We start from the raw sequence: 60,948 nt of genomic DNA on the forward strand, positions 1-60,948 counted from the left end.
CTTGCAGGGAGCAGAAGTGGAGGCAAGAAGAAGCACTTTTGTCATTCATTTCATTATCCCACACCAGCAAAAGGACTTCACACGTCCCCCAGGCCATGCATTAGCAATGGGGAGAGTAAAGAGGTGCTGGATAGATGTGTTACACGGAGAGGCAGGAATGGGGTCGATGTTTTCCTTTGGCAGGGCTAAACTTGTGCTTGCTCTGAGGCCAGGGTTGGCAGGGAGTCAGGTGTGGACCAGCAGTAGGTGTCTACAGGTAGAAGGTAGAACCTGCCTGAACAAGAGGCTTTCTAAAAAGAGGGGGGAGACGTTGACCCCTTTCCATCTGGAGAGAGACAAGACGTTCTTTCACTTTCTCCTCTAGAGGAACTGACCCACAGTTCTGCATGGGGAATGGCAAGGCTGCATCCCAGAAGATGAGCTCTTTGCTCAAACGCAGGTTCATGAGAAACAGAGCAGAGCAGAGCTATCTGCCTGTGACAGTGAGAACGCTTCACGTGTGGCTGAGACAGGCTTGCCAAGGAATTAATGGAACTTGTCGAATTCATTAGCTCATAGAAAACCGATGCTGAGGCCTTTGCTGATGGGAGCACCCAGCCCATTCCTCGGGTGGTTGGTACTCTTCTACTGCCCTTCTACGGAAGGAGAGATTTGGCACTAGCCTGTTCAAGCGCTGGTTGTAAATCACCAGCCACATTGATTCCAGGTAGCTGGTATTTCAGTGTGTAACTAGAATTATTTTTTAACTGTATGTCTCGATATTCCCTGCCAGTACTTGGCATGGAGGGAAAGTGGAGGAGGCAGCACATGGAGCACTTGGGAACAGCTTCTGGGACAGAGCAGAGAGATGCAACACTCTCCTTGTTAGCAGCCATGCCTGTGCATTGCCTGTGTGCAGAAACATGAGGCAAGAGAATCCAAAACAGAGCATTGCTAGAGACAGCTATTGATATAAACGGGTACATCCACACTGTAAAATTAGACCAGCAGATGGGTATCTTGCTTGTGGGGATAGCAATTGCTTTCCACGAAGCCAAAATGAAGTTGCAGGACCAGGGAGGGACAATAACTCTTCGTCATAGACAAAGATCCCAAAGGAACTCGCTTGCTGCCTTTGTGGGAGAAGTGCTTTAGTCCAGGAGCATGAGTTTGTGCTTGGACCACGGGACCATAAGCTCCCCCCAACCTGGAGATTGAGGAACAGTGACACCAGGCACCCAGGAGAAGGCTTGCATCCCAGCTGCGGCCCTCCTTCAGACACCAACACCTAAGTACAACCCACCACGTGTTCTATGTTCCACTTTCCTTCTTCAGGGTAAATATTCTGCATCCATCCCAAGAACCTGTCCAAGGACCTGGAACCGCAGGTGAGACCAGCTGGAACACCCACCCCGACAAACTCCTCTCGGCTAATAGAAGTTTTGTAACAGCAGCTTTTAAATGAAAGGAACATTGGTGTCAAGAGATTATTAGTCACCCCTTAAAACTAGTGTGGGACGAGTGCCAGAAAACATTTCTCTCAAAATTTGTATGAATAATATGACTAAATAAACCTGATTTTGGTTAGTCTTCCATGGTGATCCTATTAGATGGATTTAAAGTTTGGGGCAATGTTGACTCTTGGCTGATGGCTGTGGAAAGTTCACTATTTGCATGCAGAGATGACTGATTGCAGGATCAGGCATCTTCTTGCATGAAATAGATAAGTAGTCTGCAGGACCTCAGTGAACACAGAGCCCGCTGGCTGTTGGGAACCAGGTACCCAACATCTGCTAATGAATGGGCCAAATTATGCTTGTATTTGGGTAAATCAGTGGTGCCCTGAATGGGATTTTCCTAATCTCCTTTATGCATTTGTAAAAAGTTTTATCATGAAGACAACTGAGTGGACAAAGAGCTCACTAGAGTTTTACAGGGTGGCTGGCTGGCTCAGTGCCCTGGGCCTGAGCGGGTAACTCCACCACAGCCCGCTCATCCTTGGGGGACCCTTTCATCTGGAGGATCCCCTTGTCACTCTCAACACCACCGTGTCACACCCGCAGCCCCTGCCCGTGCAACAGGGCAGCTCAGAGAGGATTCCACATCCCCAAATCTAAGGATATGGGGATGAGGGGAAAATCACTGATGGGGACCAAAGCAAAGCAGCTCGCTGCTGTCGCTGCCATGCCATGGTGCTGAGAGTGCCCCAGGCAGATCAGGGCAGAGGTAGATATTTTTAAGTGTTTTTCCCCCTCCTTTAAATATGTTTCTCCTAGCAGCAGCAGCAGGTGGGTGGGTATTTGGGGTCTAGTGGGACATATGGATGTCCAAGGGTGACGAAGCATCCTGGTTCCTCTCCACTCCCCGCGGGAGGGAGGTGTGAGGGGGGGTGGCAGTGCTCGGACCCCCTACCAGCCCCCCCCTACCAGCCTCCAGCTTGCAGCCGTGCCTCTGTGTTTGACTTGGCGAGGGATGGAGAAGGGGAGGGGGTCCCAGCGGGGAGGGGGCTCTGCAGCCCAACCCGGGATGTCGCCCCTCCCCGGACCCCAGCTTGGCGAGCCCAGCCGGGGCTGCAAAACACACCCCAGCGCGGGGAGCGGGGCCGAGCCGAGGGGCCGCCCATCCCCCCCCCCCCCCAAACCCACCCCCCCACCTCGGGGCCGGGGGAAGGCAGCGGCAGCGCCGGCGGGAGCTGCGCGGTCGGCGGCGGGGCGGGGCGGGGCGGGCGGGGCCGTGTGCGGGGGTGCGGGTGTGAGGGAGTGTGTGTGCGGGGTGCGGGGGTGCGGGGGTGCGGGTGCGTGTGCGGGGGTGCGAGTGTGCGGGGGTGCGGGTGCGGAGGTGCGGGTGCGGGTGTGCGGGTGCGGGTGCGTGTGCGGGGGTGCGTGTGTGCGGGTGCGGGGGTGCGGGTGCGTGTGCGGGGGTGCGGGTGTGCGGGCGTGTGCAAGGAGGCTCCTGCCCTGCCAGGGCACATCTGGGCGCCGGGGAGCTGCAGGGAGGAGGGAGCCGGAGCTGCGGGCTGCTCACAGCCGAGGCTGCTCCGCTGGGGGGGGGTGTGTGTGTGTGTGTGTGCGGGTGTGTGTGTCTCACACACGCACACGCACGGCAGCCCGGGAGCGGCAGGCGCCTCCTCCCCGCCGCATTAAAACGAGCCAAGTTTCCCCGCCGGGGGCAGCGGCACGTCGGGGCGCGGCGGCGGGTCCGAGCGCGGTGCTGAGCCCCCGGCGGGGCCGGCCCCGGCCCCGGGGATGCACCTGAACGCCACGACCCCGGCCGTGCCGGGCGGCCCCCATCCCCTGCACCCCAGCGGCTATGCCAACGCCTCCAACCGCTCCGACCTGCTCCCCAAAGGGCCCGACGAGGAGGACCTGGATGTCAACACCGACATCTACTCCAAAGTGATGGTGACCGTCATCTACTTGGCTCTGTTCTTGGTGGGCACCGTGGGCAACTCCATCACGGCGTACACGCTGGTGCGCAAGAAGTCGCTGCAGAACCTGCAGAGCACCGTGCACTACCACCTGGCCAGCCTCGCCTTCTCCGACCTCCTCATCTTCCTCCTCTGCATGCCCATCGAGCTCTACAACTTCATCTGGGTCCACCACCCGTGGGCTTTCGGGGGGGCCGTTTGCAAGGGCTACTACTTCCTCCGGGACGCCTGCACCTACGCCACGGCACTCAACATCGCCAGCCTCAGCGTGGAGCGCTACATGGCCATCTGCCATCCCTTCAAAGCCAAGAGCATCATGTCCCGCAGCCGCACCAAGAAGTTCATCAGCTGCATCTGGATCGCCTCCTTCCTCCTCGCCATCCCCATGATCTTCACCATGGGGGAGATCTACGGCAAGGACCAGGATCCTGACTCCCTCATCTGCACTACCATCGTGGATGCCTCCACGCTGAAGACGGTCATCCAGGTGAGGATCCCGGTGCCTGGGGCTCCCTAAGCAGCCACCTCCTTCCGCGGGCTCGAATGGCCAAACTTTGTGAGACGGGCAGGGCAGGAGGGAGAGGCTGGGAGGGGGGGACTGGCTCTGGAAACGGGGTGTCCCGGGCAGCCCTGATGGGGCGGACTGGCTCGGGGTGCGGGCAGGCAGGGTTGTTTGGGGGGTTGTGTTTCAGCTCCGCTTGCTGTGCATTATCCTGCACCCCCTCCTGCCCCACAGCGCCAGGCTGAGACCCTGCACGGGGGTAAATCCTGCACCGTGGTTAATCCAGCCCCCCCCGCCCCGAGCTCTTCTCCCGGTGCGACTGGTGTCCGGAGCCCAGGCTGTCCCAGACTGGGACCCCCATGTGCCACAGACGCCGGGGCAGCCGGGCCCCACTCTGCCGGCTGGCTGCCGTCTCGGACTGGGGATGCTTGGGTCCTCCCCAAATGTGGCAGTTCATCGCCAGAAAACCCACAAATCTCCACCCTTTCTCTGCATCTTCTGCATCTCCTTTCCTTCTGCTGGAAAGCAGCCAGCAAGATCAAGGGAAATAAAATCATCTCCCCCCCTCTGCCAGTTTCTTGGGTCGATCCAGAGCCACTTTCCTCTGTGTAGTGACAGATCCTAATTTCAGAAAGTTTTGGGAACAAGGTGTAGCATAGGCATCTGAAAACAAACTGCATCTTCAAAGCCAGAGGCTGGTATTTTTGCTGTTTTGGGGAAATCCATAGCTGATTTAACTAGCAGCCCCTTCCTGACTTCAGAAAGGCTTTGCTGCTCTCCAGACACTGCTTAATCTAACACACCCGTGCGTGGAAAGGATTTCAGCATCAACACTTGCTGTGTTCTAGTGCTCTGAGGGGTTGAGGCATTTGTTTACTGGAGCATTAGGCTTGAAAAATGTAAGAGACATGGAAGCAGAGACAGAAAGAGCAAGGCACCGATCTCCATCGTCCCTTTGCTGCCAGGCTTGCGTGTGGTAGCTTCTCAATCTTTCATTTTGAACATGAATTTCAGGTGGGTTTAATAAGCGACCCGTTAGAATTTAAAACAGCATGGGTACTAAAGCCTTTGAGATGTCCCCACAGTGAAAGGGAGGGAACTTAAAGGGAAACAGATCAGAACCACTTCTCCCACTAAAAGGGGGTGAGGGTACATGCAGTTCGATTTAAGCTCAGAGCCTGTAGAAGTTTAAACATGTCTCTCCAAGTTTCCCCTTGGACTGCTCCCATAAACCAAAATCCAGCCCCCACAGAAGCCCTGGATTCCCTCTGCATTTTGCCTCGATACCTAACTTTCATCTTGAGATGGTGGTGGCCGTAGGTGCTTTGTAGATTTTGTCAGTGGCAGCCCAGTGTATCAACCCAAATTCTCTACTCTCTAAGGAGATGTGGGCCATCTGATTTGAGAACAACGTGGCTGAAATGCATTATTTCCAATCATCATCCTCTTAGGATTAAAGTGATGCTCATTGTTACTATGATAGGGCTAAAACCAGGTGATTATTTCCTAGACATGTCTTTGGAGATTACGGTTTAAACAATTCTCGATGTATTTTACAGTCTTGCTGTTATTCAGGCTATACTTTATCCTGTTAGCCAAGTAAGAAGTAGACAGACGCAAATGCACAGTATGTGAAGTTCACCTGTGGGCTTTTCCTCATGTTGTTTTTTGTTTCTTTTTTTGTTTCACTTGTGAATTAGTTTAAAAGTAAAAACGAGGCAGCTGTTGGGGGAAAAAAAAGCCCCAAACCCTACCATACTGTTCCTCCTCAGGGGATCTGGCTACAAAAGTAGATTTGCTAAGATAGGAAGGTTGTTTAATGGCTTCGCTCCATTCCTCCGAGCACAGGGAAGCAGCACACAACGTGATGCAGGGCCCTGGACTGGGGAAGGCTCCAGAGTGAATAAGCAAAGCAGCTGCGAGTCAGGTTTGAAGTGCATTAATGGAAACCATTGCACAGCGTGTGAGCGGACATTCTCACGCCGTAAGCTGTGCAGGGGTTTAAAAAAAGACAAATAGTGGAAAACCTGTGAACGAAAGGGCAGTGGTAATGTGGAGAGTGACGCGCAAAGGTCTTGCTGGTCAGAAATCTGGAGCCCTGGTCTTTCGCAGTGGATTGAAGCTGCTTTAGAGCAGGTCTTTGCATCTCTGCATTCATTTTCTGTCTTTAAATTAAGCAGAGCAATGATGCACTTGCTCGAGCTGGCAAATCACTTGTAATAAATCAGTCAACATATTTCACTCCTCTTCCTGTTTGGCAAACTGTCTAAAGCAAACTGGGATTTTTTTTTTGGAAGCCATTAGCTCTCCGAGAGGTTTTATTTGTTGATTGATTGAAAGCCAGTCCCAGAACAGAGCAATTGTAACCATTTATAGACTCAGCCCAGTGTGAGTTATGGTTCTGCTGGAATCATTGTGGGAGAACGCTCCTTCCTGGGCTGGAACAAGCTTCCCAGGATGAATATTTGAGTGTATTAATTTAACATCTCTGATTTTGCGAAAGTTCCTCTGTATTTGTTTTGAATATTTAAGTTTTAATGGGCATTCTTGAGTGACACTAGACTCTGTGTGAACAACCAGGTTCACTTATAATAAGAAAAAAAGAGTAACTATTCAAACCACGCTCAGCATATTTGATTCTTGCTCATATTACTTAAGCTCCACAATAGTGTAAGAAGTAATTACTGATATTCCTCTAGTAATTACAGGTTGCTCAGTGCAGCACATACTGATAAGCAGGAAGAGCAATAAGTGAGATGTTCTGCAGGGTGTCCCCACGACCAGTACGACCAGGCACTGCACATCTCACATCGTGCCGTTGAGACATGAGCTCTGTGTGGCCTCTGATACTTAATTCTTTAGAATAGTACTATTTCCCAGCTTTATTTGTCACTATCCTTGCAGCTGCTTAAATCAGCCTGTGAATCTGGTTTATTATGTGTTCTTCATTGCCAAGTTTGCCTACTACTTCTGTCAGTCAGGGACGTCTGGTTTGAATATTGGTATCAGCATGGGATTTGATAGCGGGGGTAAGTCCATTATAGCCACATTATTTAGGTCTAGTTAACACTTGAACTGTCAGACATCCCCTAAAACACACTGGACCAAATTTTAGGTGTTTTTTCCACATAAATTAAACACCTCTTAAAGCCATCCCCTTACACGTAAATTCACATTTTCATGCCACTTCAGCTGGAGGAGGTTTTAAAAGCTACTCTTTGTGGCAGCAACAGATAGGAGAGCTCCGTGGCAGAATGAGATGTTTTCCCTGTTCACTTGCAAGTTGATAACCTGTGGGTTTGGCTACTTCACAGCCTTGCTGTTGGCTCTGGGGCCAGCTCCCCCGAAACAGGAGCCCACCGAGTGTCCCAACCCACCACGTGCAGCCCTGTGTGCTGTTAGCATCGTACACTCTCAGCCCTGCTTTTCAAAGAGGTCTGAATTTTAATGGCCAAACGTCTGTGCAAATCGATTTTCCTTTATTGCTTTTCACATTCTTACCTTCGTACCTCTTTTCTGGAGAGGTCCTTAATGGACCTGGGGAAAGAGAGGGAGCTGAAAGAAATACTTACGATCCTGGTGCACCATCAGCCCCAGCACACAGAGTCAGGCAACTCCTCAACCTAAAACCTCAGGATTGGGCACATGTGCAAGGGGAGCCTGGGTGGGGGCAGCTCTCTGCCACCCCATAATCCACAGGAGAGAGAGGAACATGTTTTCCTGCTGGCATGGATGGCTTTGCTGCAAAATGTCCCCTAAGTTATGGCAAATGCCTGGGTAGATATGTCTGACAAGTGCTAATGTTTTGTGTGCACGGACAGCTGGTGTGAACCCGCTTATTAAAATGCATGGCAGCAGGCCCTGCGCCTCCGTAAACTGTCACAGCTCCCTCAGCTCCAAGTTGCTCATTTGACAGGGCAACATCTTGGGGAGCACACTGGGAACCTTTCTGGAGCTCCTCACGGGTTTGGGTGGACAGCTGCTCCGGTTCTGCTCTTCATCAGCCCACCCTTGCGTGGCTGCAGCTCGCCTATCCCTCCAGATCGCTTGTTTATTATGTTTTATGAAGTCTGCTCATAGTTCAGATGATTTGTAGCGTAAATAACTCTGCACATGAAACAACCGCTTGCCCAAGGAGGTCCTCTGCTTTATTTCTTCTCCATTTCTTCTTGAGATGCCTTCAAAGGAATGTGCCAAAGAGCCTCAGGTCTGAAGGGGACAGGAAGGAAGGACCAAGGTGCAGCCTGGCCTCATCAGCATTGCCATGCTCTCTACACACTCTTCCAAGGACATCTATTCAATTCCCATTTGTCTGAGATGCCCACAAAGTTATTAACTCCATGCACAACGTTGCAAACACTCCCTTACACTTTCCTGCGGTGAGGAGCACCTCAGAGGGGGCTTACGATGAGTTTTCTGTCACGACAGCACACGGTCGGTGCTATGGACGGCTGGGCTCTGCCCACCGGCAGATCTGTGGTGCTGTGTCAATAAACATGTCAAGCATCTCTCTATAGTACACGAAAATAGCAACCCGTAAAACCAAATGTCTGAATTCTCTCCAGGATTGCTGGTAAATCATGTCCAAGATTAGTCAATGGCTTCAGTTCAGGAATCCCGCATTTATACTGATGTTGACTAGAGGAACTGAAGTTGGTTTCTTTTCCTTAGGTCACAGCCAAATTTCTGCTATGGCTTTTAATAACAGTACTGTTTTAAACCACTCACTGCAGCTCCATGCAGTGACAATCCCACCCATTGGGCCTGGGTGATAAAACTATCTTGGCTACCCACCCAGCATCTCTGCCCACCAGAGAAGCCCACGCCTGGGCACTGCTAACCTCTCCGGCAGCACAACAAATCAGCACCATTGTGGCAGGACTGTGTCCCATGAAAGGGGTCCTGCCAGATCATGGTGCTGCCAGCCCCTCAGGTAGAAAAGGAAATGAAGATGTTGGTATTTAATTGTGTCTGGATCCCTCCCACAGCGATGGAGAGAGACACCCGCCCCAGCAGGGATGCCCATCTGTGGTGGCATGAGCATCCCTAAAAAGCTGCCTTTTATTCCGCAGACCACGCAGGGAATCCAGGGCTTTAGTTCATCGTGTGCTCGACGGCACAGCCTGCCTAATCCCAGCCTGTTTACACCATGGTCCGTCTTGCAGCTAGATCTAAATTAAATAAGCTCTTGTGTTCATTGCTTTACATAACTACTCGGCCTGCTGTGTTTTGCCAGTTCTTACATAATTTCTTCTTTTTTTTTTTTTCCCCAATTGATTTTAATTCACTTGATTTCTTTTTCCCTCCCCCTTCCCGAGATGTCAGCTGGAGGGATAATAAAAGAACAAGGAAATGTGGCCCATCAATTTAGCTCTTAGGTTTTCCCCTTCACAGTATTTTGTAAAGGCAGAAGAGATGAAGGAAATCTAGTGGTTCCTCTTCCCAGAGGAAAAAAACAAAACAAGACAAAACAAAACAAACCCAAAACCTGTAGCTGCCTTTAATCTTCTTCCAGATCATTTAAAACAGCTATTTAATTGTCTTCTCCCTCCTTCCCCCCCTCTTCTCCCTTAAAGGCTTTTACCATCGTCTCTGTGCAGCATCTGCTTGAGACTCACAGATGGCACTTTCTCTTCCTGACATTTAGAAACGCTTCTGTGTCCTGCCCAAGGCACGCGTGACGGGCAGCATCCCACCGCGAGTGCTTTGGGCTTCGATGGTGTCACCATCACGTTTTCCTTACTGTGAAATTACCCCTTGCTGAGGGGTACAGGACAGCGGGTGAGCAAGGTTGTGTGGAGAGACTGGGGCGTGTGGTGGGGTCCAGGGCTGACAATGGGGGAAAGTTTGACCGATGCGGCCATCTAGCCCTAAAGCAGATAACATCAGACGCCAAAACCAACAGTCCCAGCGCTGACATCCCTCCTTTCGCTCACATTGAGCAGATGAAGCTGGGTTATTACATTACCAATCTGTCTGGTTGCTCTCTGGCATCAGCCACACGCGCCATGTCAAGCTGGAGATGTTTCCAATGCCCATCCTCCCCGTATCTCCGTACCCCACGTCCTTCTCATAGGTGTCCTCACCTTCAGTTTGGCATGGCAGAGAAAAGCAGGTCATAAATTCTGAGCTTTCCCAGCCTTTTCCCTACTTCTGTACACATACAAGCACCCTGCAGTCGCTTGTCTGGTGTGACCATCTGAGACGAGTCCAGTCGCAGCTGCTGGCATCACCCTCTGTAAGGACACGTCTGAGCAGGGGACCTGGCCAAGCCGTTCTCCTGATTTCATGAAGAGCTGCCTTTCTCTGAGTGATGCTCGTCCAGTATCACAACAGCCGGGGGTCCAGCAGCTCCCCTCCCCATGGTGGATGGAGCATGGAGCTCCTCGAGCATGGCTCGGTATTGCTTCCACCTCTCTTCCCGGGGTGCAGATGGCACCAAGTGCAGGGGATGCTCTTCGGCAGTGGATTACGAGTGAATCCTGCAAGGCTGCAGCCTGGAGGGTGGCAGGACCAGCCTCGGAGGACGAGGGACAGAACAACTGCACCTGCATGAGCCCTGCCATGGGAAGGGACCCGAGTGAGACACGGGCACGGGGCCTCATGCTGCTCGCCTGCCTGGCTGCCTGGCACCAAGCACCCGTGCCTTCCCCTGCCCAGGCTGGGCTGAATAGCTCAGCTCTGTCATTTTGTGTGAGGGTGTGATGTCTTGGAAAGGTTTGGAGTTTTTTCCCCTTAAACGAAACTCTTAGGGGAGAGGGCCAGCTAACTCATCATGCTCCAATAACAGCAGCCCCCACGTTTTGCCATTTCTTCTGTCCAATTTCAAAGCACCTTAGGTGTGGGATAAAAAAAGCCCCAAACTGATGACAAATCAGTTGAGCTGATGAGTTATTCAGGAAACAAGTGCTTGTGGCTGGTTTAGAAAAGGTGATGATGATGAAGTACTAAGTGTGTCTAGGTAGCAGAAAACTCTGAGCTGCTGGTTCGTTCCCAGTGTTTTCCTGCATTCAAAGTATCTGTCATTCAGTTTTCCATGGATGGGAGGCAAATAGCAGTGAGACAATTTTATTTCCCTGTATCCAAGTGCTTTCCTGGTGCTTCTCTGTGTGGAGGTCCATCCTCCTCCTCCCTCCCTGGGGTACCAGAAACCTGTCCCCAGCCCTGCTCCTGCCAGAACAGAGGATGCTGCTGCAGGACAGGGCTGTCCCTCGCCAGGGAGCGCTGCTCTCATCCTCGGCCTCTGGAGAAGGTAGTTCTGACCAGCTGGAGAAGCTGGTCACCCACAAGTGGTTTGAGCATGTGAGATTTGCTTCTCGTCTCCTGTGGCTTTTTCCCTTCAATAATTCTCAGCACAGAAGGTGCACTACTGGGCACAGCTTCATGGGGGCTTTTTTCTCCCAAGGAAAAAAAATGGATAGAATGAATAAGATCTTTTTAAGTGAACTTGGTTTTTGAGAGAAAGTTCAGTGAGGTTTCTTTGAAGCTTTTAAGTTCTTAGGGACTAGAGACAAATGTCAGTTGAAGACAGAAATCAGAGATGAGATTTTCCTAGTGGAAATAGGAAAAAAAAAAAAGAAAGGAAAAAATGTAAACTTTCATAAAATCTTCATTATCTGAAAGAGGTGGGGGGGGAAGTGTCTCTTTTATGCAAAGTGCTCATGAAACAGCTGGGAGTACCTCTAAACTATAAAGCCATTCACAGAGCGAAAAGCATGTTCAGTATCAGTAAAGCAGAGAGGCGTCAGAGTGACAGCTAAGCTGGAGGACGTGCTCTGGGTTGGTGGCATCGCTTGTGGCCGTGTTGCCATCTCTGGCGGAGCAGCCTCTCACCGTCCTCGCGGGCAGCCTCCCCGCCCGCCAGCTCCCTCCACGGTTTACACCCAGCCTGCAGATGTACATCTGCCCAGATGCTGAACTCTCTGCAGTAAATCTCCCTTTATAAAACCTTCCAGGTGTCTCTTTGCCAAGTGAATTCCTAAATATATAAAAGAGGAACAGGCAACCTAGACAGGGCTGCGTATATAGCCTCATTTCAGCAACATTTGTTGTTCTTTTTGCAAATACTCCTTGCTACTTTCCTGCCAATTATTACTCGCTGTAGATAATGAAGAATACATTTTGGGCCGCTGCTGTTAGAGCCAGCTTGCACTTTTGAAGTGAATGGTTTACCTTTCTCAAAGCAAATGGTTTATCTTGCTTCAAGAGATCTGTTCCTGCTCCGGAGGAAACAAAGGACATAAGCAAACGCTCCTTTAGCACATGCTATGCCCATCAAGAGACTCCCAGGATCCTGGAAACTGCCTGAGGACCTTCATTTGAGGGACTCAGGGTGGCTCTGGTTTAATCTTTCCATGTATTCCCACTTGCTGAATGACCCCAGGAGAGATCACACTTCAGCGCAACACTCAGGATGTGCCAGCAAGGCCTGCCTCCTGCCAACACCGGGTGTGTTTGGAACTGTCATGTGTCAAGATATCGTAAGACATCCAGGTACTGTTTCTTTGGGGCCAGTGAAAACCTGCTGTCCCTTTGCCTGGAGCACTTGCCTGACTTTTGGAGCCTTCAGGATGGTTTCCATTGCAAGAGAAAGGGCTAACACAAGGTTGCCTTCTCTGATAGACACTGGCTTTCAGAGCCAATGTGTGGACCTCAGTTTTCTGAGGAGGCAGTGGGACTCCAGGAGAAAGTTACACTCGGTTTGCTCAGGTTTCTGCCATGCAGTGTTGAGCTGGTTGCCTTCTCTTCCCAGGCAACGCAGCCCTGCTGATGGGTCCTCTCCAGCCCTTGCAGGCTCAGCCTGACAGACGCTCACCCACTGCCTCAGCTCTGCTGCTCAAGGCTTTGCATGTTGTCTAGCAGCAGGAGGAGCAATCTCATCCCTTAACCATCTCATTTTCCTCCTCCTTTAACCTTGAAGAAAGGGGTCCCCCAACTTATCAGCTTCACCCAGACTTGCAGAGCAAAGACCTGCCGCCTATCAGCTGTGAACGCTTTGATGCAGGATGGCATTCAGCTCAGCAGACCCCTACTTTTGATGAGGACTCCAAGGGGCTAATTAACACAGTCATTGCAGTGCCACATCCTATTAACTGTAACATAATCGAGAACAACGCAGGTCCGCAGTGCTGGATGGAATAAATGTGGTCTCAGTACCTGGTAGGACTGTCGCATCACCTTGTTCCCTCAGAGAACTTGTTTATAAAGTCCATAACCATTTGAATATGTTCAATACCAAATTAAACTGCTTTTTCCCTCCTATTCTATGATTTTTTCAAAACCATCTTATAAAAATGCAGCTCATACAGCCACTGGGAAAGTTTAGCTCATTGCTCACATCACTATTAATTCCTCCTGCAAAGACCTTGCATTTTATCCTCATGGGGACAATTTATACATTTTAATATACTCGTTTCATTCAAAAGAGAAACTCACAGGATTGAGTTTCCCTCTCCAAAGCCCAGGTTTCATTTTTTTTTATTACTGTCAGTCATGGGCTTATGACACCATCATACTTACTTATTCCTTAACATCAAGTGAGTGAAGTGTGATAAAGCACCGTAGGAGGAAGGGAAAATACAGGTTCAAGCTAATAAATAGATATTTGACGTCAAGATACAGTGATGGGGCAGAGTGTGTGCCCCAAACACTTAACAGACTGCAGTCACTAACCCAAGGGACAAACTCTGCCCCAGGCTGGATCTCCTTCACACAGCTTTGGCAGCTCGCAGGTGCTTCCTGACCAGCACAGGAGAGCTGCAGGATGGAAAATCCCTTGAAAGGGCAAAAAAATACGCAGGAATTTGGTTAGAAAGTATATCACAGTGCAGGAGCCCAGCAGAGCAGGGCACACAGCCAGGCTGGCAGTCCTGGTCCTGCCTGGAGCCCAAGCTGTGCCAGGAAACAAATCCTGTAATACCTGAGGCTCCAAGAGGCAGAGAGGAGCTGCAGCAGAGAAAGACACTGGGGAAAAGCAGCAATAAAGTAACCGTCACATTCACTGCCCCTTTGGGATATGCATTTTTTTCTCCTCTAAAGTCCAACGGAATTTCTTTGCTCCCATCCCCAGCAGCACAAGAGGAGGTACAGGCACAGCCTCATGCCTGCACAGTTGACATGAAGAAAATCCAGAAGCAGAGTGTGGGGAGGGGGAGAGGAAGGTAAAGGGACGGGGAGGGGGTTGTGGTTTCATAGCAGGTTGGTTAAAAATAAGTCAGCAGGGTCTGCGAGCTGCTTGGGGGGTTAGAGATGGATTAGTGAGCTGGGCAGCACCAGGCAGTCAGGAGGGCACCGAAGTGTGGTGTGACGTTGCATTGATTGTGTACCTTCCTCCAAACATTTGTGGTCTAATTCGTGTCCTCGGGTGGAGGGACGTTTCATGTTCATGCTGCCACGCTGTTCTCGGCCACACATAGCACTATTCCCAGCGGCTGTTACCAAGCCTGAAGCGAGCCAGAAGAACCCCAAACCCTTCTCTCCTGTGCTCAGCTCAAGATGGTCATTCCCACCTTGCCTCCCTCCAGCCCAGGGTCCAAATCAGGTGACGCCCTCCCACACCACAGAGCAAGGGGGCCAGCACAACTCCCATTTCTTCGTAGTTTTTGAACCATCTGCCTCTATAAAAACCACAGTGTGGCAGCTGTGCTGCTGTGGCAAGGTTTGCAGGGAGCAGGACATTTCTCAGGGTGATGGGTATGTGTTTCCCAGGACCGAAGCCCCAAATCCCATCGCCCGAAATCTCCTCCTGAATTTGGGCCGCTGACTGCCAAGGGATTGGGTGGAAAGCAGAGGTCGTTTGTGTCGCGTGAGCCGAGCCCCTGCACCCATGCCACCGGCCGTGCTCGCACCTTCACTGCTCCTCTGAGCTCCGCTGCAGGCAGGACATGCCAGGGAGAGGGAGGAGAGCTCAGCCTCAGAGCTCTTCCCCACAGGGCTTGTGCCACAGGAGTCATGGCTGTGCCACTGGAACGACCTGTGTTTACTCCAGGGATTTTAATTTTCATCATCAAAAGCTTCAGCGCTTTGACTTCTGTGCAGTGGAATTCATCTATCACTTCATATACTCCGAGGCCAGGAGCAGTTTTTTTCAGTTGTTTGCCTAAAATAAGTGAAAAAATAATCTCGGTGCAGTTTAGCACGAAGTTTTTTTCCTTATTGCCAGAAGAGCAAGGCTGACTATGTTGCTATAATGAAGATGTTTATACATCAGATGAAAAGACTGATGCACTGGAGATATTTTGCTGAACTTCAGCTCCAGCAAAGCCATACTCTTTTCTGCCCCAGCCAAAATGTCCACAACACAGCCAGCACTACTGGAGTTTGGGCTGACACTACAAACCCCACTAAGGGGATTAGTTGTCACCCCAAATGAGTTTCTCAAGGCACCAAGATGGGACTTGCCACTACTGTTTCCTCCAGTGAGTCAGGCAGCCGACCAAATTTGTACAGTCCACTGTTAAAAGCTCTCACGCTTGAGTCTGCAGTCAACAGTAGGACAGTGTTTGACTTAAATATGGCCTTTAATTTATTTATAACTGCATATCCAGCACTCAGTATCATATTTAATGCAAATAACATTCAAGTGAAATCCCCTCTGAGAGGCACATTATGAAGATTAACAGCCTGGCTTTTCTGTTACTCCAGTTTATACAGTGCTGATTTGTGCTTGGTGCTTTATAGGCAAGTGTTAAGAATATTTGAATAAAGAAATCTATATTTAAGACTGCCATTTTGCAAAAAATCAGTGCCTGAAAGCCTGCTCGTGGCTCCACGGCCAAAGGAAAGGGCTGGAGGGATAGAAACCTCTGGGAAATTATGACATCCATGTAGGCAAGAACTTCAAAAGGTAATCTCTGCTGGTCACGCGACAGACCATCTGTGAGGGGTTTATTTCTTTTAATTACATAGCCCACTTTCCTTCTAAACAAGCTGTCAGGAAAATTAATCTCACCAAGTTTAAGATGACGCTGAACATATTCTTATGCCCTGCAATTATCTGGAGCTGGTTTATTCCTTTGTATCTTTGTGTGATAAATTTGTCAGGTGCAATGCCGTAGGCTCAGCACCTCATTACGGACTTTATTAATAGGTTTGTGTCTGATCTTCTGTCTTGGTCCTTCTCTGTCACTCCCACTCTGCCCATGTCACTGCCCAAGTTCACATTTCATGGAGGAGAAATGTGGTATTGTGAAACGTGGCCAAAACCATTAGTTATCAAGACAGGAATCAGTTTTGTTTTGATTTTCACCGTGGATCAGGCTCACACTCCATCTCTGCAGAGAAGCTGCTTCAGGCTCCCTCACGCTGAATAATGCAAAGGGCCTTTTGCAGGACGTTGGCTCCGTGACTTGTGTTGGGACTTGTTTTGGCATCTGCTCTGCAGGTTGCCGTCGAGGTGCAGTTCTGAGATGCACAAAGGAAAGACACAAATCTCAGGGTCTAAACTGCTCCTTGGCTATTGCAGCTAAACAGCCACGTCTGTGTGTGTTGGAATCCTGAGTCCCTGGCACCTGTACACTCAGTTTTGCACAAAAAAGCATTAAAGGATGGTGTATAGAGGTATTCAAAAGATGTGCAGACATAGCACTTAGGGACGTGGAGTTGGTAGTGTTAGGTGAATGGTTGGGACTTGATGATCCTAAGGGTCTTTTCCAGCCTAAACAATTCTACCATCTATGTGCCAAAGAGCCCACAGGCTAAATAATCACCGGAGTGATGCTACTCATTCCCCGCGGCATTGTACAGGTACTGGCTCTGTCACTGGTGTACTTGTTGCTTGCAAAGAACCTCTTGTAGCAAAGAGGGAGGGAAACCTCTCCCCTCTTTTTCTCTAAGAGGGAGTTATGCAGTGGTGAGACTTCCTAAGGGCGACTATTGCTTGAGGACAGTGTTGGGGTATTGGAAGGGAATAACCAGCCCAGCTTTAGCTGGAGACAGGTCAACGCAATGGCTGCACGGCCAGAAACACTGCCTGATCCGCTGGTTGTTTTCCAAGAGCGTCCTGGAGCCAAGCAAATATTTATTCTTTAGTGTCTAGTGAGAAAGGGGTTTTGTTTGAAGATAGAGCACTAGCAGCTACAAAAGCCATTTTTCTGAGTCAAAGAAAATGGCAGAAGCCTATTAGACCTTCCAGCCCACTGCTAAACACACTCCACTCAGGAACAGCAGATAGCTCAGAGAATTTCCAACAAGAGCTCCATTATGGATGCATTTTCCCTCAGTTCGGCACCAAGACAGGGGTCTCACTGACAATGTGTCTCAGGGCAGTGCTTCCAATGAAAACAAAACCACCCTCATCCAAAGAAGCGAGACTTTTGAAAGGGACCAGGGCAGAGAGGTGGTAATAATAATAAAACATGAAGAAGTTGCAGCTCCCAGAACCCAGCTGCCCAAGCTCAGCATCCACTCCACTGCCTGCACCCTCCCTGCTCCTCCCAAATCCCATCAGGTCCTATCAGCTCTTCCTGCAGTCTTGCCCTGCTTCGCTGAGGTTTCAGCTTGGTGCAATCCCTTTGCAACCTGCTCTTTAAATTCCCCCTGTCTAGGGTGGCTCCCCACTGCACTAGGGGAAGGCTGGAGGCTAAAGGAGGTGCTGGAAGCAAGAGGAATATTTCAGGTTACAAGCATTGATAGGGCTTTAGGATAGAGTAAAGCTCTGAGCTGTGTCCGAGGGAGCTACTCTGCTCCTCTATAAAAGAGAACAGGCATCTAGTTCACCAGTGATATTAATGCTAGGGGTCCTCTAGGAAAAGAGAAGGAAGATGAAGCATGGCAGGAGCTATTTATTTCGAGAATGAGATGCCAGGTGCATTACTGCTTGCCAGCTCTGTCTCTTCCAGCAAATGAGGTCTCCTACCCCTGTCAGTCCCTGCCTAGCCTGAGTTCCTCTGAAAAGGGATGGAGAGATGTGATCTGCAGGGAATGGCTGCATCACAGGGAGACGATGCAGAAGGTCTTCCACTTTCATGAATGCTTTTCTTTTCCCTCTTTCCCCCGCTTTTATCTACGGAGATGTTTCAGGAAAGACTACCTCACATATAGTGATGTTGCAGCCAGAAATAAAGCTGGCTTCTGTCTTCATTCCTTTGAAACAAGTGTGTTTGGGAAAGGGAAAATTGCAGGGTATACTCTAGAGGTTTTCTCCTATTGTGTAGTGCTGTGCTTAATTCCATCCCTTAAATATTGCCCAGGAAAAAAATTGCTTTTAAAGGCTCTCAGGGGCCACCCTCCTCATTGCGAGGTTATGTCTCCTTCCTCTCGCGCAAAACAATTTCAAATAATGTTTCTGTTTTCTGCTCTGAAGGTTGCTGGTTTCTTCCTCATGAAATAATGGAAAACTCTGTTGAACTTACCAATTATTAGGGTAAAATGTAATTTACTCAGTTTCAATTAAAACAAAACAAAAAAAAACCCTAAAGCAATAAAAAATCCGCTGGCAGCCTGTAAAAAGTACAGGCAAAGAGACAAGGGCAGAAACAGGGCAAGAAATGACAGTTTCTTACACCTCCTGCTGGGTGGTGACAGAAGAGGCCTTTGTGCCTGCAAAACAAAACTGGTTTTCTGTTAAAGCAACTATTGACTCAAACTCTACAACTGCAGCTGTAGCTTTGCACAGAAGCCGTACGCCTGCGAATGGACCGACTTCCTCGCATCTGCTCGCCCCCGCTCAGCCGGTGCCCCTGCCTCTGAGCTGAATTCAGCTCTTTCCAGAAGAGAGAAGGATCGCTCTCCCTTGGTGCTGTCAATCAGAGCCGTGCCTTCAAATCCAGCAAAAAACCCCTCGCATTGCAGGTGATTTTTCAGGAGAAGGAGCGGGTTTGGGTGATTTGCATGACTTTTCCTATTTCCCAGTTTTACAGGGCTGGACCAGCATGGCTGTGAGGGGTGGCTTTTGCCGGGGCTGTGTCTGGCAGGGTGCAATCCCTGGTTTTCCATGCGGATTTGCACTAACGCCTTTCCTGAGCCACTCTCGTGACAACGGAGAGCAGCTTGTTTTTAAGACCACGCGTATCGATCCAGCTGCAGAGATTATTTTGCCTTGTGGCCTGTGGGTACCGTTGATACAAAATTAAAGCACAGCTGGAGATCTTCTGGGCATTAATTCCTTTACAGCAATGGGCATCTTTCCTTTCTGGGAGGCTGATCCACACCGCAGTACCTTACACTAAAGGAAAACCTTAATAGTTAGAAGATTTCCCTGTATTTTTGTCCTACAAATCTCACACAAGCTTGTTTGCAAAACCTGCTTGTGCCACATGGAGCCATTGCATCGACATACTGGCTATTCCTCTTCAGACCCAGCATCCCCTTAGGAGTGGTGGCTGCTCTTCTGCTGAGAGCTAGCCCGTGTCTGGGGCCTTTCAGGTCAGTGTCTTGGCAGCGAGGAAACCACTGGGTCTTCCTGACTGGCTGCTTCCACTTCTAAACAGAGACCGGTCCCAAACGTGGGGTTGGTGTTGTGGCAGGGTGAAGCTGGTTTCCTTCCTTGGAGCTGGGTGAGCCCAGTACTTCCAGCATCAACCCCGTATCAGCTTGCCAAGCTGCTTTTGTGGTGCACGTGTGTCACACCAACACATCTGTTGGTTTAAATCATGGACCCATGGTGAATTGACGGGGAGATTCCTGTGAATCACCCCGGAATGGGGTTGGCAAAGACCTCTTCATCGATGGTGAAGGGCTGGCCCAAAGTCCCAGGGAGAAAATCCCCCAAGCCTTTCTGGGAACAAATCTGATGAAAATTATTACCAGCAAACATCAAGGAAAAAGCCATGAAAAATTACTTTCTAGGCTGGGACAGTGGTTGTTTTGACAGAGTTTTCATACCTTCGTTTGATCTTCCATTTCAGCTTTGCTGGAGACAAGCGATCTCATAGAAAACAGGGCTTTTGTGTCCAGTCACAAAAGGCTGCTGAGGAAAGCAGAGTTACCGCCCAGGGAATCAAGAAATTCAGCTGAAAATAAGCATGGCTTTTTCATTTATAATTCTATCTGCAACTTGTCAGAAATCTGGCGCCAGCGAAGCTGATTGGGCTGGAAATGGGACAAATCAGCGATGAAATGTGCATTGGTCACCCCTAAGAAGCCAGCTTGTTCCAAGGCATACTCACAAAACACTTCCAGCTTCTCCTTCTGCTCACAGTGTAGCGTTCAACAAAAAATGGGATGTATTTTAGGAGCACATAGTTAAGGCAGTAACGTAGATATGAAGTGAGACTGCTGCTCTGCCAGCCTCTCCCAGCTGTTGGGTAAAGTTTTGCGTTGAAATTGTTTTCAGGTGAATGAAACAGGCTTGCCTGGAGCACCAGCATCAATCAACAGCAAAACCAGACTGATTAAATAAACAGAGATTTCCCTGTTATTAGTGCTGTTTAGATAACTTTGAAATGCTTATTATTCAAAGTAAATGAATTACACAACCTTTTCCCTATTTTTGGCTCCAGAAGGAGTAAGTGAATTTCCCTTTTCAGAGCAGAACATTTGTGCTTTTTACCATGATTCAGGGAACAGTTTTGTACTTTGAAACCGGTGCGCGGATGATTCACGGTGACACATTTTGTGTTGGCAACAGGCCGCGTCTCAAAACCCTCAATACACCGTGTGGTCCGGGCTGTGCCTCTCCAAAATTTGGGCTTGCAGCTGCAGTGACCCTGGGGGAACCGACTACAAAGGGATTCGTCCCTGGACCACACCAGGGGGCAAGTTAGCATCATAGCTGAATAGGAAAACCTTGTGTTACCTTTTGTAGTCAAAGCACATCGTTATATTTGTGAAAAGTTTCACGAGTTGCGTCACTTCCAGTTTTTCCTTTCTGCTTTTCTTTTTTCTTTCTTTTTTTTTTTTAATTTTTTTTTGCCTGCTTCATCATGTAGAAGCTTCTTTGCTCAGCCCTGGGCAGTGATGAGGGTGACCAGCTCCGAGCTGTGGGTGCCCGCTGCTGCTCCCTCTCTTCCTCCCCATTCCCTGGCCAGGGACATGAGCCACACCGGCAATACGACCCAGCTCCTCTTTTCATCACTGAAGCTCCATGTCAGGCCATGTTCCTACACACCCAGGTTTGCACCACGGTTTACATGCTGTCCCCCTTGATTAACGCTTTGTGGGCATCCTCTGGTTTGGAGCTGTGGGGCTTTTTTTTCTTCTTTATTAATGCAAGGCAGGTAACGTGCCAGGAAGGGTTGGAGTGTGGGCTGGGTCCACTCCCCAGAAGGCTGTCCTTGCTGCACTGGAAGGAAAGTCATTTCCACCCTAGCTGTCCCTGGTTTCTATCACTGTAAGCAAGGAGAGACAGAGTGGTGCAAAAAGTGCTGTGGAAACTCTGCTGTTTAACTCTCCCTTTAGTGTGGAATCTATCAAAGTAATTACATGTGGCTTGGGAACCTCGGGCTGCTGCAACAGCCTCATTCTCCTGTAGCTCTTCTGTTTCCAACTAATTAAAATGTTATTGTTTCATTCATGTTAGTTTGCATTTTAAAAAAGAGATAGGGGCAGAGTGGCTGATTGGTAGCTTATTCTCTGCATGGGTAAAGATAAGCATTAATCATCACCCTGTCACACGCATGCTTTCTCTTTCCTTATGCATCTCGGACATCAAATTGCAAATAAAGAGGAGAAAGAACCTGAGTCTCAATGACACTTGATTTGCTTCCTCCGTTGGGTCTCAGGGAGGGACGGCAACATGCCCTTGCTGGCTGCTGGGGTAGTCACTGGCTGCGCATGAGCTGCACTTTGAGGAACAAGGGAACTTTCCTCCCAAAACAGAGCTCTGGTTTGGAATTTGATGGGCTTCCATCTCCTCTTGTCTTTAATTTTCGTTGTGTGTTTTATCACTGCCATGTGCTCGCCTCTTCGGTGTCTCAAGGCAGGGGAGGGAGGAGGGTGAGACTGGGTGTGTGTGCAAACACCCCTCTTAGAAACATAAATAACGTGATGTGGCTCAGCAGCCCCTCAGAGCCACGATTTGCTCATGAAACAGCCAGCGTGCAGCAGGCACACACCCACACCACCCTTGGTTCAGGCAGCTTCAGGCTCCATCAGCCTTCCCCACTCCCTGGACACAAAGCCCATCAGCCACGGCGGAGGTGGTTGATGAAGATCTGGGCACGTTAAATGGGAGCAGAGGTGCAATACTCAACACAGCTGGGTTTTGAAGTGGGGAGCTGGAATCTGATCATTTAAAACCTCTCCTGCTCCAAGTGTTTCTGTAGCCCTGAAGCACATGTGCTTTTAGAGGGTATTTTTAGCAAACTTAAGTTTACCGAAGGTCACAGAGAAGTAGAGCATCAGCATCTGGAGGAGCTGTCATTCCGCTTCCAGTCTAGTTGGAGTAACACATTGACTTATTTATGAGAGCAGTCAGCTCCCTTCTCTCTGTGTGTAACAATCTGCTTTACCTCTCCCAGCACAGAGAAATAATTTTATTGTCCGCAATTCTTTGTCCTTAATAAAATCTTAAAGCAAGTTAAGCAAGATTTGAGGGAAATGGAAATGTTCCCAGATATTTTTTTTTTCATTCTTTCCAAAATATCCCACTGTTTCACTGTCTAAACCAACAAACAGCAATCACTGCTCTGGCCAAAAGGAGGGGGAGGAAATTATTTTTCAAAGCATGAAGACTGCTGGATAAACCCTTCGCCCCAGCAACACCAAGTGGCTGTGCAAGCCTTTGGGTGTTTATGCCATGCTCACATTTGTTGATTTTATCCTGTTTTGGGTCTAGCTCCATCTTCCACCTTGGGAGAGGGAGTGGCAGCATCTCACCGACACCAGCAATTCGCAGTTAGCTTTTGCTCCATCTCTTCTGAGCTGCACCCACAGCCCTTCCTTTCAGGAGTAAAGGAGCCTGAGTGCACAGCAGACTTCAAGCAATTCATTAAATCTCGCAAGGCAACATCCAAATACTTTGCACCCAGTAGGAGAAGCTTCGCTGGAAAATGCCTGTGTCAAGAATGACTAATCTGAGCCCAGGTGATACCTGGAGAATGAAGATATTTGATACTCCCTGCAGAGAAAGATCCATCAAAATGGCAACAGTGGCTCAACAAGCACGATGAGGGGGAGTGCAAGTTGTGACAGCACTACCTGGCTTATTTATGTCATTGTGTGTTGATGCTGTTGGGAGAGATCTGGGAGAGGACATGGGGAGAAGTGTCCCTGGCCCGGCTGCTCTGGGCACATCGCAGGCTCCCACCTGCATCCTCCAACTCCGCAGGACCTTCCCTGGAGCTGCGATTGTAGCAGCTCCAAATATTTTATTCCAGGCCCAAAACAGCTTGTGTGGCCAAGGATGAAAAATCAGAAGCAACAGGGAAGGAAGGCTGAAAAAGAAGCTAAGGAGAGCAGAAATTAGGGCCACCCACGCTGTGAGGGCTGCCCATGCTGTGCCTACCTGTCCCTGTGTAAGCGTGCGCTGCTATCCCAGACTGCAACCGCTGGGACTGGGTGATTCCTGCCTGGTGCTGAGCTTTACCCTGAGCAGATCCTAAGTCTGCCCAGACCTCGGTGTGGCCTTGCATAGCCAGGGGATGAGGATTCACCTGGACCTCTTGCAGTCCCACACATCCTCTTAATTTTTACCTTTTCTCCTGGCCATCCTTGATGACTCAGGAAAGCATAAAAATACTTGAGTGAAGCTCCCTTGCTGCTTCCTGACATAATCACCTCTGGTTTGATGAACTTACTCTGCCCTCACTTAAATAGGTCTCTCTGCTCTTTATTTCATGATCCAATGTACCTGCTTCACTTAGACACGGGGGATTCTCTGTGCTTCTACCATTCATTGATTGGCAGAGTCTGCAAACAGAACAGCATGTTTTTGCCATTAATTACAACTTATGAACACTTTGTGTTGGATGAAGGGACTAAGTGGATGAGAATATTTGGAGCTACAGGGACGGCCCATCCAGCTACAGTCCCAAAAGCTGGTTTGAACCTAGCTGGGCGTAGGTGTCCCACCCTCACCCACTTGTTTCTCATGGGCACCAAATGAGATGAAATTCCCCAATAAATTATAATGTAGAAAAGGTTTTGTAATGAGATGTAAAATGTTAAAAAATGTCCAGAAATTGCTAAAGTAACATGATACGAGATCTTTTAAAGTAGCACATCAATGATGTGGCAGCATAATTATCCTTAGTTTTATTCTGTATAAGCTATGAGGCTTAATACAGTCCTGGCTCTTCAGGGCCCCTCACCAAGACAGTTCCCTTCTCCTTTGTTTCAGTCCAGATGAACTTTCTTCCTTCCAATACTAGATTTGTTTGTTTGTTTGTTTGTTTGTTTTTGGTTTTGTGGCCAAAGTATTCTGAAGGCACCGTCAGTTCATGCTAGAAAACAAGGCTGTCTTCTTGTCATGACCTCTGCACCGAACTGCTGAGCCTCACAAAAGCACTGGTGTTTGGGAGAAATCTTGACCTTCTGTTTGATGTTTGGAGCCTGGAGAGATGTTGGATAAGCACGTTCCAGAATAAGATCAGAGCAGGTGGATGACCCTCAATGGCACATTGCGTAGAAAGGTGGCATGAAAAGCTGGAGGAGAGTGAATGTACGGGGCCACGGAGAGCTGCGACATTCACTCTCAATGTCTGATGAAGTTCTGAGGTTTGATGGTGGGTTTTCTGCCTGAAATGGGCACTGGATTTGTGTTTATGGGGACGCCAGCCTGATTTCATTGATTAGATTTTAATGGTACATCAAACAGTGCTTGCCATGAGTATGAACAGTCCAGAGCTGGTTAGTCAGGGTACGGTAGTTATGACTGTCAATCATCAAGACGGGCTTGAAAAAAGCTCTGAAAAGCCAGAGGCTCGAAACTAAAATGTCCTCGTACTTCATCGATATAATTATTTTCATGAAAAATGCCAGTTCTTATTAAACAATTGCCTGTCATAATTGTCTCTAAAGCTGTCATTACCAAGGAGTCAGCTGTCACTTGCATAGATGTGCTTCTGGAGATGTTTCTGCCTAATTCTAATGAAATTGCCCAGCAGAGCAATACAGAATACAGAGATAGCCCTGGGGTGCAGAGCAGGGTGATGCATCTCTGCCCTGGCTTTCCCCAGATGCTGGTGTGGTCTCTCCGGGATGCAGAGGCAGAAGCTGATCCTCCCTACTGTTCTTGTTCATCCCTTAGTGCTTGTCACAGGAAAACTGGGGTCAAAGATCGTGAAGATGCATCTGCCCATGGCAAGACCTGCATTCCTGCTTCCAGCACTCATAGGCTGGACACTATTTCTCCTTCATCCTCTCTTTCCACTGGAGACGTTCCTCCTGCACTTGGGAGAACAATAGGGTTTATAGTTTCATAGTGAAATAATTCATTTTCAAAGGAAAAAATGTGTTTTGGTCAAACCAAGAAGAATGAATTAAGAAATTTATCAGGGACGAGATAAACAAAGCAATTAATTTGAGGTTGACCTACAGCACTTTGTTTGCAAATAAAACATCTAGTTTGAGCTGAGGTGAACCACCTTGCTTCGTTTTTGGCTTATAACCCACCTTTTTCTTCTTTCTTTTTTAGCTTAGGACAATTCTGAAATAAAACAGAAGTTCAGCATGTTGTTTTTATCTAATATTTTGAAACAAAATGTGTTAGAGTTCCTAGAGAGAAAACAAGTGTTTATTTGAAAACACTGAAATAGTACATTTTCCCCTTTTTTTTTCTGTCAATACTGTTTATTGAATTATAACATGAATCCTCAAGTAGCTTTTGGTTTCCTTCCAAAAATTCATTTTTTGTCAAATTCATCGTTCTCAGAAGAAGATTAGTTGTCTGCTGTGTGCTTAAGCAAGGGCAGAATCCTATACCTCCCGGCTTGGAACTCCCCATCCTTTTGTGTCAGCCTTCACCTGGGTGACATGGGTGAGTTGCTGAAGCTTGAACCAGGGACCTCCAGAAGTAAGAGCACAGCGTGTTACCACTTGCTTTGGAGGCTTCATTCTGTAGCAGGGGTCCTAAAAGGCACAGCTTTTGCAGCAAGGGTGTGCATAGCAGCTGCTCACAGGTATAGCAGGCTTCAAGGAGCGCAAGATTTGCTCTTTCACGGCAATTAGGACTGCTTCTATTATTAGAAACTCCTTACAGGACAACGACGTTTTTACAGTTGTTTTTGTAACTTGTGTTCTTCCATCTGCTCGGTCCCTGTACTTTTCATTACCTTTCAACAGCGTGTAAGGTATCCTTATATGCACAAAGCCTCTAAATTCTGCAGACATCTTACTGGTTATATTTTTTGTATAGCTTTCACTGTCTCACTGCGATGACTCAAAGCCTGTCTGATTTGGCTTCAACAAACCCTGATCCAGGTTCCACTTCTTTTAAGCGTTTTAATTCACACATAATAAATAAGTAAACATATACATAAATTGTCTCCTAAAAGTTAAGCACAATCTTCTTGCCATTCTCTCTTGATTCATTTTGTTTGAAGTATCTGTCTTCCAGCGTATCTTATTTTAGTTTGCTCTTGCTCTCTCACTGCTGAAGATTAAATGGTTTTCCTTGTGTGTTCCAGGTATATACCAGGGAGATTCTGGAGGAAGAGTATTTAATAAGGTCTCCAATAAGCTCTAAATATAATAATCTAAATAGCACTCAAATGGTTGGTGCCTCTCCCTCTTTATGTTTGGTTCAGGCTCTTTATTTTTGTTCTCAGGCTGTGAGACTGACTGTATCATTAAAGATCAGACAAATCCCTTTTTTTCTTCTATATTATCCCTGCTTTACCAACAGCTGTGCCGCAGAGCAGAACTTCTGAATGCCTTTTCAACAAGCCCCAGACAGGTCCTCGCCTGTGAAACGTTTTGACACACTCGAATAGGGTTTGAACTCTACCTTTAGAATTAAAGCTGGTCCTGGTATCATATGCATGCACCGATATAAAAAGGCATTTCTCCATGCAAAAGGAGAAAAGATCAGAGAAGATGGTTTCACAGTTACCCTGAAAGAGCTTTTGCAGAGCCAACAGCCTTGGTGCTTGTAGCAACTGCAGCTGCAGAGACCCTGATGTGCTGCTCAGGGGTCTGGGGTGAGCGACGAGTGACCTATGCTTCTCAGGTCCCTCGTATAAGCTTGATTGATAGAGTGGTCAAAGTTGGCATGATAAAGTTGTCATAGCCCTGTCATTGTAGCTATGCTTTTCCAAATTAAGCAGTGCAGGAAACAGAAGGTAAAATGAGTCGGAGCTGTAAGTGATGGAGAAGAGAGGTGTTTTCAAAAACAGGCTGGCTACCCTCAGAGAGGGATTGCAGTGTGATTGAGGCTGGGGATGGAAAGTTACTATATGAACAAATAAAAAAGATAATATAGAGCTGGATCTGATGAGAGAGAAGTGAAGGCAACCAGCAGCAAACCCTCTAAGGCTCAGATGGTCAAGGAAGACAATGAGAGAAGGCAAGAGAAAGGTGCCTTGGCGTGGAGATGTCTGGATCTGGGCGACCAAGCTGTGGCGCCTTGTCTGTGTAAGCAAGGAGAAGCAGCGTGTCTGAAACAGCCCCAAAGGAAAACATTCACAGCAGTGATAAAGTGATGCACAGCACAGCCTCTGGGCTGGCTGAGATCCGGCTTTGGCGACTGTCCTCTTCTCTATCACTCACATGTTGATTGTAAACAACAGCCCAGCAGGCAGTTGAGTCTTGAGAACGTTTAATTTCTACCTTAAACAGAATCAAGTGATGCCTCCCTGAGCTGGTAATTCAATACAAGGCAAATAGAGGGAATGACTCACATCGGTGCTTCCCATTCCCATCAGCTTTACCTGCAGTGTCTTACCTTTACCAGCTCCGTTTAACTGCGTTGGACAGGAAGGACACAGGATTTGCATCCTCGCTTACAGCTATTTTTGAAACCACTTAAAAATCAGAGACAATCAGAGGGAAGATACGTTACCACTCTTCTTGCTTTGCCCACAATGCCACCCTTGCTGAGCCTCGCTTGCCGGAGACATTATGACCCGTTGCTTCATGACAGAGATCAGTGCTCAGCGTAAAATAAGCACTCGCTTTCCTTTTGCACACCCTGCTTTAATATCCCCCCTCCTTCAGCACTTTCAGTGCCAGTGGAATAATTGAGGACATGGATGTTTTAATTTCTGTGACTTGGTTTCAGAATTAGCAACATATGGCAATTAGAAGAGTCACTTCTCCAAGGCACCACAAATTCCTTTGAACAACCATGATCATTGCTAGCGGGAAAAATTCTCTCTGTGTTGGTGAAAAGGCATGCTTTTTCCCTGAAATTTAAATTTTGCTTTATCCATTTATAATATCCGTGTACTCAGTCTGCCAGCCTGGCATTTCAGCTCCCCTCTGGATGTTTTTATTGCCTTTAGTCAAAGCAATATTGCACAGATGTTAGATTGAGGTGTGGAAAGTCAGACTTCCCAGGGTCACTTTAAGGCTTCATTTTAAAATAAACCTCGCTAGAAAACAGAGAAAGTCATTGTGAAAATGTTTGTGAAGAAGAGGTTTAGATCAGATCTAGTTATTTTCTGCCTCTGTTTATTTACCTGAAAAACAGGAATAATAAAAACTTTCTTGTACCCAGAAGGGAATGGACAGTTCTGCTTAATGAGTCACTTAATGTCTTTGTTTATAAAATGCTGAATAAATTCAACATACTTCCACCATTTCAGCACTATGTGTGCTATTCTTGTCCATGAAAATTCATTTCAGTACCTGAATACTGAGAGCTAATGAGAATTCTCTGCACTTAAAGGGCTGAAATTAAAATATCGCAATTACCGAAGTATCTTCCATTAGATGGAATTATTTATGAGAGCTTGTCACTTAAAAGACTCCCAGTTTTTACTGAATCAGAAATCAAGAATTTTCAGGCTTTTGTCATATTGGTTTTTGCCACCAGAGTGACACAGGAGCATCTCTTCCTACATTGCAATGAGTTATCTGGGAAAACAGAGTCCAAGGTTTCTTACGTGTCTTCTCTAACCACTGTGGTTCAAGTGGAGTCTCTCAAAACAATTCAGAGTTGAAGAGCTTCCTCTGCGCCAATTTTGATGCTCATCCTTCTCCTGACTAGTCCTTCACTGAAAATTAATCTGGAAGGACTTCAGTTTGTTGCCCTGGCATTCAATTTAGTCCTCAGTGTTGACCACAGGGAATATCGCCCCATCAAATAATTAAATTTTTCAATATTTTTGGCAGAGACAGACCTGAACTTGGCATCCCGGATCCTTTAGGCCCCTCCTCACATCTACAGAACTTCAAGGGTTCGTTTTCTAAGGCTACACTCGGATCCCAACTGAATAGATCACCCCTCTAATACTTTGGGGCTTCACTGCAAGCAGTTTCTTTCCAACTGGAAGAAGTAAAGAATATTGGAAGTGTGTCTGACATCCGTTATGAGGCATGATTTTGTAGGCATAGAAAATATTTTTTATTAACTTAATGAACTGACCTGAAAAACAAGCAAGCAAACAAAAGGTCTTAGTGAGTTCCTGGGCAAGCAGGTCCTTCTTTGATCTCAGGTAGGAGCAGACACCTCAGTTACGTATCAGAAAATCAACCTGAGTATTACTTGCCTGTTAACAGGCTGGCAAGTGGGAGTCAGTTTGGTCCCTGTGGTGCAAAGATGCTGACAGAAGAAGATAAGGACACTAACACCCACGGGTTCCTGGCAGCAGGAGAGGTACATATAGTCCCTGAGGTGGGGGTGAGCTGGGCGGTAGCCTAGCAGTATGTGTCATGTCCCATCTTGTGCTAGCTAAAGCATGGGCAGTGGCTCGTCTCAGAAGGAGGTGCTTGAGCTTAAAATACATGCCTTGGTTTAAGGGTAGGAGGGATCACTGTGAATCTTGGGGATTTATTAGCCTTTTGCAAATAGAAGTGTTTCTGAGGAGTGGATAGTAATACTGCTGGCCCCCTGTCCCTGCTGTATTGTTGAGGAGAGAAAAAAGACTGGAGAAATTAATTGCATCTGAAAGATATCAGATACAAAAAAAAAATGAAGAAGTCATCAGTCACTGAAATGAGGAGAATGTTTCATTAGGAAGCCAATTTGCCCTTTATTGAGACAGATGTGTGCAGGTATTTGCCTGGCAGTATCCGTCAGCTTTCGGCTCTGAGGCTCTGAGCAGAGCCAGCCCTCTCCTCGACGTATGGGCCGATCCTGTCCCTCTTCCCATCCCACACCAACCCACGTTCTCATGAAATCCTGGAGAAAAAAAAGGTTCTCTTTAAAACGTTGTGAAACAGAAATCTGCCACCAGAGAGACCCACACCAGCAAGGGCAGGGGCTGGAGCATCTCACCTCTCCTGCTTCTCACCTGGGTTTCTGCCAGCGGCTGAACCTCTGCACAGAGAAGATGAACGGGGCTTGGCACAGTCAAGACTTGACAGTCCCCACGTGAAGCAACACGGCTTTCTCCTTGGACACTGAAATGGTGCCAAAGAGACCGGGTGAACGGGGTGGCTGGAGAAGAGCAGCGAGAGCACACCTCGCCGTTACTGCCAGAGGGTCCAGGGACCCTTCCTTAGCCCAGAGCCTGCTGGGTTTAACTGGGATGTTTGTGGGCAATGCGCTGAGGCTGACACGCTGTCACCCTGGGCACAAGCTTGGGGCCAGGGAAGGGTCAGTACGTACAAGTGAGCGCACAGGGTGAAAGCCAGGAAGCACCAAAAAAGTGCTTTTTCACAAATCCCCGGGCATCTCTTTTCAGCAGGCATCTCGCCCGTGCCAAACTGGGGTCTGTGCTCGCAGGGCCAGCATTCAGGGCAGGTCAAACATCTTCTGTTGGTGTAACTGTGAAAGCCTAGATGTCCTGCCTGCGCGAGAGGACAGACTATACGCAGCCCTGCCGGCTGCCTGGAGAGCTGCTTCTGTGGTTTGCACTGACCTTCCCTCGTTTCATGCAGTTATGGACGTGGCACATACTAAAACAATGGCAGTGCTATCCAGTAACTTACACATGAAAGCAGCGTTTTCCAAAATGATGTAAGGAAAAGGATCAAAGGATGATTTTTCCATCAAATTTTGTTCAACCGCAGCATCAAATACTGTCGGTTCACTGTTAGGGTAGCAAAGCCAGATGCTCCACGTGCTCCAAATAAAAGGTGCTTCATTTCTCTATGCTTGTTCTGAAACCAGTTTTTAGAAGTGCATTAAAAATTAAAAAAAATTAAAGACTAAATACTCAATTCTTGACTATGAATATTTATGACAGTATTGGACTTGCAAATCTAAGGTAATTTAAATGTCAAAACTGGTGTAAAGTCTTTCCTTTGGAGGATAAATCAGAGAAAATTAATCTTGATTACAAGTCATAACATTGGGAAATTAGCATCTCAGGGCATCAGTGATAAACACTTCTGTACACCCCCTTTTGAAGACATGTATTTTACAAAGATGAAAATTAATTTTAATAAAAAAATAGCCCCTTAATTAACCAGTTAGGTAATTAACAGGGAAATCCTGGTTGCATTTATGACACTGTGATTATTTCATCTTGCTAAATCACCTCCTCTTCTGCAAGGACTCTTCCTCCATAACTGTTTGGAAAGGAATGGTTTCTACCTGAGACTGAATCTTGTGTCTGGGAAGCCTGCCTTAGGGACAAAAGCAGCATTTTTTGCACTGATATTCTTGTATTTAAAAAAGGAAATTATTTTAGTTAATGCATAGCAAGGCCAGTGTAAGCAAGTGCCAGCAACATCAGCTGCAACGTCTCCATGAGCAGAGGATGCTGGTACCAGCAGCCGTGCTCAGATCCTTGAATAGGACCATGAATTACTGGGTACCTGCAGAGGTTCAGCTCCTGATTCTCACATTGCAGAAGTCAAGGTGTTGGAAGCTGATTTCTGCTCCAGCTTCTTGGTCATTGTTTTCAGCCATTTTTCCATGGACCCTTCTGGTTTTGAGAAAGGTAAATCTGAAAAACCACCCTACAGTTAACAGGCTGCAAATTGCTATGCAGGAGTTCGAACTGCCATGAGGAAACAGAGATTTTTCTAAACCTGCAATCAGAATTTAAATTTAAGGAATAGCAATTTATATCTTTGCAGGCAGTCACCAACAAAACATCTTCCTCGTGCCAGTCAGCTGGTGGCTGGATTATGCCTTAAAGCAAAGTAGGTTACATAAAGACTGTATTCAGTAATGACTCTTCAGCAGCTACACCAGAAACAAATCTGACATTTGGCCTATTAGTCTCATTTGCAGTCTTATCCGATAGCATTTGCTCCCACATGTTCATTTTGCACTTTACTTAAAAAAAAAAAAAAAAAAAAAAAGAACATCAATTTTGAGAGATGGAAATGCAATCCGGACTTGTCTTTGCCACGGTTTGCAGGACTGTCTTGATATGTTTTGCCTTGGGATCGTTTTCTGAAAGACCGTGTGGATTTGAGGCTACGGTGGCCTTCCAGCCGTCCAGTGAGGCTTCGGACCTGCAGCTCATTGCCACCTGGCCTGTCCAATGCAGTGGTTTTAATTAGCCAACAGAGACATTGTCACCAGGGAAGGATGGCCCTCGTATCTACGCTAGATTTAGGATTTCTCTGCTCATTACTTGAGCCAACGAGTACTTTCATACTGTACCTGCTACCTGTGTATTCACCTGCTGATTTACCTTCATGGTTTTGTGAGGCGGCAGGTTAATAGCCTGAAACCAGCAGATCCTCTAAGTTCCTCGGAGAGGCCAGGTCTCTCTGCGGCCCATCTGTTTGTCTCACCTCCCTGGCAAAATGGCTTTTCTCCAAAAAAAATGCCCCGCCCCACCCCCGTCCTCAGGTTGGCACCTGTAATTCTACAGTAAGAGCAGCAGAGTGCATAGTATTACTATAAAAATATTAAATAGGCCCTTATAAGTAGTCTGGAAGTTTGTGCATGAATAATCACCACAGTTTCTCTTAGGGAGCTCATGGCTTCCCATCCAACTATGTTTTGAGACCCAGGATGATGTCTCCACAGCAGCCCTGAATGCCCATGGCAGCACAGGTAGATCCATCTCAGCCAGCTTTAAAACTCTCCTTGTGGAAGGTGGTATTGGCTGTGGTTGGAGGTGTCCAGGATGACTGTCCACCTGGAACCTCTTGCAGCCGCTGCTCTTTCCCCTGAAAGCCCCACTATTGCAGCGCCCAGCCAGCCAAGCCAATGCTCATCACCAGTCCCATGCCCCAGTGCGGCTCCAGTTCCTGGCTGGTTTAACTCTTGCATCCATCTTGCACGGAGAGTGACCTGTCTCAAAGCTTCAGGCACGGAAATTGCTCACTCAAATGTAAATGCACAATTGCATCCAGTTCTCAAGGCTTCTTTGAAAAAAATAGCTCCGAGCGTCTCCAGCTACCGTGCTTTCATTTTTGTTCCTTTCTGCATTTATCTGAGCCATTTGTATTGCATCCTTACAAGGCAGAAAAGAAAGGGGGAAAAAAAAGTGATACACACACCAACTGAGAGTGAATGGGCTTTTTTTTTGCACCCTCTGGATTTCTTCCCTTTCCTCCTCCACCACTTCACATCCTCAACTCTCCGTCTCTCTCTTGCTGCAAATACCCTTAGCAATGCACGGACTCTGAAAATGCACTGAGGAACACAGAGTCCTGCAGAGGAACCAACAGCCACACTCAGGACGCACAGACCGAGCTGAGAAAGCACCTAAAAATTATGCAGATTATTAAAAGTCCTTCCCAGAACCAGAAGCTGTCCAACATGGAGGCTATTTCACACGCTGCTAAGATCTCCTTTGCAGCTGAGGATGCTGGGACCAGGAGGAGGACCAAGCAACAGCCACCTTCCTGAGCGGGAGCCCTGGGAGGCAAAGGGGACACAGCTTCCTTCTGACCTCCTTGCTTTCCCCCAGGAACAGCCCCTGGAATATGAACACGGTGACGACGATGTGCACAAACAAATTTTCTGCTGGTCTATTCATTCAGTAACTGTCACTGCAGGTGCCCTACAGGAAAAAGACCCTGTTTCAGCTGCTCCCAAAGTCAGCAGGAACAGACCTGAAAAACCAGACTGTAATATAACAATATAATGACATGTCTGGTGATTAAAGCTGCTCAACAAGGGCAGATGTCCTGATGCACTCCGATTCACGCTGGGAACATGAGAGGACCAAGTCACTCCCAATTCACCATCTATTCCTATTTTTGTCCTGCTGGTATCCAGGTTATGAACTGGAGGATGGAACAGAATTAATGGGGGGGACACAGCTAGTGTGTGATAAAGGAAGAAAGACAGGTCTGGTTTTGTGTTAGGTTTATGTCTTGCCCACAGCAAGAGTGAAAAGGCAAAAGGATCTGCCCAGCATAAAAGAGGTGCTCCATGAAATCCAAGTGCGCTTTCCTCCTTCAAACATAGAAAACTACAGGGAAGTGACTGAAAATTTCTCAGCTTTAGTAAGATCCTGAGACCTTCATGAATAGTCCCATGATGATAAATCAGTAAAACAAGCCTATAAACAAAAATGTGCTGCTTGATTTGCCTTGGTCACACTGCTGAAGCGCAGCACAGGGAGATAATTTTAGTCTTCCTCATGACACTACCTAGTCAACACTTCTTGGTAGCTCATCCGCTCATCCAATCATCCTGATTAAGAGAGGCATAGTCGGGTCTCAGAAGCAGCAGGAGAGAGATTCAGGAGAGATGAGCGCACACTCAGTGCTACTTGACCTTGCTTGTTTTCGAGAGGTCAGCTACCTTTCCGAAGCAGAACATCTTGAAGAAGAGATGGAGATCTCTCCAGCCCACTTCAAAGCCTGATGAGAAGAGGGACAGTTACTGCCTCCTGGGAAGGACTGCCATGGAAATAGGGACTTCAAGAGGGTCTTACAGCATTGACTTACTCAAGAGAAAGCTAAAACCTCACACTGCTAAATATCACCGCTGCACCAAGGTTATGATGTCAACCAGATGTCAGACTAGGATAGGTGCTGGTTGCTGCCCCTGGGGCACTACTTTAGGCTGCGATTAATTTGTGTAAACTGGAAAAAATAAAGACAAAAGATTTGCACTGCCACAGCTAAATAATGCAACTTGGGGAGGAACTGTCGTGTTTTCTCTGGAAATTGAGGAATGTTCCAAACTTCAGTTTTAAAGTTCAGACCCCCAGAGAGATTATTAGATTTTAATTGCTACCTTAATCAACATTTATTAGTGCTAATCAAAGCTCCTCATGGGTTTAAAATTCAACCCATTTGTCAACTACTAATTATTTTAAGCAGACAAGCTGTTATTTTACCAGCTATATTACTGCGACTTTTCAGCATACATGAAATATTACAAAGAGCTTCAGAAAATTTGATACTGAAACATAATTCAACAGATAAATCATTTCTTGCCATGATCTCACTTGTCTCTCAGACACCTATAGCACCTCTTACCCTCGTCTACCTCCACCTTACCTGGCAGAATGTGCAAAATCAGAATCAAGTCCAATGTGGTTTTCAGTAGGAGAATGATTTATACTTTCTGTCTGTTTTTTACTTTTTAAATTAACTCTCCTTTGAATCCTTCTGTAGCGTGTGTGCCTCATGCATCAGGCTGAAGGCTTTAGTTGCTGGCTTGGTTTATAGCATAGTCTTTGTCTTAAATCTTCAGTATCATCCCGTGGGATGGAGCTGATTTACTAATTACTCTGCACTCTCACTTTAATGAGTGGGTGCTCACCTGCCATCCAGCTGCTGGTTGCATCCCCATTTTCCCCCCATGAAGGGCAGGAGAGGGGCATCACTGCTGCTTTGCACACCCACGCTCTGGCCTCAGCGTGGGACCCCCAGGTTGGACACCGGCGGCAGGGGGGGAGCCCAGCACCCTGCTCCTGCACGGCTGAGCTTGGCCGTGGTGTTGCCACGTGCCGAGTGTAAAACTGAAGTCTGATAGTCACCACGTGAGCAGAACAGACCCACATTTTTCTCTGTCATGATCCATCTACCAGGAGAGTGTGGGAAGAAAGAAAGCAAACATCACTTGTTTTAACTGTTCACTGCTCTTCGCAGTTAAAAATCTTGGCTTATTATACTCCCATGCTTTTACCTTTTGCTTTATTTTACTCCTAAAATACTGACTAGAAATCCCCACGCTGGCCTGCTCCCTGTAAGCGACTTCATACCCATGTAGCCAAAAGCCATCCATTTCAATTTTCAGGGATGAAATGACTCAATATTACCGGAACAAGAGAAGTTGGGGGATAATTGACTGTCACCACGGTTTGATGCTTTTTTTGACATGCTCTGTGAGAGAATGTCCAAGCATAATAGTCTCATTCATTACAACTGCTATCCCAAGCATGAACTGAAGAAGTATGGAATAACAAGCAGACATTAGAGAAGCAAGGATCCGAGTATCGGCTCACAAAATCAGTTGCTGGTTTATTTCCATGGCAATACACCCCTAAGACATACGTTTAGTCTGCCCTCTCATTAAGGCTGCGGTGGCTGCCAGTCCTGCACCCGTTCCAGGCTGCAAAACCCAAGTGGTGGGAGAAGGAGCGTCGGACGTGCTCAGTGCTTGCAGTCATGGCTAACAGTATAGGAAAGAGGATGATTTTGGTGGTTTTGACAAGCCCATCATTAGCTATCCTCAACAGAGAGCATCAGCCCGCACCAGGGGAAGCACCAAGACATGGAGGCACTTTCTCTGGATGAACGTCCACCACGTGAGACCTCACGGCTTGTACAATGCCCAGTGAAAAAGAAGACAGGCAAGAGGATAGACACAAAATAACTGCAAAATCTGGATTAGGATTACTCAGATGTCAGGAGCATTAGGCACTGTATGAACATTTATTAAATTATTTAGCAGGCTGACAAGCAGCAGAACTGGAGAAAACTAAATATATGGTGATAGGCGATGGGCAATATCCCTTTGGCGAAAACAAGTAGGATCCAAAATGCCAGCAGATAGTGAGAACTGAAATCCAACTGCACTGGTAAATTATTTAAAGCATATTTCCAACCGGTCATTTGAAGCTGAAGTATTATTTCCCCTTCAGTAGAATGTAGCTGCTGGGGAGGGTGAGGGGGAAACAGTAACAAAGACCTGTATGTTCAAAAGGAAAATCAAGAACACTATTCACTGAGTTTTTGTTCAACCAAAAATATTGCCCTAAATAGTGCTATGGATAACTAGATCTGAGGAGAAAAGCTGAGGCCAGTAAACTGACAGCATACGAATGGACTTTATTCTTGTTTGCAAGCAGAATTGGGTAAATTTGATTAATTTAGCTTGTAGCTCAATGTACCCAATTGCAGGAAACTAGGAAAGATTCCATGAAGAAGGAAGGAGGGGAAGATTTGAAGCTTTTGGGTTAATGATGACATGGTGGAGGATCATCACTGTCGCTCTGTCACTTCTTCCTTCCTCCCTCACCAGGTATGGGGACACAGCAACCATCCCGGGACAAAACCCTTCCATTTTAGTTTCCACATATCCCTCTTAAATCAGTGGCAGGAGGCCCTAGATTAACTGAAGTTAGTGAGACATACAAGACCCCCAAATCCATCCTAGTGAGGATTTGGGTTATTTTTTTGTTTGGGGTTGGTTTTTTCTGGTAACTGATTTACTCTTTCATTTTTCTAAATATACATTCTTTTATCCTTCAGTTTTGTCAAGTGATAAAGCTGAATATCCATGATGTACAACAAGGCATTCTGCAACACACAGTGGCAAACCTTAAAACCTTCTCATTTGCCCATTCTCCAGTCCATTATTTCCAGGATTTCCTGAATTTCACAGCTTTTCTCTTTCTTTGGGAGCTGCAATCAGAAGAACCATTCAGGTTTGAGACTGGTGTCCAAAGATCAGGAAAGGAGGAAATATTCTTTTGTGAATAGTTGTAATGAAGAAGGTTCTCTGGCATTTAGCAAGGTAATGAACAGCTCTGACATCCCCAGGGAGTCTGATACTTAGATATTGCCCTTGTGTACAATCAGGAATAATAAGCTTTATATCAAACACTTATGTATGAATCATACCTTTTTGCTATTACTTATGATAAATCTGAAAATATTTTAGGCCACAGGATTGTAACTATGCATAGTAATGAGGTTAAATTATCTCTTCAGGCATCCAGTCAAGCTCAGGAATGCCACCATTTTTCAGTGCTCTGACATCTTTGCCAACCCACCATGAGCAAGAGACCCATTTAAGTTGTTCTGCATCAGATGCTGTTTTTTATGAACAAATGCTTTCTCCATGGAGGGAGATTTATGAATGGGAATGCTCGTGGAATGTTTTTGCCATAGAGATAGGATGGATTTTTTTGTCGGTATGCAATTTATTTCCATCTGCTCTGTATCTGATTAACTCCTGCAGAGTATCTGATTAACTTAACTTCTCAAGATCATTAGCTGCTCTGCATTCCCATTATAGTTCATCAGTGTGGGACCACATACAGGCTTGAAAATATTACACGTTGGTTATTCTTAATATCTTAATTCACACTGACTGGTCATTCTTTCATGATGCCCGTGGATCTAAAGAGAGAAGGAATGTTACCAGGAAAACATCTCTGCTCTGGAGCAAACACAAAATGCTAACGAAAACAGAGTTTAAGGAGATCCTTCTTCTGGTCTCAGTGCTAGAGCTAAATTAAGCCTGTTGGAAGAGTTCATGTCTGGTGTTAGCCAGTTGCAGACAACTTCAGAGGCAGCCAGCCAGCACAGAGAGAGGGGAGGACCATGTGCCTCTGAGCGGTTCCTACAACATCACCACATGGTACCGAACAAGCCCTGTTCTGCAGTGTGCTGCAGGTACGTGCACCTTGTAGATCTCAAAGTACAGCACAGGCTGCAAACACTGCACACTGTCACCGTAAGCCTTGTAGTAACACGCATTTTCTGCTGACATAAATGTCTATCAATACAAAACTCGAAACATCTTAACAGAAGCAAGCAGAGCTCATGCACAAGTCCTCTGAGTTGTCTTTTGAGGGGTTTTCCTTCAGTGAATAAGCCAGTGAATGGATGTGTCAGTAACAGACGCTCACACGTCCCTGCCATGCAATTAATTGAGTACCAGTCTCATTGACATTAACGGCTGCAGGGCAGTAGCATCACGGGGACAGAGCCTGGTCTGGTCACTTGGGAGCATCCATCAGCTCCATCTGGTAGTTTATCTTCAGACTTGTGTGATCTCTTTCTTCACCTAAGCAACAGTACCTGCAGTCCCCTATTCCCAGACACTATCTAAAACCCAAAGAAAACCGGGACTCCTGCAGAGGTCTGAAATACACAGGTTTGGCCAATTTGAGCTCCAATTTGAAGCCAGCTGAGGTCAGCAAAACCCGCTGAGTTATTTAATCAGAGCTGGATTGGGCAGGATGCGTCTGCGTTTGAGGCTTTTCTTTGTTTTCTTTTCCCCTAAATGACACACATGGGATGTCCTGCTCCTCTCCGTGTTTAGACCAGGCTCACACCCGCATCACTGCCCCGGCTCCCAGAGGTTTAACTGCGTGTGACTGCCATCCGTCCCCCTGTCCCTGCACAGCTGTGCCCCAGCTTCAAGGTTTGCCTCTGTAATTCGTAGCTGATCGTAACATTTTGACCTCAGATACCTGTGCCTGTGAGCAACGTAACCTTTATTTGAAATGTCTGGGTTTGATATTTAACATTTTTGAAAAGGCCTTACTGGGGCGGAGTGCGGGTGCTTCTCAGTCTCTCTGGTCTACGCTTACAGCTCCCAGAGGTGAAGGGGGGAGCCGTTTGGGGTGAGATTAGGGCAATTCACACCATCACACTGCGTTAACTTGGATAAGACGTATGGAATCCATACTCATCTATAGCTGGATAGAAGAGGTAACAAGCAGAGGCTTTTGTGATTATTTCTCAGGATGTTTTAAAGAGAATGTATTAGTTGGGGTTTGGTATCTTCTCTTTGGTTGGTCACTAAGTTAATGATGGGATCTGATGTCTCCTCACCCGGCTCTCCATCAAATATTTACATACCGTTCCTGGTTCTGAGGCAATGGAAGGGTCATTTCACCCGGCTGACGAAGTCCCATGGCAGTGTGTTTTGCGTCACGCTGTCTGATGGGGCAAGAGGACCCTGCAGGGATGCAGGATCCGACCATGCCTGCATGCAGCTGCCTAGTGAGCCTGTACAGTCTCTGTCCGAGGGTGACGGCGGTGTCACACCGTATCACGCTGTCAGGGCTGCTTGAGATAGCAACGACCAAAATAAAACCTGACAGACAAACCTGCCTGAGTTAAAACTGGCAATGTGTGCTTGCTCAAGAACACCGTTAGAGCTCCAAATCTACACACAGACTTCAGCACTGGTACCTGTTCCTATTGACCCAGGATTTGTGTTCCCACATCAGGATGCACTTATCTGAGATAAGGACCGGCTGTATCCTGCAGAACAGGTCCCCACTAAAGCTGGATACCTGCTCAACCTTTTCAGATTCTTTATTCTCTCACTTCCATACTCTTTCAAGCTTCCTTCTGCAGATTTAATTTAGATATTTATTAAATGAATGATCTGAGAGAGGAAAGATTGTAACGTTTTTCTCTTAAAATCTAGTGCTAATGCACTCTGAAATTAATAAAATTCCTCAAAAGTTTCAGGAAGAGTAGAATTTGCTTCCTAGGCTGCAGTCTTTCAGCTTGCACATTCCTCACTGAACCAAGTACTGGCTACAAAGGCAGTTGTTTTCTCCCATCGCTCACAAACGCAGACCTCACTTGCCCTGTTGTATCTAAGGAATGGCATGTGGCTGATAGCCACTAGATACTTGGCATGGAAATTTGGAAAGCTATGCAAAGATGGTGGTTAATTAGACGGTCATTTACTTACTGAGGGGAAAAAAAAGACCTTTGGATTTTTCAGCAGGTACATCCTGTGAACATCAAACACGAGTGCCATTGCCAAATGCTCCCTTTGGCACGCCAGCACCATGTGCTTTTCCCTGTCCTGCTTTGGCTGCCACAGGTTGTCGTATCCAAGAATGTGGCACAGTGCTTATTAAAGACCAAAATTATTCACTGGCTGGTTAAAAAAATACTAATTCCATCCACTGAGTGAGATAACTGGTAATTTTGTAAAGTACATTTAGTCAAATAAGATTTTTTGGCAGCCAAATGTTGATGTAGCAGAATGTGCTTTTCTGATTGACATATGCTAACAATACTGCCTCCACAGTCAGGGGGAGGATAATTTACTTTTCATTTCCATTGGAAATGAGGTGAATCAGAATTCGATAGATTGTTAAATCTCAGCTCTGTGGTTTAATTTATTTGCTCAAAACCACAATCAAACGATACCCTTCAACCTCAGTCCTCTCCACCCTCACTTCCAGGAAACCAGCAAAGACAAATCTCCTCCTAAGAGAGTTTTCAGCTCCTTTTGGGTTCCTCAGCCATTTCCCCAGGCATGTCCTCAGGGAGTGGCTGGACTGAAGAAGAGTCTCTGCACTGAGAATGGAAAGGCTGACAGCCATTTCATAGCATTTCCCAGCTCACACGACATGCCACAGGGAAATGAATTATGAGAGAAGCTTAGTCAGTCCGGGTGAGGTTTTACCAACTCACCATCATCCACACTTCTCTCCATTTTAATTTTCCTTCTCACATCCCTGAAGAGGAAGAGGGAAAAATTGCTCCGAGCATCCCAGCTCACTGCTGGAAGGGGCGGTGACTCCGGAGACATGGCACTGACAGAGACCAAGAATTTGGCTCTGCTGTCACCTCATTTATGAGGCAATGAGGGGACATCTCTGGTCTCTGCCACAAAACCATTCTCATAACTCAGGGCTAAAATTATCCCTAAATCTCAGACTCCCTGGAGAGTCCCTACATGAAGTTATACGCTCACCTTCTCCATCACCGTCGTGAGTGAGCTGATGTCTGCTTTTAGTCGTAACCCAGGGAAACCACAGCAGCCAAATAATTTGAGGGACGACTTGGAAAAGCAAATCACGTCAGCAAGAAGCTCAGCAGAGCCAGGGGAGCAGTTTTCTGTACAGAAGATTTAGGAAGAGTCACAAACCCAAGAACTGGCTTCTGCTTTTGTGTCACTTGATTTTTCTGGTCCCTTCCCCCACGTGTCTCCCATGCGCCTGTTTGGAAGGAAGAAGAAAACTTGCTGAATTATCTAGTCTCAGACAAAGTCTGAATTTTGTTGAGCTGACCAAGAGAGGCTGATAGCTGCTTATTCTCCCTTCCAGAAGTGTGACTTAATATCCATAAATTTTCATTTGTCTCCTCACCAGTTTATGAAGCCCCAGCCCCAGATGGGCTTTGTCTTCTGTGTTCTGCAAAACCCTGCATAATTTTAATGGTTCAGCTGGAATTAAAATCACCTTTGGCAACAGAAGGCTAAGAGAAAGCTGGGATGAAAAGTGCATCATCATTAGAGAGCCAGGGAGGCTCAGTGCCTGGGCAGGGCAGGACCCCCACGGCCACCAAGATGGGGCTGGGAAGGTCAGCATCACTGCCTTGGGGGACTGTGGAGGTGTTGTACCTCTGAGGGGAGTCACAGCGGGTGTCTCTGCCTTGTCTTTGCATCCAGCAGGCGATCAGATATCTCGGGCATGCCTTCACAGGGACAGGGTCTAGGCAGAGACTTCTGCTGGGGGCTCACCCTCAGACGGCATCCGCAGCGTCTCCGTCCTGCGCAGCGCAGCCAGAGAGCGATTCGGGTCTCTGAGCGTTACTGCTCGGGCGGTGCTGGAGAGGAAGGTTGTTCTGTACCAGACAAAACATGATTTGGTCCTGAGGACTAATCCCATCCCACAGATGCTGCCAGCCCAGTGCTTGAACGGCTTTTAGGGCAGCACTGATTACAGGAGCGACAGCAGCATGGAAGTGGGTTAGTGTTTCACTCTCTCCTGCCAATGGCAAACATTGTAGTATTGGATTTTCTTCTTTTTTTTTTTTTTTTTTTTAAATGAGGATTTAGCACACAGTCACAGGGTTTGTCGTGTTGGGGATTTTTTAAACTAGAGAGCAGCCAGCGCTAAGCCTTTCCATGCACAGCTTTGTGCTTCGGCACTGTGCTCATGCTGCACGTTACTGTCCATCGTGGTGCTGAGCAGAAACCTCGGATCTGGTGGGTTTACACTGATGCAAACACATCGGTTTTAATGGAGAGGAAAATCAGACTGAACCATGCCTGGTGACAGCAGAGATGCGGCCAGACCACTCTGCTTGTGCATCCAAACAACTCTAAATACAGAAGCAGTTTAGATCCAGTATCTCACAAGCTGTCTTTTCCATGGTGAGCCAACATGAGACTTTCAAGTCAAAAATGTACCTGGACACTGTCTAAATCCTCCTTCCCAGGGCCAGAGCGATCTGTAAAGGTATATAAGGACCCAAAGGCTCCCATGAGTGTTCACTGACAGCCGTAGTCACTTTAGTCCCACTGATGTTAGGAATTTCAGTGCTGTAAAAAATCCCACTGAACACTTATACAAGTCTTGTTGCTTCTGAAGACCTTTGAATACGTAGTCCTGGGATCCCAGACTAGCTCCTCTTGAAGCAGGTGAACTTTCCATTGGCTTTGAAGAGGTGTTTGAGGCATCAGCACCAGCAGTGTGCAAAGTCACCTGGAAATGAACTGCTACTGCACTGGCACGATGAGCTGGCATGATGGTCCGGACCTGCACAACCCAGCAAGCAGCTTGCTAGAAAAAAACCCACTGAATACAGAGGTTTTGCAGGAGGGGGATTAGCTTTTCTGGCCTTTATAGTCCTCGAGAGTCTGTGTTTGCAAATAATTCTTTCCACAAATTAAAACCTTCTGCTTCTGGGGAAAATATTGATTTTTTTTTTCAACTATATGAGAGTTTTGGTACAAATCAAGACATGGAAAAAACCTTTAAATATAGCCTTTCACAGAAAGCATGCAATTTTCACTTTTACCATAACAATTCAAAAATGGGAAAGTCAATGCTATTCTAGACAATTTCCCAAGCTCTTTAAAGACTTCACAATACAACTATGGAATAAATCAAAGCTTTAAGGAAAGCTCAGAAAAGACTTTTTGAGTCCTGCGTAATTACATTAGGCAAGACTAATTTATAGCTAGGGAAAGTGTTTGAATGAAAGCCAATAAACTGTGAAGCTCAGGTGACAGAGTGAAGGATTTCCAGAATTAAGTGTTTCCTTTCGCTGCCGTGCAAACATTGGTCAGCAGTAGGAAAGAAGTGCATTCAGCAGCTAAAGCCATAGAAATAAGAGCGGGGAACTACAGGGCTCGTTTCTTAGTCTGACCTGGTAAGTCTGAGCAAACCACTTCACCTGTGTGCGCCAGCTCAGCCCAGCTGCATCGTGAAGGTTAAATAAATGAAGTAGGTTCTTCACAGGCACGAATTACTCTTTCAGTGAAACCGTGTCATTCTGCACCAGCTGAGAACTTGGTCCCTATTGCTTAACGATTGATCTTAGCATCGCGAGGCGACTTCAAATGATAACTCTTCTTTATATGCAGGAGGCTGTGAGATCTTTTAGAAGCTTCGAAAAGTGCTATATATTTATCAAGAGGCCATTGACAGCTTGTAATGGTGGGGTATATCTAGGAAGGTCCTCAGTCCGCAGAGGAGCTCTATTATTATTACCAGCATAAATGAGAGATGATGTTCTCACCATGTGGGCTGCGAGAGACGAAACCCAGCTGGTACTTTTGCTAAACACATCAAGCTCTGGAGCGCAAAGCTGCATAGAGACTTGATCCGTCTAAAGAAAACTCTGGCAACAACACCACTGCCTGTCTTCATTGAAAGGGGAGTTGCATCTTTCTGAAATTTATGAACAAAGAAACTTAAGTGCTTCCGATTGCCAGTGCACCTGCTCCCCATATGCTTATGGGCTTCTTATTTCTTTCTTTTATGGATCCTCTGTAGCATCTTGAGGGAGTGGTTGGATTCTTTCCCCATCTTTCCGTTCACCTCTTGCATTTCCGAATCCCTCCGGAGCAGAACGACCACACATCTGCACTAGATACTGGGTGTACAGCAAATGCTTGTGCACTGAGGTGATGGTCCTGCGTGGGTGGGTGGGTGGAGAGGGGATGTCTCTGTCCAAGCAGACGGAGCACCTGTTTGTAGATGAGGCTTCCCTGGTTTTGTAGTCTGCAGAGGGATGTGGGGTTGGCTCGGGGTGCAGGGTTGCTTCTGTGTTTTAGAGCGCTGAGGTGCTGGGGCAGAAGTTAGCATGCCTTGTAACCCCACCACAGGGCAAAGGTCCCTGTTGGTTTCAGTAGTTTTGTCTTCTTGTCATTTTATCGCCTATAACAAAATTCCACAGTGGTTTGCAGCACACAGTCTAATTCTTTTTAATATCGTGAAATTGAAAAAAAAAATTAAGGGGCTTTTGATTTGTCCCACGCTCATCTCGGTGATGTGCTGAGCCTCCCCCTGAGCCGCACAGCGCAGAGGACCAGCCCCGCGGGCACCCAGCCCCTCCGCGCTGCAGGGCGGGTTAGCACAGCAGCTCATCATCCCACCACGGCAGCCGTGCCACAGCCATGCGGGCAAATCCTACACATGCCTCTGGTTCCCTGGGCTGCTGTTTGTTAAGCTCAGCTCCAGTGAGGTTTCTAGACAGCTCACAAGGCCCTCACAAAGGCTTCCTGCATTTATTTGACACGAACAGTGACTTCCACTTGATTCAATCACTGCTTAATTTGATCCTCCATTTAATTTTATCAAAACTGTAGTAATCAAATAATTTGGACTAAAAACATTACAACTTCCACTTGTTTATTCCGATCAATTTTAATCCTTTAAGGCACAAGGTTTATTGGATAATTTGGTTATGAGATAACAAAACGCTGCCATTAAATCTACAACGAAATCACAGAACACAAAAAAGAAAGTTAGAAAGATCTCAAGGAGTGCTCATAGTAAAGAAAAAACACAATAACATACTGTTATTTAGAAGTCACACTGCACACAATGAAAGCTAAGAAGCATCCTGCTGTTCACGAGATGAAAAGATCAGTGGCTTGTTTCGGTTGAGATGTTTCTGGCAATGAACTGCACTGAAAGGGGGAAGACAACATAAGTGGATGAGAATGAATTTGCCTTTTTTGAGTGTTGGTCCACATGAATGAACGTATGTCAGTGTTGTTTGAGTTTTCCCTCTGTGCAATAAGCCTTCAAAAGCCAAAGCCAGAAGAGTGAGAGAGAAAATATTTCCACTGTAGGCTGTTTCTCTGTTGCTTTGAGAAATAAAACACAATCTCCTGCTCCACTGATCCTCCTCATCCCTTGACCGTGCCAATCTCTCTCCCGCAGGTCAACACTTTCATCTCCTTCGTGTTCCCCATGGTCGTCATTTCTGTGCTCAACACCATCATTGCCAACCAGCTCATGGTCATGTTCAAGCAGGCTGCCCAGGAAAACCAGGTCTGCACCATCGGCGGGCAGCAGACGATGCTCAGCATGTCCATGGAGCCCAGCCGCGTGCAAGCCTTGAAGCACGGTGTGAGGGTCCTACGTAAGTATTCACATATTTTGGCATGGAACTGGCTAGAGGTGTCTAAGCAAATACGTTTTGAAGAGCAGTAGGTTGAAATTGGTAAAGACTTTCACCCCCAACATAGTTTAAGTGAAAATTAGCTCGTTTTGGAAATCCAAATTGCCCCCAAACCATTTGACATTTGCCAAAATCCTCCAGTTCTTCTCTCAAAGCCCCAAACTTTGGAAAAAAAAATTGTTCTCTTGATCTCTTTCCTTCTTCATCTATTTCTCGCTGAGTCACCAAGAGTTTTCTAGGGAATTTTATCCCCTATTTTTCACTATTTTCTTTTTCTCCCACAGTCACTTTTCTCAGTCCAAACCTCCCCTTAAAGGATTGAAAAAAATATCATATAGAGAAAGGAAGCTAGAGAGAGATTTAAGTATTATTTAATTAATTGTACTCAATGGAGGAGAAACAAAAATTCAAATTTAAACATATTTCATGTTCTGTGAAACTGAAAAACTTGGTAACATCACGCTTCCCTGTTTGTTCTTCTATTTCAGGCCAGCTCTAGGCTGAACACCTCTCAGCCTGTCCTGGTTTTAGGCTTTGAGTGTGACTGGAGGACTGATGCAGTTTAAAAGCCAAACTCATTTTGTGGGGTCGGGTTTGAAGAGATCAGCTGCACCGGACACATAGCACAGGATGCGCAGAAATTTTAAAAAATATGCTGCTTCTTATACAATTTTTAGCTAAATTTTGCAGCCCTTTGAGGGCTGGCTATCTAAACATCTTTCAGACAAATCCCCAAGCCACCTTCTGGAAAATACCTCCATCTATATTTCACACATAATAAAGGGTTCACATGTGCACATGCAGTGTCTCAAACAACACTGATCGCTGGGAGCACAAGTGGCCATTTATGAACTGCTCAGGTGGGTGTTCGTAACTTCATGGAGAAACCAGACAGAACTGTGATCTCCATGGGTGAAGACAGAAAGAGAGTCTTTTTTTTATTATTATTCTTCCAAACAACCGCGTTTAGAGTAATCACAAATAATCCTTTGCTTTTTCCTTTTCTCGTTGATATGTAAAGCTAAAGAACAGACCTGCTCACACATAGACACTCTGAAAAAGCAGAACTAGCCCAGCATATTAATGATTTAGTCAACAGCAACTTAAGCCTTGTGTATATGGCTTTATCCCTTTTCTTTTTCTGCAGAGCTTTGGTTCAGACAAAGGTTAAATAAAAGATCCTGTACCCAGAATTGAGCTGTACTGCAAAATACTGGATGGCATAATTGAATAAGCTGAGGAAAAGACCAAAGAATCTGGTAGCTTAAACTACAGGTGATAAAGCAAAAGCTGTTCAAAAATAGCACCCAAAAAAAATCTAACAAAGTATGCCGGTACTGGTCTTAAACATTGGATGGTTTGTTAGCAGAAAGCTTTTCATGGCAAAGCTCTCGGTAGCCAAAGTGCTTTGGCCAAGGCCACATTTTCAACAAGGAAAGAAATTCCCTAGAGAGCACACCAAGAAAATCCATGAGATTCTTCCAGCCGTTTTTCACAAGGGATGTGTCCCGCGCAGCATGCTGTGCCCATGCCACAGGCGAGCTGCCAAGTGCATCCCAGCTTCGAACCCCACACTGGGAAATGCCTACTGAGAAAAATGGGGGAAAACCCCAGAAGACATTAAATTCCGCGTAATTATCTTGTTGGGCTGTGTTTGTTTACTGTCTCTGCACCCCGATTAACCATCATCTACAGGGGGATAAGGAGGGAGCCTTGCTTCAGCACTGAGCCTGCAAGGACGGAGCCGTACAAGTCCCTCGGTTCCCTGCTATCTTCTTGTTTCTTAACGCTTCTGCCTACTGCCATTAAGTGAGAAGCTGCCTTTTCTCACTTGAGCTACAGTATCTCACACCTCTCTCTCTCCTCTTATAGCATTGTACACCCTTTTTAACATCAAGAAGAGAGAGCTCTTCATGAATAATAAGAGAGGGACCTAAATTTACACCTGCCGTTCCCTGGGCATTGCTCGGTGGTGGTGGAAGAGCACCCCCTCACTAACAGGACCACGTTTCTCTGAACAATAAGCTGAATTTTCTTCTTCTCCTTCTTCTCCAGGCAAATTTCTGCTTTTGTTATGCACTGCAAAAGCACAGGAAAGTTAGCAAAAGCGAGGGCTTCGGTCTGGAGCCTGAAATGGTGCCAAAGTGGGTCAGACGTGGCACTGTGGGGCCCCATGGGCAGCGATGCACGGGTATTACACGCATCTCAGCTGTGCCACCCCAGCAGCAGGACTGAGCTCCCTTCCCTGCTGAGAAGGCAATGAGAGAACGGCTGCTTGCTCCTTGCCTGGACTGAGGAAGACCCAGCAAATAAGAAATCCACCATCAGTGTTGTCTGTGATTCAGCACATCACGCAGAAAGGCTTTTTTTATCCAGCAAGTGTGAGTGAAATCCCACTTCATTTTTCAGATGCACTTGATTAGTGGAGGTGCTTGATTCAGATTTACTTTTGTCACCTGTTCCTCAAACTTTTTTTTTAATAAACCAGGCTTCTGAGCTGTCTGAAAAGCAGCAAAAAAATACACAAGGATGCACAGGATTTATCCTGGGATCCATGGCAGCCGAAACCATGTACACATTCTAGGCTAAGGTTATGGAAGAGGATGGGAAAAGAAAAATTACACTTGTCCACACTAATAAAACTGTTGGCGCAAAGTCAGAGCTTTGTGAGGGTCAAAGTATTTTCCATTTCCACAAGTGAACTTTGGCCTGAAGTACAGAGAGCTTGATTTTGTTTTCAGGGTGAAATGTTTCAGAACTTGTAAAACTAGCTTAGAAAAGAAATTTTTTGCAGTTCATGGTGTGCAGATCTGTAGCACGAGATCAGAGCAGCAAACACCCTTCCTTCTTTCTTCCTCCAGATCCACTGAGATTATGTATTTATATTGAAATAAGAGCAAAACATGGTCAGGTTAACAGCTTCATTCCAAACATCCACAATATAATTTTCCTCCTCTTTGGTAGCATTTATGTATTTTCTTGGCTCTGTCCGACTTTGGTCGTGTACAAAATAATTAGGGAGATCAGGATCAAGGAACATGTCAGCCCTGCTGTCTGGGAGCCACCTCGTTAATTCATTAAGGATGTGATTTCTGATTGTAATTCCCTCTCTGCTGTCAGTGTTCTCCAGGTGTGAGGATTCAAATTCAGAAAGCTCGAGGCACTGGCAGCTTCCCAGCTCTTTTGTGAGGATAACAGGACAACCCGTGCTGCCACTAAAAATACCTCAAGCCAAGGGATTTTGTGCCCTCCTTCATCCAGCCAATATTCTTTCCCTTTCTCCAATTATAAACCACCTAAATTTTTTGTTATTATTCCTTGGCTATATTGTGGTGCTGGGAATTCTGTTGGGCGCTGTGTGATGCTTCACGGAAGGGTGAAGCTTTCCTGATTGTGTAGCCTGATATGCCAATCATTTGATAACATCCTAAACACACACACACACCCCCCCTTCAGAATAAGCAGGCTCCAGCAGGTAAATCCTCACATACACCACCCAGACCATTGCATACTCTGTCCAGAGAGAGAGGCAATATAAATCTTCCTCATCTCAGTCTCACATTTCCAAACAGCTCCTCCAAAATCAGGGTGCATTTGCTCCTGGCTCAGGCTGAAAGCACCGTTTGTCCAAAATGTCTTCTCAAAAGGGGACAGTTTTGTGACATGGACAAATTGTCCCCATCAATACAGCAGCCTGCAGCCCATTCTCCTCCGAGCAGCCCTCATCACCTCCCCGACTGCCTGTCAGATTGGTTCCCACCGTGGATGGAAGGAAGGAGTTATTGAATGGCACAGCTGAGCTCTAATAGCAATGTTGGGACAAACTGATGGACATCGAGGAGAGGATTTGCACGTCCCTGGGTGGACGTTGGCTAAGCCTATTAAAATGTAATCAGTTCCAGGTAGCATTTGCTCCATTACAGAAGCTGCTTAGTGAAAGCAATTTTAAAGCACTTAGAGAGGTTTAACCAATTAAAAGAATATCCTTCAGTCTCCCACAGCTGGCTGGGTGATGCCTCAGTAAGATGCTTTTTAGGAGGGGAAGTCAAACCATATTTCTTTACTGAATGTCTAAGACTATTTAAATTATGATTTTGGGGTCTCTGCATCTCTTCTTCAAGTAATACTAGACAAAGGCCAAGCATTTATGAAGTATCCATGCAGTCTGCATTTTATTAATTTGTGCATTAATAATTCCCCTTCTGAACAAAGGTTTTGAAGAGTTCATTTATTTCTCCTCACCGATGTTCCAAGTCTGAGCTATCCATTTCAGAAGGAGAATATTGCTATAAGATTCAGTGTAACCATCCCACAAACAGGAATAACAAATAGCTGACACTTTGCAGCCGCAATACACAGAAGAGCACTAGTCCGAAAATCTGCTCCTTAAACAGTTGCATTTCATAATTTGTATGTTCTAAGGAAGTCAGATTTGCCCATGAATCATTTCTTTTGGAAGAAAGGAACTAAATTCATGGAACTTTGTATCCCTAATAAAAAGTCTGAGCAACTCCAAGTGGAGTTCAGCAAAACCCCTGTGACATTAGGCGTGAGCCGAAGCTGCGTTTAACAGCTGAAGCGTCACATCGCGATTCGGGAAGATAAATTAGCTATACAACAGTTGTATACATTTCCCAGAGGTGTTTGTATGTGTAGGTTTACTTTTCAGCTTGCCAAGTGGCATAAAGAGAGCAGTATTGGAGCACTCTATAAACACCCCCTGAGGAGCAGAAGGGGACGATGGCTGCATCTCTTGGGACAGGGAGACTCTTCTCTCCCAAGACGCGGCACTGCAGCTCAGGCTGGCAAGGCGTTTTGGCTGGGATTCAGGCTCTTGCGGCTGCATCTCTGAAGACAACTCTGGGGCTGGTCATGCCCAGCGAGCAGATTTTCCAGGCGTTAAACCCGATCAATGTGAGTGTTTAAAGCGCTAGCTGGTGTGGTTTTAAACATAAAGTCTGGCCAGGGCCTTAGTCACTGCAGAAGCATGCAGCAAATACAGCCCCAGGGTCCCTCTGGTGAGCAGAAACCATTCTGGGAGGAACAAAGGACACGTGAAACTCAAAACTGGAGGGGAAAGAAGAACGGGGCTGCAGAGGATGCCAGTTTGGGTTATACCTGATCTTACCAAAGAGGAAGAGCCTTGAATGTGGTGAGGAGAAGATGGGAGCCCTTCTGTATTCTTCAAAGGGGAAATTTTCTTTCTTCTCTCTTCTCCTCAAAACACCTGGACATCCCTGGGGGGAATGGCACAAATGAAGTTTAAATGGAATCAATCAACTTCATCTTTAATTTCCAAAAAATAATTACCTTAGAAGGAAACTGGTGAAGAGACCCCAGTTTGCAGTGGGTCAGCAGTGACGTGCTGCTTGTTGGAGCCTGTTCTTGGACTAGCTTTAACCTTCATTTTCTGCCTTGCTCATTATGGGAGAAACTGGTGCCAGTGGACAATTTAATCACCAGCAGGACCAGGGGCAGGAATGCACATCCTTTTTTAAATCTGTCAGCTGAAGCCATTGAAAATCAGGACTGGAGAATATAGTCTGAGTAAAATACACTGGTTTTCATGCCAAAAGATTTTTATATTCACTCTGCTGTCTCGCTGCTATTAACAAAGAAGTATTTAGGAGAACATGGCTCCTTTCAAGCAAGATAGCATCTTCTACCCCTTAATCCAAAAAAGAGACAATCCTTCCACAGTAGGAAAAAAAAGAAGGAAAATTATATAGAAAGATAAAAAACAGATCTCTCTCCACTGGGAATGGAAATTAAGGAGTCAAATCTAATGTTTACACTGCTCAGTAATACATGCAAGAGCACAGGGGGATTGTATCCAGCAAATGCTGCGCGTTCTCAGTGGTGTCCAAAGGAGCTGAGGGCTTCCCAGGCCCATTTCTATTCCCAGTTTCTCCTTCTCTGCTCTCCTGAGTACTGCTGGTGCATACCGGTGGTCCCCAATCTCCGCTGGCTGTTATTGACTTTTATGGAAATCCTTTCTTCTGCAGCCTCGTGACCCACATACCAGCATAAGCAGTTTTAATTTTACTAGGCTCATACCCACCCTTGCAGCTCCCATAATCCCTAATGTGGGGCTCGTTGGTATAAATACTGCCTGCGATCTGTCAGGTAGTGCGTCGTGTTAATATAAACAGCGCCTCGAGGTTTAACTAGGCACTGCCAGCTCCATCTGCACTTGGCCCAGCTTTTACCATGTCTCGTCTCAAACGGCACGGTGACACTCGCCCCCCCTTTGTGAGAGATTGTCTTGTAATGGCATCAACTAAATAAGTATAGAAAACCCAGGAGCTTTGAATACACAAGGACTGTTTCTCCAGAAATCAGCATTAACGCAAATCCCTGACACGAGCCCCGTAACACTGTCACATAGGTTGTTAGTACCAGCTGGAGCGTGCATTCCTTGGGCAGCGTTGGAGACACATGGCCGCTGATGAGCTGAAACACGGAAAAGACTGAGAGATGTTGTTGAGATGGGCCAGTACACACCCAAACAGCTCTTGCCTTTGCTCAGAGATTACAACACCCTGCTCCCCAGCTGCATGTGTTTCAGCTCGCCCTGATAGGCAGAGCTATGGGCCCAAATAATCTGAACAAAACTATGAAGGAAGGATGGATCTGAGCTTCTCTAGAGGACTTAGCAACAGAGGAGGTGGTTAAAGGGGGAGCAGGAGAGAAAGAAGGAGAGGATGGAGGGATACCTTTGCCGAGGGCCACCCTGGAGCTGCAGGGCTGTGACTCAGCATGACCTCGGAGGGGATAGAAAAGCTACAGCGAGGCTGAAAACACCAGACAAGTGCTTTGTACTGCAGCAGATCCCTGGGGTCCCGCGTGAATTGGCAGTGGTGGCACATTACCCATTGCTGTCCTGGTGCTCTGAGTCACACCGAGCCTCAGATGGCCCCAAAAGAGGGACAGGGGGCTGAAAATCTCTCCAGAGCATGGCTCCTGTGCTCAGTCAAATCAGCCACCAAGCCCTCACCACGATCTTTCTACATGTGATATATTGCTCCATGCTCATGCGAACCCACCGTGAGGTTTTCGAGACGTTGGCCCTGGAGAAGGGCTGTCTCCCAGCCTCAGACACAGGATGCACACAAGGTAAAATAAAATAAAATACTCAGTGCGATCTAATGTAATTTAACTTCCAGGATTGCTTCCACATCCAGTTTAGTCTGAAAATCAAGACTGGCGTAGTTTAAATCTTCTTTTGCACAATGAAAGAGATGTCACTCAAAATTTATGTTTCCCTCTGCAGAACTTCCTGCAGGATAAACAAACAAGGGCTCGTCCTCTGCCGCTCCTCGTTCCTCTCTCCCCTTCTTCCCCGGGATGCGGTTCAAACAGGCAGAGAATACAGCCATTATAAGGCAAAACAGAAAGTCACAGGATGCAATTAATTCAGGTTTTAATACACAGTTAAACTGGGAGATTGGTTTAGAAGGGAAATGAAGACACAGCTTGGTGGAAGGATCATTCCCTGGCACACTGGGGTCAGCTTGCTCGGGTGCCCTCTCTGCTCCCGAGCTCTGGTCCGATCCACAGGTTCGGCGCCTTGTTTGCTGAAATGTGGGAAATAGCAGAATTTCATGGAGCAGCCCTGCTCCTCCTAAAACCTCATTGAATTAATTAGAAGTAAGGGATGGGTCTGGTTTATCTTTAGTTCAAAAAACAGAGGCAGGAAATCTCCAGCCTCACAAACACCATCCTGGACAGTCACCCCTATCACACGCTGGGGCAAATCCTTCCCCTGCATTGCTCAGCTTCAGCAGGCTGACCTGCTCCATCTCACTCCACCAAAGAAACTCATGTGTCAAGCCTTTGATGATGGAGATCACATCCTAAGAGCTTATAATAATAATAATAATAAACCATTTTGGCAGCTACTTTGCCCAGCATTTGTTTTACAACTCGTCCATTGCATCGTAAGCATGTGCTCAGGGAGGCACAAGACAGAAGAAAAAGGCACCAGGTACCTGGGAGAGAAGGACACTTTCAGTCCGTATTAGACGAAAGTTAACACATTCCCGCAATTCATATTCATCCCTGGGGAGGGGACCCAACAGGGCAGGACTGCCACCCTAAATCTGCTTGATCCCTTGTATGATAAAACCAAAATGTACAGATTAAGGGTGACAAATACAGGTCAGGGTCTCCTAATGCTACCCAGCTGGGATTTCCAGATCAGACCATCAGTGTCTCCAATGCACTTAGATATGTGTTTAACAGGGTTTTAATTGCAGAGTGATTGCGTGTGATATTACAGAATTATCACAGATTACTTAATTGACTCTTCGTTTGCTGAAGTTAAGCAGATATTTCTCTCAATATGTGTTTTTGCTGCTATAGATCCCTGCCTCCATATTATTTGGCACAGCGCTGTCTGAGTGACAGAAGCAGAGACTCTTTACGAGGAGAAAACCACTTTCATTTAACGTGCTGGTAAATTTAACAGGCAGATGTGTGAGACTCTTAAAATTGTCTGTAGAAAGAATCCAGATCTTGCCGTTCTTAAAGAGCTGCATGCAGGGCTAAGCAGCTGGGAAGCGCGAGCGAATGGAAGTTTCTGCAAAAATTACGATGTGCACGAATAACTTGTGTTGGGAGCCATTTGGGAAGCTGCTTTCACAGCCTGAGAATCCAGCTAGTCCGGTACACACACGGGAAAAGCAGATGGACTGGAGCTGTGATATTGGCTCGTTCCCGTTGGCCCAAGGCTGAAGGATGGAGGGGGAGAGGCTGGAGAGTATCACTTCTTCTGTGGCCCCTGGAAGGGATCTCCTGGGACTGCTCCGTGCAGGGCAAACCAAAGGTCCACCCGACAGAGAAATTAATTTCTGCAGGTGGCCAAGAGCAGGTGCTCAGAAATGTGGAAGAGCCACACAGGCATCCAGCGCTCCCTCCGAGCTTCCCGGTGAACCTCCCCACTTCTCCTGTGCCACGTGTCATCTAGGGGCTGTCCCCATCAAAGTCCCACCAAAGCTCCTCAAGGCAGGATCAGACACAGGTCAAATTCATTCACTTGGTGGTGTCTGAAGAGCTGCAGGCTGTCTAGTGATGAATTACATCTGCGATCACAATGACCATATAGCAGCCAAAAATATTCAGATTGAAATAATGAAGTCACTTGGACAAGAGAACAAAAACAGACCCTCTAGCCTTCTTTCCAAAACATGTCCCTTCAGTTGCTTAAAACTTTATTGAATAAATGGCTTTTGCAGCATTCCTGGAAGATGTTCTTGTACGCCACGCAGGCTGATGCTAAAAGAATCTAACTGTCTCCATCGTTAGTTATGTGTTTAATAAGAGAGATAGAACACGGAGTTGAAGTAAGGCTGTGGGTACGGAGCTGGACGCAAGGAATTGTTTAATTCCTGTACAGATTAGGCAGTGACTCTGCTAGTGATGACACCCACAAAAACAAGGCACAGGCGCTTCCCTCCCCGTTGTGTTCCCGAAGTCTCCCCGTGTGTCGCTTGGCTGAGTAACGGCGATGTGGAGATGCAACCGCAGCCAGACTTGCTCCTCCTAGACCGTGTTTTTCAAGGGAAACACATCTTCTGCCTATCTCCTCTATGAGCTATGGCATAGTCCCTGTGGGATGACAGGGTCTGGGTTTGGGACATACTGGCATAAATATCTTCAAACCCAGGGCAGGAGGAAAAGCAGCCTTTGCCTCCACATGCCAAATCTGCATCGCATTGGTGGTGCGTAGCGCTGTAAGAGGCTTTGCTGCTTCCTAGCCCTTTACAGGTCACATAAAGGACAAGAGTGATGCGGCCCTTATTCTCTGTAGAGCAAATTTGGGATAAAAAATTAACATAATTATTTTATTTAGCCTTGATTTTCTTCTTGTCTTTTATTGTGTTATGTTTTAACTGAGATTTCTTTATTTCCTGCTAGGATTCTGCCAGAATCCCGTCATTTCATACAGAGGTTGAAATGCATATTACAAAAGGAAACAAATCTTTCCCTTGATTGCCTGATATATCTACTTTTTAATCTAGATTGACAAACACACTCTACCAACAGCACTTTTATGCTTCAGAATTGTTGCATTTTATTTTCCATTGTTTGATGTCCCTTGGCTGGCACGTGGAAAAGAAAAAAACATAACATCTTTGCCTGCTCACCCCTTAATTAATCATTTTTATTATGGCAATGTCCAGACCCAAACATCTCGTAATCACTGTCTCAGGTATTGCACAAACATAGAGCAAAAGGACGAGCCCTGCCACCACAAAGCAGCTCCTGAGGCTGTTTAACGATCCCCGGCACTGTGGGGACTGAGGCCAGTGGCTCCGTGTAACAAACTAATGGGATTATGGTGTCCCTGGCTCCCTGTCTACCTGGATAAAAAACATGCACTAACTGTCTCTGCAAGTACTTTGGACAAAATACTCAGTTCCATAAGGGCATGAAACGCAAGGACAGATGTCAGACGAAATACAGTTTCATTTAAGCCGGTGTCTGAACTCGGCATCAGCAGTCCTTTATCCGTATCGTACCTTCTTTCGTTCATAATGTCACCGCCCCCGTGCTTATTGCTATTTTCTGTTATTTCTGCTATGCTTGTTTTTACAGACATTTGCAGGCTGGTTGCCCCTCAGGGTTATTAATTCACACAACGGCAAAGGAGAACAAAGTGGAGCTTTAGGAAAACAGTTTACAGCGATAAACACCACACAGACAGGCTCCTTTTTCACCCCCGATGAAGAACCGCTCACGAAAAGTAACGAGCTTTTTTCATACCTTGCAGGTGCTGTGGTGATTGCCTTCGTGGTCTGCTGGCTCCCTTATCACATACGGCGTCTCATGTTTTGCTACGTCCCCTCCAGTCACTGGACAGAGTGAGTCACAACGCGGGAGGACACGAGCTCCCCCACAATGCCAGGAGAGGGTGTGGGGTCAAGCTGGAGCTGGGGCTGCCGGGGCACCAGCAGACTGGGGGATGGAGGTGGGGATCTGGGAGCAAAGGCGTTCTCCACGCAAGGAGTTCAAGCCTCAACCTCCTCATTGTTTCGTCGTGGTTTTTTTTTTTGTCTTTTGGATTTCTTACTGTGTTTGCCAGCCAAATTAAGAGTCCTAGTTGCATCATCTAAATCCCCTAGATGTGGGTGAAGGAAGCATGAGCTTGAGCCAAAATGCATCAGCATGCCCTTCCTTCTTCTGTGGCTGCGACCACAGAATTGCCCCCGTTAACAACAGCGATGGATATTCACCTCTGACAGTCCCTGATGAAACGGCATTTGGACAGGGGGGTTTTATACATCTGAAGTGGATTGCTGTCTCCATGGCGGGGATATCGATCACCAGCCCTAAGATGGAGCAGCTCCTGTGAAACACACAATTTAGCTCCATGATGCCACATTTCCTTAGTGACAGGAGAGATTACGCGGGTGGGGAAATAACGGCGCTGCTTACAGTATCTGGGGCAGGTTATTTACTGCGTTTTGCAGGGAGTGGGTCAAAATTAAGTATTAGCAGTTGCCGCTGATTAGAAAATGCCCAGATTCTCAGAGAATTTAGGGATAATTGCACACCTATGCTGAATGCCCGTGCGCTGCTCACAGATGTGCAAGGGCACACAAACAGCTCAGTGGCTGCCGCATCAGGCCACGTTCCTCAGCAAAGCAGCCACAGAACTGATTATTCATTTTAAATACGCAGTTAAGCACTAATGCTGTTTGGGGATACACACCCAGGTAGCCTGAGACATGCTCAGTGAAAAATGTGTCTTTCCTCCCATGGTGTTACATCCCTCTCCTCTCTGGGACCGGGCCTGTTTCCTGCAATGAATAGGGAAAGGAAAAAAAAATATCTACAATACCAAAAAGCACAGCATCTATGAGACATTAAAATTTCATAAACTCCAAGCACAAAAAATAGTAATTTATGATATAGCAGTCTACTGAATGGAACTGTACATCCATCCGTAGTAAAAACCAAAACTTATCTTCAATCACGAAAACAGAGCTCTAGGCACACACTGGGACAAACTGTTGTTTCTTGTTTGCTTTCCTACATGAAAAGCACTTAGAGCAGCAATCAATTACGTGACGACTGCATTTGCTTTGAGCAAGAGGGGTAGAGAAGTCTGTCTGCAGTTAGTGTGAATTTATGCATTTGGTTGTATTCACATATTCTTTTTTCTTCTTTTAAAAGCCACAAATGATTTTAGGAAAACATTGAATTTACAGGCATATTGTGAATGGTGAACTATCAGTATGGTAGCTAATCAAGAGCTTGCAGCAGCTTGACATTTATAAATGCATGTGCATGCCCCTGAAGAAGAGAAATTTGTGCTATATTAATTCTTCACAACTATATAGAGAAACTCTGCTTGAAAGGGCTGGATGGGCCATGCGGTACTTGGCAGTGCTGAGGGGGTGTGGAGGGACTGGTGATGTACTCCAGCACACGTCTATTCATCTTTTGTTAGACAGTGCTTAGACTAACAAAAAGGTCTGCAATTTCCACTGAGATAAATGATCCTGGGGAATATCTTCCTGAAAATGAGACCTACATTGTTTATAAACTCTTTACCAGCTCAGAGCTGTTGATCTCAGTTGTCCCAAGGAAAGATATTTCCAAAAGAAAAAAAAAAATAACTAAGCATTTTCAACCAGTTCTAGTTGAAAACATCGTATTGTGATGATCAGGATATGTTTCAAAAGCATACTATCATCCACTTACCCCCAGAATAGAGAATGCTATCCCAGATTAGACAAATCCCAACCCAGGGACTCATTGAATGTGTTGATGCAGCTCTCTCCTCCTCCCAGCAGCGAGAGCTGCATCTGTTACTGGATCTTGGCTCTTCTGCAGGCTCTGTAGACCAGAACTGCAGCCAGAAAGTCAAACTAATGTATATGCATGACACAGAAACAATTTTCCATCTGGCTTCTTCATTTCATGCATGTGTATTTTTGAAGCCAAAATGAACGCATGAGACAAATATCACAGCCAGACCCAGGGCATACGTAAGTTTCTAACTGTTAGTGATGGGGACGAGACCTTTGTAGAGGCATTTGAGCTACGTTTGGCCAGACCCAGCTGAAAACATAGGTGCTTTCCTGGTGGCTCAGGCACTGACTTCTGCTGGTAAGCTCATGTCCCCCACTGAGAAAGGTTAGCTGAAAAAAAAACAGCTCATGTTTTTCTCACCCTTGTGACTGCGAATTATTTCAGTTCTCCGCACTCTATTTAGATTTTTTCCTTTCATCTGTTCTTCCAGTTTCCTTTTCAACTTCTACCACTACTTCTACATGCTGACAAACGTCCTCTTCTACGTCAGTTCAGCAATCAACCCCATCCTCTACAACCTGGTGTCCGCAAATTTCCGACAGATCTTCCTCTCTACACTCACACTCCTGTGCCTGCCATGGAGGAAGAAGAAGAAACGACTGGCCTTCACCAGGAAATCCAACAGCATCTCCAGCAACCACACATTTTCCAGCCAGGTCACAAGGGAAACTACGTACTGAAGCCAAGGGAGGAAGGGAAATGCATTTCATTGAGTCAAAACTTGAGTGAGGCCTCTGTGACTTTCATGCGTGGTCTCCAAATTCACGTAACACAAATGTCTTTAGCAAAGTCATTTCTGTTGGAAAAATAGGCTTCGTTGTGCCAGTAACTTTGAGGTTATTTTAAAGCATTGGCCTTGCCTCTTGTGAGTAATGTCTACACGTTTTGTAACTTCAGTCTGGCATAAATCCGGGTGCAGTGTTAACTGGGAAGCCAAAATATGTTAAACGTAGGCAAAACCATACTGCATTTCATCCTTTTGTCAGTGCAGGGATGCCATGTCCACACCCAAGGGTTTGAGATCACATCTCTTGGTGGCACCGAGCAGAGAGCCTGATGAGGAGAAAGCAGTTTTGAACAGAAAAGGATGTTTTTGGAGAACGGACATGCTCATCTATGGGATGTTCAATGAACGAGGAGTGAAAACTCAGGGAGAGAGGTGGTTATATTAGGAATATATCTGAATTATGATTCATATGACCTAGGTGCTCAAGAGAGCCGCTCTGGCTCCTTGAAATTAAATAACAACAGATGATGCCTTACCTAGATTGGGGTGGCTGTAGCCTGGGAGAATGGGGGTCATCTTTCACTTTAGTGCATATACAGTGCCTGGCACAGTGAACCCCCTCTCTTGCTGGTAATTGGTACTGCAACACCAATAAAAAAAACACAAAGTTTTTGACAAAGTCAAGAATGCAGAAACTGTGCCCAGCTGCGGTGCTGAGAAAGAACAGAAACTGAAAATCTTACTGGTGCCATACAGTCCAATCCTATTTTTTACTGGGGAGAACCGTTAGCTGTCCTGCACCAAGAGGTGAGAAAACTCCAGGCTCATGAGGGCTCCAGGCTGCTGAGATAAGAGCAACTTGCCCCAGTTCTGTGGGACCTTCAGATTTTTCCCATTCTTATTCCAGTTTTACTTGTTTCCTCACCATTTTCACAAGGCTGTTGTCTCATAGGTTATATCAATTGTAGGCAGCAGGGTCTCCTGCGCTGCCTTCTTTTATTTCTTTTTGCTACCAGACCTGTTGGCACACTGATCTGTACACACAAATCTTCAGGTGGTGCAAAT

General features: G+C 46.5%; 1 protein-coding gene across 1 annotated transcript; it reads left to right on the forward strand.

Annotated features, from left to right (window-relative positions):
- Positions 1-3,224: 3,224 nt before the first annotated feature.
- On the forward strand, positions 3,225-59,836 carry NTSR1 (neurotensin receptor 1). The gene is made up of 4 exons (XM_009950022.2): positions 3,225-3,893; positions 46,094-46,295; positions 57,109-57,199; positions 59,587-59,836. Exons 1-4 carry the CDS (start codon positions 3,225-3,227, stop codon positions 59,834-59,836), a joined length of 1,212 nt encoding a protein of 403 aa, XP_009948324.1.
- Positions 59,837-60,948: the final 1,112 nt, after the last annotated feature.

Source organism: Leptosomus discolor, chromosome 17, assembly GCF_034619465.1.
Source record: "Leptosomus discolor isolate bLepDis1 chromosome 17, bLepDis1.hap2, whole genome shotgun sequence".
NCBI classification, from domain to species: Eukaryota; Metazoa; Chordata; class Aves; order Leptosomiformes; family Leptosomidae; genus Leptosomus; species Leptosomus discolor.

Coding starts and splice junctions, on each gene's coding strand:
- NTSR1 (XM_009950022.2), top strand. CDS start 3,225: ATGCACCTGAACGCCACGACCCCGGCCGTGCCGGGCGGCCCCCATCCC. Junction 46,296..57,108: donor GCACGGTGTGAGGGTCCTAC/GTAAGTATTCAC, acceptor CATACCTTGCAG/GTGCTGTGGTGATTGCCTTC. Junction 57,200..59,586: donor CCCTCCAGTCACTGGACAGA/GTGAGTCACAAC, acceptor CTGTTCTTCCAG/TTTCCTTTTCAACTTCTACC.